Here is a 72,089-nt window from a genome sequence, read left to right on the forward strand (position 1 = left end):
ACACTTACTCCTCAGTTGGTGACTGTTGTTTGAGGAGGTTATAGAAAGTTCAGGGGGTAGCCATGTGTTTACACTTCTGTATGTATGTATGCATATATATATGTACACACGTGTGCGCTTGTGCACACACAGACACACACGTACCTCATTGCACTGCTTCTTGCTGTGATTTACTTCCTGCTCATTCCTCATGAATACCATGTCATTCCTTTCCACCATTAATGGACTCTAACCCTCTGGAGCCATAAGCTGAAATTATGTTTTGTTTTTAAATTGTTTTCAGTTATACATGGTATTTCATCACAACAACAGAAGAGTAACTTTTTAACGCACTCTTAAAACAAAGGCATGGATACTAAGGGTATATCTCAGGGTAGAATTCAAGACCCTGGGTTGGATCCCATCACTTCAAACGAGGCTGAAATGAACAAAAATGCTGTAAGAACTTAATCACTTCAAATTAAAGGCACTTAATGTATTGAAATACTTTGTATAGTTTTTATCTTTCAATTTACAGAAGTCTTACATGGGTTTGCTATCAAGTAATAATGCATGCAAAGCAACCACAATAGAAGAGGGTTTCACATCCTTTCTTGAATTTTCACCACAATGAGTATGTGTTAACTTATACCCATCAAACAAAGCAAAACAAAAGCCAAATATGATAGCTGAAGGATGTGTATGAGGACTTGACATGTTTTTGTGAGTGAACTGACAGCTGGGTCCATCACTCATACAGGATGGCTCAGGGAGGAATCCAGCCACTCAGCCAAGGGGAGAGTCAAGTTTTCAAACAGGAAGCGACATGGAATCTGCTTTGGCTGTCTGAGGTTGCTGGTGTAAAGCTCCAAAGCCTCTAGGGGAAGAGGCTGCCTTCCTTTGTAGTCAGAATGGCACTGGGGGATTAAGTCAGCAGTCAGCTTTGTGTTAGTGTGCTCAGTTCCCCTGAAAGGCAGGCCCAGACCAGACTAGTTGATTTTAGCATGAACTATGACATTTAGTGCCGGATGTGATAAAAAACAGACTATTCAGTGCTGCTGGGCCATAACCCTTTTACGTGCATATCACCCAAGTATCTTGGCTCCACTGGACCATGTCTACAAGGGAAAGCACCGTTTGCATTCATTACAAGTAATGGAGGAGACACTACCAATTTAACTATTAAAGTCTTAGTTCATTACAATATCCCTGGGGTGCCAGACCTGACCTTTAATCCCAACTACTTAGGAGCCTGAGGTCTGATGATCCCAAGCTCAGGGCTTGCCTGGATTACAGAGTGAGTAAATTTAGGGTGACTGTCTCAGAATAGAAAGTAAGAACAGGGTTGGGAATGGCCATAGCCCAGTGTTAGATTGCTTGCCTGGTTCTCCTGAGGCCCTCAGTTCAATTCCTGGGCTATAATAAACAAAGAAATACACATTTTCCAGGGCCATGAGAGGGTTTCTCTGATGGTTTCCTAGGTGTCCTTAGACATAGACTGGGTTGCATAACTTAGCAGCCTGCTGTCTTGTGGCCTCCTTCTCACTCCTTTCCTGTGGGGTTGGGACACTTGGGTTCTTCTTTGCATCAGAACAGGCCCACAGCAGTCCTTAGCATTAGTTGCCCTTAGTCCAGCGCAAGTTTAGATTGTAATTTTTACCCGGTCTTCAATGATGGTTTCTTCTAAGTCAAGAGAAAAAGAACCTAGAAGAGTCTTGGAAGAGAACTCTTTTTTTTCTCCCCACTTCCTCTCTTCCTCCCTATTAGGAGCTGTGTGCCAGTCACTGCTAAGAAATGTAGTTTCTGCTCTGATCTTTTGGTCTAATGGAAGAGACAGGCATTGGTTAAATATAATCACACAAGTGAAAATCGTTATGTGTGACAAATACTTCAGAGAGAAGGCAGAGTCCTCACTAAAGGGGCTGCACTTCACGCAGGGACTTAGGACAGGAGTTCCTGAAAAAATGACACAGCAGAGCTGCAACCCCATGGATTCTGGGCAGTCGTAGATGAGGATGTAAATGGCCTGAGAACAAATATTTCTGTGAATAGACTAAACATGCTCAACAGAGTAGACTAAAAAAAGAAAAGCCATAAGAACAAAGAAAGTGTGCTTGGACTGGAAGTAAGGACTTTGTAAACTAGATAAACTTACATGTTTTATAACCCTAGCAAGATTTACTTGTTACGTAGGTGTCTTCACTGCCTCCATGAAGGTCCACCAGGTGTATGCAGTGCCCACAGAAGTCAGAAGGGGGCACTGGGTCCCGTGGAACTGGAGTCATGGACAGTTGTGTAAGCTGTCATGTGGGTCCTGGGAAACTAATCTAGGTTCTCTGGAAGATCAGTCATTGCTCTAACTGCTTAGCCATCTCTTCAGCCCTGTAATGTGTTACATATTTTTTAATGGGAAGCAACACCCATCACAAAATGTGTGGTTAAATGTTCATGCACACTGTTCTTAATAGCCCAAAGTGAAAGCAACCTACATGTCTATCAACTAATACAATGATCAATAAAATATGCAATAGGCACAGAATAGAATCATCATCTGTTAATAAAAAGAAATGAAAAACTGATACATCACACCATGGATGACCCTTGAAAATAATGTACTAAGTGGATAAATTGAGACATAAAAGGCCATATACCATTTAATTATTATTAAGTGCCCAGGTTAGGCAAGTTTGTAGAAACAAGGACTATTATTGATTGCTTAGGGCTGAGGGTGAAATAGGGAATTACTGGTTGGCAATAGGCAGTTTTTTAAAAATGGGAGAGCAAAGTTATTTTTAAAATTAGGTTATAGTGATAGCTGCACAGTTCTGTGAATAGACAGAGAACATGAGATTGCATGGCATGCAAATTATATTGGAGTAAAACTCAGTGTGTGCATGGGGGGTATTGTAAAAGAATCTAAGAACTAGGAACACTGCAGGAGACCTTAAATTTTACTGTACACCCATAGCACTCCAAACAGCTAGCACAAGGGCCAACAACCACTTCCCTGCTAGAGTAAGTCAGGATGATTTATGATCCTGTTAATATGTTAGGATGGCAGAGTTGAGCCCTCTGCTCATCTAAATTAGCAACACCAAGCATCTGTTTCAATTAATCATTATGAGAGCTGCAAACATTTCAAAAAGCACTTGAAATCAGCCTTTGAAGCGGCCTTATTTGAGGAAGTGGGGGAATTTTTAAGTAGTCTTGTTAAAATAGTATTTCTGACACATTTTCCCATTCTTAAAAAGTAACTTTAAATCTTTTTGTTAGGGGGCTAGAGAGATGGCTCAGTGATTAAGAGCACTGGTTGCTCTTCTGGAGGACCCAAGTTCAATTCCCAGCACCCACATGACAGCTCACAATTGTCTGTAACTCCAGTTCCAGAGGATCCGACACCTTCCTACAGACGCACATGCAAGCAAAACACTAATGCACGTAAGATTGTAAGAAATTGTATTAAAACTAAGGAGCTAGCCTTCAAATAGTTGCCTCAGACCTTTAAAATGCTACTTGCCATTTGTTCCCAGGCACATTTGATGTTTCGGATACTACACAGACTCACAATGGTTCCAGAGAAAGGGGCCATGAGGTTGGACAGGTGGCAGAACTCCCGTTTCACACGCCGAGGCCAGCGTTTCTCAGGCAAGCATCCCCGGTGTCTGCCTCAGTGAGTTAAGCGTTCTCAGCTGGCGTGTGAGCATCCTGTTTCATTTGGCTTGGGCACCTGCTGACTCTTCCATCTTTCATCAAAGTTCACTTCCCTTTCCAGCTTCCTCTGCCAGTGCACATGGCATTCCGTCCTAACCACCTTGTGGGGAGAGCCGATTGCCTTGTTTTACGTACCAGCGAGTTGAGACTTGGAATCATAAAGCCTTGAATTTGGTTATGTCTATAGTTAGTGGGAGGGTTCCACACTGGAAGACTTCCCGATTTCTTTTTATGAAACCGTCTTTAGTTTTCAGCCTCCAACTTCTACCTTTTCACATCTTACTCTAATAAATAGCCGTAAGGAACATGACTTTGTATCCCATGTTTTAGAACTAACTTAAATGTGCAGGTTCCTGTGTAGTGAAAATGGGGGCAGATAACCAAGGACGAGAGCCCTTTCTGGCCACTCATTTTCTCAAGCAGTTAAAACCAAGGCAGAAAACCAAAACCAAAACAGAAAAGCAAAAGCCTCCATTGGTTCCTACTAGGCAGGAGAAATCTACATAGCTTAGCTGAAGGAAGGAGACAGCACTAGAGCTCTGATTTAATAGATTTTGTAGAATGTCAAGGTCACTTTGAGTCTTGCAGTTGTTTCTCACTTGTACAAGACTCCTTGCTTCTGCTTTGACTTCCTTAAAATTCACTAGCTACAGGGAAGCACTTACTGCTTTATTTAGTTAATTGTTGGTGTTTCCTCTTTTTGCAAGTCTTCAACGCTTGTCACTGTAGACTAGATTCCCAATTCCCTAATGCAGCCTCTGTTTTCCTTCCAGTTTTATTTCCTGCCATTCAAATATGCTAGATTCGGTGCCAGTTTCGGGCGGTGAAGTAGCCCTATTTTTGCTAGAGATGCTCTTTCCTCACATTCTTGTAGGGCTGTTTACCCAAAGCACTGTTTGGGTCTTTCCTCCCCCAAGGGCACCCCTGAGTAGAGGCTCAGTTGTAACCATCTTCGGATCAGGATGATTTGCATGTTAACACCTACGGATATGTTCAGTAGACAATCTGGAATAATGCCTAAAACGTGCAGGAAAATAGCCAAAAGTTTTGGGAGAGAAGGACTGTAGGAATGCATCCTTTCTTTCTCATCCCTCTCCTCTGAAGAGGACAAAACAAATCAAAAGAAGGAGGGTACACTTCAAAATGTCCTTGAGGAGGCCACGCAACTTGACGCTCTAGGTTCTTCCCACTTAAACCAGAGTCACATAGCTCATTATCTGAAGCTGGGCTTCTTGGAGATCAGGGCCTCATTTCCCACTTTCGATGGCACACGGGGTGAGCGCTCCCCTTGGACTGACTGGAGGTTCAGGTAGGGCCCGAGGCCTGGTGCATGACGGGTGGTTTTCCCTGGAGATGCTGGGAAGAGCCACTCGGAAGGGCGGATTGGGCGTGGACCTCTGACACAGTGGGGAGCAGCTGCGGGAAACCAGCTCCGGGGAGGCGGGGCGACCCAAGGCTCACGGTCTGAGGCAAGAGAGCTTTGCCGCAGGAAAGGGTTAAGCCGTTTCCAAGGCAACGGACCAGGAAGCGCGCAAGACGTCAGCGGAGAGTTCGTAGGTCAGCTTCGCGTTGGATGCTCCCACGGGCCGAGGGGCGCCTGGCCAATGGAAAGGGCACCTCGGTGTCACGTGATATGCGGCCCGCAGCTTTGCCCTCTAGAGCACGTGGTTTTTTTTTTTTTAACCCCCCCCCCCGTTCCTTTTGCGCGGGCTCGGCCACCGGGTCGTTCTCGCGAGAGGTGCGATTGCTCTCGCGAGAGTGAGTGGGCGGCGTGGGGGGGGCGGCGGCGGCGGCGTCTCGGGCCGGGGCGGGCGAGGGAGGCGCCGCTGCGCTGCGGCTCGCGCCACCGGGCGTTGCGGGCCGTGACGGGCGGGTGTCATGCCCGGGAGCTGAGAGGCTGCGCCTCCGGGTGAGCGAGCGGGGCGAGGAGCGGGGAGCCAGCGGGCCGGGTCCAGACTGCGGCCGGGCGCTGTGGCCTCGCTGCGTGGGTCGCGGGCGGGAGGAGGACGGTGCACTTTGTCCGCTGCAGCATCCTTCCCTGACAGCGCCTGAGCCGGGGTCCCGGCGCTGCCCAAACTTCAGGTGCCCCGGTTTGCATCGCTGTCACGTCGCCCCCAGGCTGACCCAGCAACCGGACTGCGCTATCACATAGAAAATGGTCTGGCTAAACCGCAGTGACAGTACAGTCTAGACCCCTGGTAGGGCTTGGTGACAGTCCGTTCTCTCTGCTTACCTTCTTACTAAACCTATCTATCAGTTGGAGGTGGCTTAGCGTTAGGCATTAAGGCATTTCGTGGTGAGCAATACTGCTGAGACACACCGCTAATGGCCTTGGCGCATACTGGAATTAATATTCGCAGTTCTTTTTAGCTTTGTAATTACTCAGTTTCCTTTGCGTCTTCCCACCTTGTTAGCAGTGTTATTCATGTCGATACTCAAATTTGTTATGTATGAAGATACTGAAAACAGAGTGTTCAGGAAAGATGGGAAGATGGAGTGTTTATGCAAAGATGATTTCGTTTTCATGCCTAAGCTTTTTTTTTTTAATTTTTAATTTTGTAAATGGCAGCCCAGTGCCTGCTACGACTGATGCCATTTCAAATAGTGCCACCTAATCTTTCAAAATACGTGAGCACTTTTCAAGGACTATCCTGCTTATTCATACTGAGTGTGTTCTTCAGGAAGAACTGTGAACCATGGGTTGACAGTGAATTTAACAGTGATTTCTGCTGTCAGTGACTGACTTAGGAGAAGTAAAGGGATGTTAGGAAATTGGGGAAGAAGTGGGTTCTCGCTCGAGCTGTGACTGATGTAGATGGCCACAAAATTGCTTAGCTGATCTGAGAAGGAATTTGCAGTATACACCCTGGCCAGTGGTTTTTCTTGGTTGTTGGATATACTGCAGTCAAAACTCCACAACTATAGTGAGAGATTTTCTAGCCCTTTCTAGCCTCTGCATTCCAGGGCTAAGTCTAGAAGCCGAAGAAATCCTCCCGGAGAAAGGATGGTAGGTTTTATTAGTTTAATTCCAGAGATTGAATATCTGGGAAAGGAACTCTGCAGGTTCAAATCATAGTGTAGCAGGTTGTGTAAAGGGAAGTTTCCAGTTACAAGTGGGGAGTTTTAGCCACGCAGGAAGATAGGAAAAACTTAGGTGAATTGGCCAAGGAGATAACAAAAAGTTCTCTCCCATTCATCTTGGCAAAGAGAAAAACTGTTGCTACTCTTTCTGACCTTGTGGCCAGGGTTTCAAACTTTTAGGGCAGTGGTTGCTTTGTCTTGTGTTTGATGAGAAGCAATTGGACTAACTTTGAATGGAGTAATTACTTATGTGGACTGTTGTTTTCTTTTTGTGAAGTGACCCACCCAAGTAGCAAAGCAAACAAACAAAACAAAAACAAAAAAATTCAACCACTGCCTGAGACAGACCAGGAAACTCTTAAGAGCCTAGCTAGTTAGTTGAGGGTATCCAGACTGGCACTGATGGCACAGAGGAGAGTGCTTTACAGTGGAGCAGATCCATGAATTTCCTTTTTCTGCTCATCCTGACAGAAAGAAATTAATTTAAAAGAACTTCCTGGAGTTAAGCATTTGGAATGTATGGATTGTTGACTGGACATGACATCTTAGCAATTTTGTATTAGCCACTGCTTACTTAGTGTTTTTTCTTTGACTTTCCTTAATGGCTTGAGGATTATTTGGCTGCAAGAATCAGAAAGCCATTTGAATTAGCATGCCTTTAGTCCCAGCACTCGGGAGGCAGAGGCAGGTGGATCTCTGTGAGTTCGAGACCCAGCCTGGTCTACCGAGTGAGTTCCAGGACAGGCTCCAAAACAATACAGAGAAACCCTGTCTCGAAAAACAGAAACAAACAAACAAACAAACAAGCAAGCAAAAGGCATTTGTCATACTGTTGGAGCATTGCCTCTAAGGCCAGTTTGTGATTCCAGGTTAGTGAGTGGCCAGGGGACCAGAAAGTCTTCAGGATGAACCTCAAAAGAATTTTTTCTTAGTTCTTTACTGCTAGCTTTATGCCCTATTGAGTTTGTTAAACACTGTCCTTCTCTTGAAACTTGTTGGGTTTTGTGTCCCTGGTTTGGCAGTGTACCCATGAGACCCACCTTGACTTTGCATCATGGTTTCTAACAGACTTCATGTGTCAGTTCTAAATGTTTCTATATAGAGAGGATGCGTGGTCAGCTTTCCACTTCCAGTCAAGTTGGTTGTGGGGTGGGGTAGTAAGATGAAATGGATAGTGGGGGAGACATGCCTGGTAGTTTTTAGGACTTACTTTTCAGACTGCTACACCAGGATCTTTAAGACAGGGAAGGCCTGTAGACCAGGAGGAAGTGATAGGTACTTTTGGTGTACTGTAGTATCTGCAAGTTTGAGTTCTTCCCTCAAGCACTGCATTGCACTTAGCGAGGTAGGGATGTAGCTGGATTCAGTGGTCCCTTTGCAGGACAGATTCTCCTGTTTGTAAGGTTGGACAGGTGACTTTAAAACACTTTGTATGGTGGGCATAATGATAACTTGAGAAGTGTGGATTCTCATGTGCGAAGCAAATGGCAGGTACTTTGCAGGAGTATGATGGCTAGTGTCTGCTGCTGACTGCACCGGGCTTCTGATGTGTTCACAGGTGAGAGTATCATTTTCCTCCTCAGTCTTAGAACATATTGGGTCTTTAACTATTTCTTAAAAATTTCTTACGTCCGTGTTTTGGATTCCACATAATTTTAGTTCCTCATTTTTTTCCTTTTTTACCTGCCCAGAACCATTAAATGATTCCTTTAGATTCTTGGTTAATCTTACCTCCTACTCGCTTGATCAGGTTTAAACTCTGGATATATAGGTGACTTAGCATAACATTTCCAGGCTTGACATTAACTAGCCCTGTTTTATTAGTTGCTTTTTGGATAGTACCTTAGTTATGTAAAGCATCATCTTCCAGTTTCACACTTTCTTTTTAATTATTCTTTATATATCCTATCAGTGAATAGTCTCTGTGTATCTGTGTAGGCTTTCAGGATTTCTCCTATGAGCCAAGCACCACACCTTTTGCAGAACAGATCCAGTCACATTTTTTTGGGGGGGGGTTTTGAGATAGTGTTCCTCTCATTTACATATTTTTGCTTTGGGCAGCCTGGGGCAGAGTCTTACTATATCGGTGCTTTTCACTAATGTCCTGTTAGAATCCAGGTTAACATTTTAACATGGTTTTGTTTAGAAATAATCTTGTAGAGGGTTATGCATATCTTAAGAACCCGACTTAATGGTCATTATATTATGGTCACACTGACAGTAACTCCGAAGGTTTTAGTTTGTGTATTTTCTTTTTGAAGTTGTATTTCCGGTTGCTGTAGGGCGTGTGACGTCGGTAACAAACGGTTTGTACTTAGTATCTGTCAATGAGGCCCATGCTGATACTTGAAATACCAATGACTGGCTGGGCTCAGACATTCTTTAGAAGAGAGGCCAAACCTGGAATGTGGTTGAAAGATCAATGACATTTTCCTATGACTGTTTAAGAAAACAAATGTGGGTTAACTTCAAACAGTTCTTGCCCAGGTAACCCTGCTCTTCACTGGATGATGTCACTTGTTAGCATGTGTCCCTTGGTTTCATGTGCTTGGTATCTTCCTTATCTTACAGTTTTTTCAGTTCAGTAAATAAAGGTCTTGTTTTTGAAAAGGCCTTTGAGGGATGTAGACAGATAACTAAGGCCTGGCCTTGAAGTGTAAGTGGACTCTTGAGTGCAAGGTTTTCTGCTGTTTTATCTTTAGTCACTGTTACTTAGACACTTAGGGAATGGCAGTTGGATGTTGCTAGTACTTAGCATTAACCCAGGGTGTAGACCTTGTGTGCATTTAATTGCAGTACAAAGCACCATCATCTCAAGTGCTAAGTTAGCTTTGCTCCATCAGGTACCTTTGATGACTTTGGGAGAGCTGGTTTCACAGCTGGGTAGGTGCTGCTAGCTTCCAGTGTACAACAGATCCACCCCCACAACAGACAGCCTAGCCTAGTGCTGGGGATGAGAACCTCACGGAGGCAAGAACACAGTGTATTGTACGTGGAAGGATGGGTTGACTTAGGAGAAACTATCAGAAAGCAAGGTCTTAGTCATTGTTAGGAACACTCACTCTTCTTAATATAACTGGCTATTGTTTTGGAAGGCAGTTAGGATCGCTGTGGTATTTTTAGGGTTAGTAAGTCGAGCAGCAGGTCCGTGCATGAGGGAGGAGCCAGCGTTTGCACCCTGCCCTGCTGTACTGTTGTCACACTTCACTGTGAGAAGATGGTGTCGACCTGTATCCCACTGCTCATTATTAGTGTAATTCTGCTTTGCTTCCTAGTGGTCACTGTAGGGTTCATAGCTTTAGCACAGCACAGGCTTCTCACAGAAGCATTTCATACATAATATAGACGTCTAATGACTGACCTCACTGCTTACCCACCGTATCTTTTCTTCTCTTTGTCATGCATTTCACTTCTATGTCTAATCAAGCGCCGTTTTTAAAGTTATTTTTTAAAAGTGACTGCGAACTGAGGAAATGTTCTTGCATTGGCGTTGTGTTGCTGTTTCAGGCATTCATTGTTACTTTGGTAGGTTCAGGTTCCATCTGTTATTGTATTTGCCTGAAGAATTTTTTTCATAGTTATTCTCGTATGATTAGCTGGTGTGAATCCCCACAGCTCTGATTACTGAGAAGAAATTTGTCTTAATTTTTGAGAGCTATTTTCTATCATTTGTGGCTGTTAACTCTTTTCCCTCTTTGAGTTGTTAGTGTTGATGGTCATTGCTGGCTTCAGGCTGCCTAGGTGTCTGGTCTGCTGTCTTCCTCACTCTGCACTGGGGGCCCGCCCTTTCTTGATTGGCACGGTTTTCTCTTGTTTCTAGCAATTTGGTCGTGCTTCATTTTGGTGGTTTAAAAACATACTTTTCTTAATATTTATTGGATTTTTCTTGGGTCTGCCACTCTTTTCATCAAAATTGGTATATCTTGGACCATTTTGCCTTCCTTTTTTTTGGTTGTGTCCCCCAACTGACTTGGGACTCCATGTACCCATATAATACCCTTGTATACATCAGGCGCATATGTATATATATGTACCCATATATATTATATGGGTGTTAATGTTTAATAAGTCCTGATGCTGTGGGATGGCCTGTTGTTAAATTCATGTTTTGCTTTGATAGTTTGTATTATATTACCTAGACTTTCTCTCCAGGGTTCAATCCGCTGTTACTGCATCTAGCATGTTTTCATTTTAGTACTTCCCTTTTTCTAATGTTTTTATTAACACAGGAATTATACATAGTATCACAACAATTTTGTACATGAATATACTGTATTAATCATATTCACCCCACTACCTTATTATGTCCTCCTCCTATTCCTGACGACACTGCCTTCCACTTTCCAACTAGTCTCTTTCTACTTTGATGATTTTTTTTTTGGATGATCTAGTGAATCTCAGTAGGGTTGCTTAAATAATATAGGTGAGGGGTTAATTACCAGAACATAGCACCTCACTGGTGGCTACACCACCAAAGGGAATCCCTCTCACTCTCTCAGCAACCTTTAACTGTTATGGATCGTTGGGGAGGGATCTTGTGGGGCCCTGCTGTTACTAGTTAGCATTCGGGCATCTGTGCTGGCCTGTCCTTGGGGTTCTGACAGGGTGTGCCCTCAGCTGCAGCCTCTAAGAGCTACCTTTGCACATTCACTGTGTTGCCTTTTAAAAGGGTCCTGCCCACCTCCCATTTTTCTTTCTCCTCTCTCTCTGCTTCTCTACTGTCTCTCTTTTCTCTCCTTCTCCCCTTTCTCCCCCCATTCCCATGCACTTTCTCCTAATTAAAAAAAAAAAAACCTCCACATGACCTCTGTCACATAGTGTCTTTCTCTCTCATGCACCGCTTTTTAAAATTACAACACCTACTCTCATAGCTACTTTTAACTGTCTTAACTCCAGACAGATGTTCAAAGGCCCGGTCTTGCATAGGTGATTACAGCTGCTTTGAATTCAGGAGTGCCATGCCAAGTCATGTAGGGAACACAGCATTCCACACCATCCCCTCTCTGTTGATGTTCCCTGAATTAGAGGGATAATATAGGTCTCCTGAGCCTTCACTAGCCAGTTATTCTCATCACTGGCTGTGTTTTAGTCTGCAAAAAGAACTGGTCTAATCAAAGTTGACAGCAGCCTTGATCCATGGAGCTAGACATAGTAATTTAGAAGATAATTTGGTGGGCACGCCATTCAGTAAAACTACAGCTGTAGTTAGCTCGCTAGGACCTGTGACCTCACAGCCATGGGGACCTTTTGCCAGTTTAAAGTACCAGGTGTGAACTCCTTCTTGTTCTAATTAGAAGGCCATTGGTTGTTCCCATAATTTGCCCCTATTGCATCAGTGGGCACATCTTTCCTGGCAGGTTAGTTAGTAATGTAGTAAGATGAGTAAGCCTGTTGATGACAATCTACCCCAGCAACCTGCATTTTACTTTCCAGCACTATGAGGGCTACCCAGCAGGGAGGAAGCTTCCACATCAGTGCCTGTGATCAGACCATGGGGTGTCTCAGTAATAGGTTCTACTCTCTAGTTCTGGTGGACAGCCATAGCAGTACAATTGCCTGAATTGTTTTGGGGGCCTTAGGGACCTCCCTGAACAACAGCCCCCAAGGAGGTATCCCACCCCTGGCACTGGACTTTTAATAACCTGTGCAGGCTATCTCTTCATACTTAGTTTTTTTGTTGTTGTTGTTTGTTTGTTTGTTAAGTTAGTTCACCAAGTATTAGGCTTGTGTATGGCGTTTCATAAATCCTTGGTTTTGGTTGACCCTTCACGTCTTTCTCGCTCCCATTTCCCTACCCCCTCCTATCTGCTTAACCTACCCACCTGTGGGGTTCCCCTTCTTGCATTCTTTGAAGTTCTGTTTTTGTCTTTGGTGTCGTGTGTTTCTTCCTTTATCATGATCATATTTTCTTCACCCTTGAATGCATGGAACACAGAGCATTGGTCAGGATTCTGTAGAGAAACAGAACTGATTGAATGTATTTATGTATATTAGAAGGGAACTTATTAGAGTGACATGCTGTGGGCTGGCTAGTGGCTAATGAAGAGACTCAAAATCCAGTAGTTACTCAGTCTGTGATGCTTCAGCCTATGCTGGAGTCCCGAAGAATTAGGTTCTTAACACCAGTGAGGAAATGCCTCAGCAGCAGGATAGATGGACTTAGTAGTGAGAGTGAAGGCAAGCAGGCAAAAAGCAAAAACTTTCTTCTTCCATGTCCTTTTATGTAGGCTGCTACCAGATGTGTAGCCCAGACTTAGAGTGGGTCTTCTGTTCTCACATGATCTGGGTTTAAGGTGGGCCTTCTTACCTCAGATGATCCAAACAAGAAAATCCCTCGCAGGTGTGCCTGTCATTGGCTCCAGATGTAGTCAGTTGGTGACCAAGACCAGCCATCACACACTGTTACACTATAATTTTACAGTACCTCTCTGCTCTGATTCTCATCTGTTATTTTCTTCAGTATATCACTTCTAGGTCTGGACTTGTTGCCTCTTTTTCCTCCTTTGCATGGTCATCACCTGTTTTCCCAGGGTTGAGTTTTTCATTATTGTCTGCTTGATGTGTACCTTTCCAGAGAGCTGGCTGTAGTTGGAGTACACAGTTAGATTATTTGAACTCCATGGACTTGTTTCAGGGCTCATATTGAAGTTTTGTCAGTGACTATGCTTGGATTCCCTACGTAGGAACTGTCTGTTCCCTATCTGTTGCCTGATGGGCCACACAAAAGAACTTTTTGCTTTTTCCTACTCTGCTTTGTGAGAATGTGAACTATTCCAAATCCTGTTCAGTCTTAAATACTACTACATTGCTCTCTGGTCAGTTCTCCAACCTTAAGTGCTCAGTTTGTATTTAACTATTTAAGTTAAAGGAAAACCCTCCTTCAGATCTCTGGAGTTCTTGCTGTCATTGCATTCTCCTTTTAACTACTCTGTCCTGTAATATGAATGAGCTTTGTCTCCAAAACTCACGGTGACTGCTAGACTAGACTGGTTTTGCTATGCTGTGTTGTGACCTGGAAGTAGTTGGCAGGCAGTGTTTCCTTTCTGAGGTATCAGTGACACCCTGCATTTCTGTTGTCTGATGTTTGAAAACTAGTGTTTCGTATGGATGTTGTACTGTTTTATTGTAGTTCAATGGAAAGTTAATTTTTAACACTTGGCCATTTGGTTATGTGTTAAAATATATTTGGAGTGTTTATTACATATCTCAAATAAGATTTACTTTATTTGGTTTTATTTGGGAGTCTTGCATAGACCAGCCGTGACCTTAGTTCTGCCTTAGTCCTGAACCTAAGATTATGTGTATGTGTAGTCATTAGACTATTTTTTATTTAACAAGTGTTTGAATCCTGCCATGTTCAAATACAAATCTGAGTTCACAAAAGAAATATATATAAACAATGGCACCTGAAAATGAAAGAACAAACCACTGGGAAACCTAAAGGAGATGTTGAATATTGGGAAAGGAGCAGGGAAAGATGAGAGATGAGTCAAGCTTTCCTAAGAGAGATACTTGTAGATATATGAAGAGTGAGTGCAGGTTAGCTGAGTGAGTAGTTTTAGAGCATGACATTTCAGTAATTGGTAATTTATTAGCTGTGATTATCAGTATGGATTGAGGGAAAGTTGTGGTTGACTATATGGTGTTGGTTTGTTGGCTTTTAATGAAATAGAATGGAGAGACAGGACTTCTCTGCGTTGTCCTGGCTATCCTAGAACTCCCTCTATAGACCAGGATGGCCTCGAATTTAAAGATGTGCCTGCCTCTGAGTTAAGAGTGCTGGGATTAAAGGCATGCGCCGCCACACCCAGCTTAACCATACTTATTTTTACAGTAACTATACTTGGTTTAGTCTGTTTTGTGTTGCTGTAACAAAATACTTGAGGTGAGTTATTTTCTAGAGAGAATAGATTTATTTAGCTCACAGATTTAGAGACTCAGAGTCCCAGATTGAACAGCTCTACCCCTTCAGCCTCCAGTTAGGACTTTATAGATAAATCACAATGTAGTAGATGATACCATGGCCCAAGTTTGTGCTATAGGAAGAAATTACAAGGTGGGACTGGAAAAAGGAGATGCTTTACAACAGCTCATGGGTGCTTAATCTAGTCCCGTGGGAGCCAGGACTGCCATGGAGCAACATTAATTTATTTGTGAAGGCTGTGCCTCCAGGGTCTAGAAATCCCTAGAGCCACAACTTTTTAATGTCCTACTATCTCTGCCATACTGATGACCAGATCTCTAGGACATGAGTCTCTGGTGGGCAGACCATATCCAAACCCTAGCAGAGATGCTTAATTGTAAATGTCTATTAGTGCATTTAGATAAGAGGAATTGAAACCAAAGCATAGGACTGAACTGAAACTCCAAATTAGGAACTTAATTCTGTAGTTCAAGCCACAGGCAAAGTATCCTTGGAAAACTAAAATGGAAGAAAACCGGTGAGGACAAGGATTAAAGAAGAAAAATGGTATTGATGAAACTGGATCTTCTAAGTGTGTGACTTTAGAAATAATCTAAAGCGGTGGTTTGAGAGCTAGTGCAGAGGGTGAGTCATGGGGTACAGTTACTGTTGGGAAGGTGTTTTATTCCTGAGTCCTTTGATTATAGAAAAGGTCAAGTTACAGATGGTGTGGAGTTGAGCAGTTCTTAAGCTAGAGATGAGGTAGGAAGACTTGGTAAGTTGTGTGTGTGTTTTTTTAATGACCAAAGAATTTATGTGCATCTACAAAAACACAATAATTATCCATGATAAAACCACTATCTGTAACCTATGTATTGTGTGTATGTATACTTACATTTATACACACACAGTTAACAGATTTTACACTGAATGGAATAATGCATACCTGCTGGAACTTGCCTTATTTTATTTGATAATTTATTATAAAATCAGGTAGATGGCATTTTGTAACATTAAAAAAAATCCTTGTTATCAGTTTCTGGCACTGTTTTCAAAATGTTTCCTTTCTTAGACTTGTGCGTGCCTATTAATCTCAAGTCATTTGCAACATTCTGAAAATCTGCTTCTTCACTCCTGTGTACTATTCAAACTTAAAATTTCCCACAGCTGGGTAATAAGTGAATTTATTTAAATCAGGAAACTTGTGGATTATTTTTAGTTGTTGTTTTTGGTTTACTGACTAGTCGTGCACTATTTTTGCGAATTTTGTGGAAGCATGCATGTAGCATGAATTCTAGTTGTCTTAATAATAAAAAGTCATAGTCAGGTATCAGGGTTAAAGCTGAAGAGCAGAGAAGCAAAGCAGCCAGTCACTAGAGTTCTCACCTCTACCAATGCTCAGACCAAAAGAGAGGACCTGTCCTCAGACTGCATCTCCAGACTGCGTCTGTCTCCTCTACCTTATATTCCTCTCTAGTGCTGGGATTAAAGGCAGGAGGTACCAAGTGCCGAGATCACCTTTGTGTGAGCTCTGTTTCTCTTAGACTGATTCACTCCTTTGTAGTCCAGGGTGGCCTTGAATTAACAGAGATCTGTCTGCCTCTGTCTTCCGAGTGTTGGGATTAAAGGTATGTGCCACCGCTGCCTGGCCTCTATTGCTAACTAGTATGTCTAGCTTTGCACCCTGATCTTCAGGCAAGCTTTATTGTTAAATCATAAACAAAATCACCACGAATGTATGTAGGGAGGTTTTGAGGTGTGAAGTTGCAGAATCGGAGGTGTGTATATTTGTTCAGCACCCTGGATCTCTGTTCTGTGTTCTTTATAGTTTCTCTCTATGTATTTTGTGATTTTTTTCTTCTAGATATGTATGGACTTTTTTTGTGTGAAATCTGTTTTTCCTGCTGCACATTGCTTTTTTGCTGTTCCTTAAGACATTTACTTTATTATGGATGTTTTTATTTCCTGTTTCTTGTCTGAGCTCTAGTCACTCCACTTCCAACTATTTGCTTTCTGCTTGGCTTGTCTCTCATCACTCTCTATCTTTTCAATTGTTCCCTCTTATTCTTTACTGTGATTCCTTGCTTAGAATTCTTCTTTATTCAACCAGAATAGAGCATACGCAGGTGTTAAGTGTAAGCTTGTTATGACAGTATTTTATGGGAAGATGTTGTATGTTTGCTCTTGTGCAGTTAACTAGAGTAATCCTTGCTGTTTTTCTTTGTCCTCCACCTGTCTTTTCACTTCCAAAGTTTGTTTGTTTGCTGTTTTTCTTCAGGAGAGTTCCATATCATTCCCTACTGATTGTCTTTTACATTGCACAGATATTCTTTTTTTTTACACCTTTTAATTATATATTTAAATTAGAAACAAGCTTGCTTCCCATGTCAGTCCCAGCTCCCTGTCCCTCCCCTCCCCCAGCTCCCCATCCAATCTCCACTCCATTCCACAAGGAGGGTAATGCCCTCCATGGGGGCTCTCTAGAGTCTGTCATTTCGTTCTGGGGAGGGCCCTCCCCAAAGTGTCCAAATTGAGAAAGCATCCCTCATTGTTGGATGGGTCCCCAAAGTCCATTTGTGTGCCAGGGATAAATATTGATCTACCCCAAAACCCCATAGATTGCCTGAGGCTCTTCACTGACATCCACATTCAGAGGGTCTGGATCAGTCCCATGCTGGCCTCTCAGGCATCAGACTGGGGTCCAAGATCTCCACCTTGTTCAGGTCAGCTGTTTCTCTGGGATTCACCAGTCCAGTCTTGACCCCTTTGCTCATCACTCCTCACTCTCTGTCACTGGGTTCCAGGAGTTCAGTTCATGTTTAGCTGTGGGTGTCTGCCTCTGCTTCCATCTGTCACTGGATGGAGGTTCTAGGATGGTATGTAAGATAGTCGTCAAAATCATTATCAGGGAGGGGCATTTAAAGTAGTCTCTCCACTACTGCTTAGTTTGCCAGTTGGTGTCATCCTTGTAGATCTCTGAAGTTCTCATCAGTGCCAGATCTCCCCTCAAACCTAGAATGGCTCCCTCTATTATGGTATCTCTCATCTTGCTCTCCTCTATTCTTCCCCCAACTCAACTTTCCTGCTCCCCCATGTCGTCCTCTCCCTTCCTCTTGTCTCCCTCTCTTTTTCATGGCTCCCTTTCCCCTCCCCCACCCTGTGCTCCCAATCTACTCAGGACATCTAGCCTCATTCCACCTTTTCTGGGGTACTACATGTATCTCTCTTAGGGTCCTACCTGTATCCCTGCCTCTCTGGCAGTGGGATTGTAGACAGGCACTCCCATGATTCATGTCTAAATCCATATATGAGTGAGTACATACCATGTTTCTTTGTTTGTGACTGGGTTACCTCACTCAGGATGGTTTCGTCTAGTGCTGTCCATTTGCCTGCAAATTTCAGGATTCCATTGTTTTTTTTTCTGCTGAATAGTGTTCCATTGTATAAATGTACCACATTTTCTCTATCCACTCTTCAGTTGAGGGGCATCAAGGTTGCTTCCAGATTCTGGCTATTGCAAATAGTGCTGCTATAAACATAGTGGAACAGATGTCCTTGTTGTATGAATTGCACAGGTACTCTTTTGATAGGTGTTTGACTTGAGCTAAATACAAACCGGCATGTCTCCATGCTCCATGAAGATGATGGATTAAGTCTCTGAAACTGTAAGCAAGCACTCAGTTAAATGCTTTCCTTTATAAGTTTGCTGTGGTCATGATGTCTCTTCACACCAGTAAAACAGTGAGTAAGAGAGATGAGGTGTGACATACACTCACACCTCAGTTTTAGCTCTGTAGCAAAAGGATGGAGGATGTGCTTTCCTAAAATAGTCTTTTTAAAATCTGGGGAAGGGACTAGAAAGAAGTTGTGCTGAAGTGAATAACTTAGAAACCTCAAGTAGGCATGCAGCTTGATTAACTGAAGATGCTGAAACTTAAGTAAGCTTTTCTTAAATATTTAGTGCTTTAATTTTTTGTTTTTGTTATTTAGAATTCAGGTCTCAGCTTCTACTGTATTCCAACATTCCCCATGAGACTTTGGATCCAATAAGACCATTGTTTTCTCACTGTCCTTAGTGTGTGGCACAAGTAGACCTCAATGAATCGACAGCATTCTGTACAAATATATCCGTTGGCTGGCTGCTTAATGTTCTTAGTTGGTTGAAGTCCCCAAAAGTTGTTATGAAAACATCATTAAAAAGTTCAGTCTGAGAGCTTTGTATTTGAGGTGTGTAATCCTACTACTCCTTTTCTGAACTCTAGTCATTGGCCCACTCTTAAACTTCCAGATAAGGATTTTGGTTTTGTTCATCTGCAATTTTTATAGTATTATGTAGTTTTAAAACCTTCTATTGAGCCGGGTGGTGGTGGCGCACGCCTTTAATCCCAGCACTCGGGAGGCAGAGGTAGGCGGATCTCTGTGAGTTCGAGGCTGGGCTGGACCGATAGCCTCCAAAACAATACAGAGAAACCCTGTCTCGTAAAAACCAAAAAAAAAAAAAAAAAAAAACCCTTCTATTGAGGGGATAATAATGCCTGCAGTGTTTAGTGTTGCTGCAGGGATAGATGAGTATCTCTGGGCTATGGAAATGGATTCCTTTTGTGACAGTCCAAGTTTATAAATGTTTTCCCAACAATCTTTGTTGAGATACAGTTAAAGGACAGTGCAGTTGAACATGATAGCAAACTATGATTGTGAGTCTAAAAAGACTTTGTAATACTTGTATATCTCACTAAGGTGCTCATATTCACCTCTTTTACCCCTACCCCCATAGCATATATATGGTTGCTAAATGAGCTTTTGTTCGTATTTTTCTTTAGATGGATATATTTGGAGAAATTACTTAGTATAAAATGCTTACCTGAATCACAAAATTGAGTAAATAAGTTGTTTTCTTTTAACATGTCTCCTTTAGGTGTTTTGTGGATTTACTCTTCAGCAATTACATACTGCAGTAATACAGCTATGGCGGCGTTCCAGCCTTTCAGGAACAGTCACATAAAGAATAAGGCATCTGTCCGCAAAGTAAGTTCATAGTATTAGGTTCCTTCAGTGGAAATTCAAAACAATATGCAGTTCTCTTATGGTTTTTAAATGAATCTTAGTGTTTAACTTATAACATTGAAATACTGAAAAGTATATGAAAGTATTTAACTTATAACATTGAAACATTGTAAAGTGTATGAAAGTAGTGATGTGAAGTTGTGATTGTAATGATGTTAGTCTCTAAAATCTCAGTGCACAGGATCTCCTCTTCATCTCTTCACAGACATTTTCCATCAGGTGTTTTTTTTCTTTCTCTTCCTGCTTGCCTGCCTGCCCGCCCCCCCCCCTTCTCTTTCTCTCTTAGTTAACTATCTTACATACCTTTAGTACTAGCTTAAAGGTATATAAGAAATATTAACCACTCATTTATTCAGCATAATGAATTTGAGTGTTTATTGTATGTCAAGACTATGCTAGATGTTGAAAAGTTTGTGAGCAAATGAAAAATTCCTTTTCTTGTATGTATGGGGTTGTAGATTGAACCCAAGGACATATACATGCTAGGTAAGTTGCTCTAACACTGAACAGTACTCTCGCTGCCTCCCTTCACATCCTCTTCCTGCCCTTTAGCCTTTTATATTGATATAAGGTCTAAGTACATTAGCTAGGATGACTTTGAAGTAGCTTTATATGCCAGATAGGCCTTGAACTTGCCACTGCACCTGCCTTATCCTCCCAAGTAGCCAGGATTCCAAGCATGTATTAACAGATGTGGTCATTATTTCTCATCTGAGGGAGACCCTCTTATTCCTAAAACAGTTTGGTTAGTCAGTATCCAGGTTTTGATTTTTGTCTTTGCTGTAACTTTGGGTCATCACTAGAGGAAAAGAGAAGAAAAGGTTCTAGAGGATGTAGCCTGTTACTCAGTTCCTGCCATTCAGCCTCTTCTCATGACACTACTGACCTTGCCCGTGAAGACCATCTTTACGTTCACTATGGTGTTCTCCTTGCTTTTCTATTCTTTTTTGATAACTCTTCTCTTTTGATAATGCTTATAAAGGGAGAAGATAATTCAAGGGTGAATGAGGATGGGCAAAGGCCTTTTCATTATCAGGTGTCAGCTTTCTGATTTGTGTGATAGTCATTTTCTGTGGTGGCAAGCACATTATTTACCTCACTCATTTATTATTTATTTGTATTCCTCTGGACTCACAGATCTTTATAAACTCTGTACTTTACAGAGTATTTTCTTTGTAGTAACTTCTGCCTAGAAATGTCATTTGCTCTTAGAATGTCATGAGTTTATATCGGTAGTTCAAGCTCATTTATATTTTTGCCTTTTTGTGTTCACAAATTAGTGTGAAAATCTTCGTTCATTAATGAAAACAAAACTACAAATGTTGGGTGCTTTGAAGTCTATTAAATAGAAAAAAACCTCAGAACAATAAGCAACTCATATATTTTCTACTTGGATTCACCTTTTGTTAGCATCTTGCTAGATCCTTTCTCTTCTCTATGCACGCCTCACATTTCTCTTAATAATCGTGTGGAAAATGCCCTTTGAACCTTGTTTTATATGTTAGTATGATTAGCACTCACTCCTAAGAAAACCATTTGTCTGTAACTTTATCTGACATCTAGTCTGATGAATTCCCACCAGGTTGTCTCAGACCTTCAGAACTTTTTCTTGGTTCTTACCTAGAGTTTACTCAAGATTTTTCATATACTGCATTTGTATATTTCCAGTGGTCTAGATTCTTTTCTCATGACACCACATCTTTGGAAACATCTGAGCTAGTTGTCCAATAGAACATCCCAAGTTGGTTTTCAGTGTGACTCGGTTTATCAGGAATGTATTGAAGGCTTTGTCTCCTTCATTGCACTCTGTCAGATCAGGAGAAGCGTATCATTGACGTTTTTTGAGGACGTGGCCAGGATTGTAACCATTTATTGTCTCCAGTAAAAATGCAAAGTAACTTTGATTAAATGCTTAGCAAGGAAACTATGTGGTGATAGTTTCAGAAATGTGAGTAGCCTGTTTCCCAGAGCTTTTAACCCAGTAGATTTAATATACATTGATAATTTTTTCCAAATCAGTAATTATGTTGAGAGTTACAAAGAGGAGTTTCTAATGGAATCAGTTTGTCTGTATTTGTCAACCTGTAATCGTAGGAAAAGAAAAAAGCTGTGTAACTGAATACAGGAGTTACGATGCATTACCATTTCTATTCTTTTCAATGCCCTGATATTTTCAGATTTAGCCAGTGGGCATTCCTGGCTAACACACTGACTTCTGTGTTCTTTTGAAATTACCCAATTAGTCTGTGAGCACTTCCCTGTAGTCTGGCACAGTTAGATGGTATAGTCTCTTTTGTATGATCTCTGTCTAGGATCTGGAACAAGACATTTTTTGAGGAGCTCTGGTTATTTTAATTGATTGGTATTTAGAAACCAAAATCTGGGTATAGATTCTGCTCATTGCTTCTTGGAGGGTCAGTATATATATATTTAAGGAAATACATTGATAGATGAGATTGAAATTTAATATAACATACCTTTTTCTCAAATTCTTCAATAGTATTATCTCTTAGATTATAGATTTGTATTTAATGAATTTTATATAGTTAGCAACTGTTTGTTAACTTCATGTAAAATGTGAGGGGATAAAGTGAATGGAATGTAGTTTCCATGATTTGGTACAATGGGTAGAAAAGATAAACATGAATACTATAATCATAATATGACATAGATCTAGTAACCTTAATCTGCAGATACCATAGGAGAAAATTAGACTAAGGGATGAGGGAGATCTTTTTCTGTCTTGGCATGGATAGGGTTTCTGTAGGGCAGGATTGCCGAGTAAGACATTCCCATAGACTTGAAGAGTGGGTTCCATACGAGGCAGAGGGAAGTGAGTGTTGCCTTTCCGTCTGCCTTGGTGTCCTCTTCCTTCCTCAGGTTCTTTGAATTTGTGACAACTTCCTTTCCAAGACATGGAATCTCTTCCTTTAAGACTGCTGGAAAATCTTATTTTTAGCTACTGTCTATTTTCTTTGTCTCTTAAGGAAAGAATCACTGATGCTAGTGTGCCATTTTCTAGCTCCTGTATCATCTCACTCATTAAAAGGATTGTTTATATTCTGTTAGTGACTTGGAAATAAGATATGCAATTTGTTAATTTTAGTGCAAGGTAAGTATAAATAAATCTGGAGCAAAAAACCTGTATGGTCTTCAGGTAGTTTGACTTTTTTTCTTAACTGAACTGAGTCCAGCAAATAATATGAAAAAGTGACAAGTGAATTAATTAGAAAATGAGTAACTATGCAAAACTCAGTATCTGCAAGCTCTCTCCCATGCCTTGGAACTTAAATTGTCGTATTTATTTATTCCTCAGAGCTTCAGTGAAGATGTGTTCCAGTCTGTAAAGTCTTTATTACAGAGTGAGAAGGAGCTATGCAGTGTATCAGGAGGAGAGTGTTTAAACCAGGATGAACACGCCCATTTAACTGAGGTTTGACAAGTGACTTTCTCGGTCAAGTACAGTATGTTTTCATGTACTTTGTAGGACTGCAGGATCTTAAAAAAAAATCTGTACATAATACTAACATGTTTTAGGGAGGGTAGCTATATTGTCTGGAAATGTTATATGAGACAGGCTTCTATAGGTTAAGTTTTCCAGATACCGGAGAGGATACCTAGTAGCCATAATTAATTAGAGTTAAGAGCCAGGGTAATTTTAGATTCTGAGCAGCTTCTGAGTCATCAGAAAGAAATCAGGGTATTGAATGTAGTCTTCTATATTAACCATCCCACTTCTCTCCAGTGTGTTACTTGTTGTTATTTAAATATTTTGTATTTCTAGACACAGCACTTACTTAGTAGATAATTCACTATTTTTTCACCAAAGGTAAAGGTGCTCTAATATGATGACAAAGACATAAATACAAATTTTAAAAATAACTTTTCAGTCTATATTCTTTATGGAGAAATTAGAATGCTGAAATTTTTAAAAAGGAAGTACAGAGGACAGAAGTGAGGACTGCTCACTTTCATAAGGTCATATGAAATTCCCCAGTTAATCACTGCTATAACTAGTTTGGTGCATTGCCTTTTAATATTATTTTTCATGCGTATGTTTTTAAGAATAAGGAAGAAGTTATGTGTGTCTTACTGTTTTTTGTAATTTGTTCTTTTTACTTAACAGTATGTTTTCTCATGTCATTGGAGAGTCTGTAGAAATTTCATTTCTATGAACTTATGTAGGGAGTAGTAGTAGGGGTTGAAAGGAATGTTGGTAGAACAACAATGAGAAAGGAGCCTGAGAGATCTACACAAGGAAGGTTTCTCTGAGAAGGCTACTGGAGTAGGAACTTGCAGAATAAAGAGGAGCCAGACATAGAAGTGTCTGAGAAAAAGTCATATCAAGGGGATACAGCTGCAAGAGCCGTAAGCAGTCATGTACAGGGCATGTGCTAGACCTAGAAAGGGGGCCCATGGGTTGAATGAAAATGAAGGCAGGCTGAAGGCATCCACTAACAACCTGGGAAGTGTGGACAAATGGCATGACAGTGGACAAGTACAGTGACAGTGGAGTAAGAGGGCATGGCAGTGGGGATGGGGTGAGTAGGGACACTGAGCTGTGTTTTGAGAGTGCACTTGGGTGAGTTTGCTAGAGGGAAAGATATGTGAGGGGTAGATGAGGTTCAAGAGCTATAATGTGTTAGAAACTGGCAGGACTTTCTTTGGATTGCCAGCTCCCACATAATGACACAAAAATTTCTTATTAATTATGAAAGCTTGACTTTAGCTTGGGCTTGTTCCCAGCTACTGCTAATAGCTTAATTTAACTAGTTTATATTAATCTATGTTCTACCACATGGCTTGTTACTTCTGCTCAGCACTGTGTGCCCCACTTTCTCCTTTGTGTCTGGCTGGTGAATTCCCTGCCGCTCAGATTCTTCCCCCAAGTTCCCCTCTCCCCAGAAATTCCACCAATCCTCTCCTGTTTAGCTATTGGCTGTTCAGCTTTTTATTAAACCAGTCAGAAGGTGTGTTGGCAGAGACAGACACAGCTTCACAGTATATAAATCACTTTCTATTATAACTTGTATTACCAACATAAAAATACCTTTTGACCTTAAAACATTTTCTTAGATGAACAACTTAAACTCTTATATCTCTCAGCCTTTATAGATTTTACATGTATTATGTAAGTTTCTTTTCTGAATTTGGTAACAAGATGATATAACTATCTAGTCTTCAACCTCCATCAGAGATCCAAGGATAAAATATTACCTGAGTAAATAGGAAGTATAGAACAAACAGCTTCCAAAACTTTCAACATGACAGAAAAGCTGGCTGCCTAAAAAGTCACCCAAGATTCCTCTATAGTGTTGGAGCACCAATCTTCAGCCTACAGGCCTAGATTATCTTACAGACTTTTCTGTGTAGCAAGAATTTTGAAGGACTGGCCTACTTTGTTTGGCAAAGCTTGGCAGTTGGCATCCTTTGATTACTGCTTGTACCATTTGGACAGCATACGTTCAGCAGTCAAGGCAAGAACAGTTTTTTGCCCAGTGGCTAGCTTTTCCACAGAGAAAACAAACTCCATATGGAGGTTCTTCGATGCCCATCATCCTTTTTTGAAGCAGGTCTGCCTTACTGTTATGAAAAGGCTTATGTTATTAAAACATTTAAAATGTCATATTCTGTAGATCTCTGAAGTGTTTGAAGACCACCTATCTATCTAAAAATGTATCTGTTTAACCTTGAAAACATAGCTAACATGACTGTAAGTTTGTTATACATGACTAACTACTAACCTGCATTTCTTAATTATTCTAAACAATTTGTAATGATGGCTTTCAAGGACTAGAACTTTACATTACATTGTTAAATGAGCTGCATAGGTACAACACCTTAAACAAAAGCAGAAACATATATATATGGTATGTTATTAACAAAAATAATCTTGAATTATATCAATATACAAAAATACATTAAACACAGCCGGGCGGTGGTGGCGCAGGTCTTTAATCCCAGCACTCGGGACGCAGAGGCAGGCGGATCTCTGTGAGTTCGAGGCCGGGCTGGACTGATAGCCTCCGAAACAATACAGAGAAATCCTGTCTCGTAAAAACCAAAAAAAAAAAAAAAAAAAAAAAAACCAAACCAAAACAAAACAAAACAAAAAACATTAAACACAACAGTGTAACAAAATGATCTTTAATTTGTATCAGAATACAAAAATACATATCAGTGTAAAATATTTAAGACTAGTAGTTGCTTTTTAGTTTAAAAGTAGATTCAACAATCTCCCATTTTATCCTATCATTCCTATATGTCCCCTTTCACTAGATAAGAGAAAAAAGATAGAGAAGAGAAAGGAATCCCTTAGTCTAACCTCCTTTGTTTAGCTTCCTCTCTGACCATGACAAATAACATCCTGCAGCTAACCCCCTAAACAGTTTCAAAATCCATAGCCCACCGAAGATCAAAAACCATCCATTTCACCTCTGGAGAATTTGGGCATTGTGTTCTTAAAATTACTTCCTGTTGTCTGGGAGAAATGTCATCTTTAAGGGACTCTGAGAAAATTGGGATAATAGTTAAGTCCTGGGAGAGCTAGCTGTATCATTTGTTGTCCAGTCTGTGTAGTGGGAAAGTGCAGAGCTTATTTGAAGTCCTAGTGGGAATAGTCTGTGAGGCTGGACCATCTCAGCTAGCAGCTTTGACATTGTTCTGTATGGAGATTTTTGAGGAAACTGCAACAGAGACATTCTGAGAGACTGGATCACCCAGAATATTTGTCTTTATTGATGTCTGGACCTTTTTTGAAAATACACAAACTTTTTTTTTTTTTTTTTGGTTTTTCGAGACAGGGTTTCTCTGTGGCTTTGGAGGCTGTCCTGGAACTAGCTCTTATAGACCAGGCTGGCCTCGAACTCACAGAGATCCGCCTGCCTCTGCCTCCCAAGTGCTGGGATTAAAGGCGTGCGCCACCAACGCCTGGCGAAAATACACAAACTTTTAATGGTAACATACATATTTGCATTAACATAAGTATGGAATGTGCAGTGTACACAAGTCAGCTAAAGATGATTTTCTATTCTGTTTGAGGCAAAAGGCATCTGTCAACTTTAGAAGTCTGTTTGGACTGCATAACCAAACTAACATAAGTCTCCATCTATGCCATATCAAAGGATGTCATGTAATAATAAGTCATGAGGACTCCAGCCAACCAGATTTATCATGTCACCTGCAGTCTCAGAGTTGTTCCTATATTGAGAGATGAGCTTATGAAAATCAGCTTGCTGTTTTGTAGTTTTTTCTTGGTTTTTTCCTTAATGTCTGCAATCAAGATTTTCAGGTCATCCCTGATCAAATCTGATCTTCATTAATTTTGAAGGAATCCCTAACTTTTTGTTTCCTGTGGAAACAAAATCATAACCTCTCCTCCAACACATTTCCTGACTTCCATTCTGAAGTTAAGACATCCTTAAAATATATAAGCTGATTTAATTCAGTAGTGTCCATTATCCAATGTCTTTTAGCAGCTGTTGCTTTTTGCTCATTAACATTTAAAAAATTTAAATAAAGCACTATATAGAATCCAGATGCCCTGTGTTATAATATTTCTCATCCTTATAAAGCTTATTCTTCTTGTATTACTTTAGTTTCTCTTTATTATTTTAAACTATTTTTTCTATGACTGTATACCCATTTTCTTTTCTTTTTCAGCTTCTAGGCACATTTTCAAGCATACTGTATCTGTTCAGAATTTTTTGTTTGTTTGTTTGTTTATTTGATTTTGGTATGGACCCCACTGGTTCTTGGCTGCAGCTGCTGTTTGCCTTTCCATCAACCTGGAGCTGCATTTACCTGCCCCCATTCTGGGAACTTGCTTAGTTGGTAGTATGGTAGGCATTTCTATCCAGTCTCCCACCAGGTAGCATGCCAGTTGCTATGTGCTTAAATATATGTGCCCCACATTGGGCGCCAAATAATTATTTTTATGTTTCCAATAAAGACTCAGGAGTCAGATATTGTGGTGAAAACCTGATAGATCCAAAAAGTGAAGGAGGAGTGACCAGCTGACCCCCCCATTTTTTTTTCACCAGAGACATAGCAAGGGCCCTTCTCTCTTCTCATGTCCCAGATCAAAGAGATCATGAAATTTATTTAAGTTCCTCCCTACTCCTTCCTGTGCGTTTTCTCCATCTGTGATCCTGGATACTCTATGGCTAGTTCCAGTCAACTAGTTGCTTGCTCTGCCCCCTGATTCAAGATTAACTTTATTAACATAGTCTTGGGGTGTCACAGTGCAATCAAATATCCCACAGGGCATAGCAGTGGGAATGAGGATGAGTAGGGATGATGAGCTATGCTTTGAGGGTGAAGTTGGGTGAATTTGCTAGAGGGAAAGGTGGATGAGAGAGGTGAGGTTCAAGAGCTATAGTATGGTGGAAACCTTGGTCATTGGAAACTCTGCCTGCCCAGGATACTCAGCATGTTTATTGTGCTAGTCAACACTCTGAGACAAGACTTTAAAAAAGTGAATTAATGGAGATCTCTCCCTCTCTCTCTCTCTCGTTCTCTCATTCAGGTTACGTTTCTGGGCTTTAATGAAGATACAGATGCTGCTCATATACAGGTGTGGTCAGTTTATTGAATTTGCAAAGTCTTTGGGAGACTAAAAAAATTGGAGACTGAAAATTTACTTTAATGCTCAAAATTTACAATAATTTTAAAGTATCTTTTAAAGTTAAAACATGAAATTCGAAGCTAGACTTGGTGGCGTGTGCCTTTATTTCCAGAACTCAGAAGGCAAAGGCAAGCTGATTTTTGAGATCAGGACCAACCTAGTGGCAGATCAGTCTATATAGTGTGTTTCAGGCCAGCCAGGACTACATAGTGAGTTCCTCCCCTTCACCCTACACCCTGTTTCCCAAAAACAAAAATGACATTTGAGATCAGTGTTTTGGGTGTGACCTGAACATTTCGCTTTCAACATTTTTACTAAGGATTCTTTTGTTGTTGTTGTTGAGACAAGTCTTGTCATACATCCTTGACCTGTCCTTGAACTTGTAGAAATTCTCCTGCTTCAACCTCCCACATGCTGGGATAAGAAATGTGTGCCACTATGCCTGGTTTTTTGTTGATAATTCTTGCTATGGAAAGGAGCTTTAGGTCTGAATATGAAAATCATTTAAGGCACAGACTATTTTCATGTTTCTGTCCATTATATTGCATGCAATATTTGCTTATTTTGATGGTTTTCATAATTTGACTTTAGCAGTAAGTTCTTGTATTTTTATTGAAGTACAATTAAATATAAAAGATCAAATTTGTAAAGTCTCAGTTTTTACACGTTTATAAATTTGTGCACAAGTTTCTAGCCTGTTTCATCTAGGCATTTATAGAGGGATTGGTATTTGAGGTTAGGATCAAGGAACGAAAACTTGATAATTGTACAAGTCACTGTAAATATAGTTTTTCCCTGTACTGCTGTTAGAAAACTGGTGACATTAGTTATTTCTCGTGATTATGCCTGAAAATTCAGTAGTCTGCCGTGATTTTCTTAGCTGGAAGGAAATAACTTGGGCAAAGGGAACAGAGAGGGCACACTGTCCAGAATGACATACAAATATATAACTGGATATGCAAGTCTGATGCAGGATTGTCACTGTGAGTTAGAATTCAGTTAGGGCTGCATAGTTCCAGACCAGCCTGAGCTACAGAGTGTGACTGTCTCAAAATCAAAACAAAGCCCACACATTTCTAAAGTGTTGTGCTAGTCCTCAGGAACTGCAAAAAGACCACATTTATAAAGCTGTACTTTCTGCAGGGCAAGGACGTGAGTGATTCTTTAACTGGAAGAAAATAGTCATTAAAGAAAAGAGGAAGCAAAGCTGGCTATGAAGCTATCTTTCCTTTAACCTTCATACACTTTGAAGGCTTACTTCAGAACCTTCAGAAAAATGGACTAGTGTTTTACAGAGTTCAAACTCAAGCTCTGAAGAAGTAGGTGCAGCAGCATGAGAAACTCCATAGTCAAACCAGAGATGTTCTGGATGACAGGTGCTAAAAACAATGCTATGTTAATGGTCATAGATGTGTGAGTGCCCTCTTCAAATTATTAGGTAGCTCAGCAGCAATATGCTTGAAAGGCTACAAAGTGATACTAAATAATCTTAGTTTAAGCCGGGCGGTGGTGGCGCACGCCTTTAATCCCAGCACTCGGGAGGCAGAGGCAGGCGGATCTTTGAGTTTGAGGCCAGGCTGGACCTACAGCTTCCAAAACAATACAGAGAAACCCTGTCTCATAAAAACCCAAAAAACAAAAACAAAATAATCTTAGTTTGCTTTATTTTTGAGTTAAAAAATGACTACCTGTGGATAAACAATGTGTGTGAGCTGTTAAGTAGATAGTTTTATGGTTTTTTTAACAACATAGTGGATACCTTAATAGTGTTACTCTGTAGTATTACTCATTGCTATCACTGTTATTATTTAAAATTAGGATCTAGCTGCAGTTTCACTGGAACTTCCAGACCTTCTGAATTCGCTCCATTTCTGCAGTCTAAGTGAAAATGAAATCATTTGTATGAAGGATATGAATAAATCATCAGGTGTAAGCAGTAGTCCTCTAAATCAGGTAACTGATGGATCATTTCTAATCAGGTTTTTCAGGGCAGGTTTTTACTCTATTTGCTCAGTAATAGTACACTTTTAAGTGATTGAAGCTTTCCTTGTTATTTTAATTCAGTCCTAAGAAAATGATATTGACAAAAAGTCTTAACGAAGTATCGCCAGCCTTGGGGCATAGAATAATTTTGATCATGGCTTATAAACTAAATTTCTACCTGGGAAGTTCTGTCAGTGGTATGCAAACACACTCTGATTTTTTTAGTGAAATGTTACTGTTCAGATTTCTTTGGATAGCCGGAGTGACTGTTCCTGCTTCATGGCTACCCCATATTTACATGTTTTTAGCAAAAGGACTTGCAACTAACTTTCTGGTTAAAGATTTTCCATGTAGAATGGACAATGATGTTGTTTTCCTAAAACAGTCTTTAGTTTATTAGTATTTTTGATAATGTATAAAAGAAAAATGCTTTGCATTTTAGAAAATATGATATTTAAAATTGTATGACTAGGTTTACAATTTGGAGACCTTAATCAGCTCTAAAATGGTGTTTTGAGGTTTAGTGATTAGAATTATACCTGTTTCCTAGATCCTGCTGTTCACTCATATACTTGCTTTATTTGTTGGGACATAAAGGGTGATTAGCTGTTATATTTGGTTTCTTCTTTTTAAAAGCAAATCACTTATCAATGTGTGCATAGGAAAAACTAATGGCTTGTGTTCTTATTCAAAGCTATAAACATGATTGTAAGTTTTAGTACCAGAGAAATAAAAGTTAAAAGATAAGAATAGTTCTTTTTTGCTAGGAGGGAAGGTAACATGCTGGGAGCTATAGGAAAATGGAATAACAAGTATTAGATCCTGGATCCTGTTCTCAAGCATTCACAATGTAGTGGGTGAGTTTGGTAAATGACTAAGTAATATACATTACAAACACATACAGTAATATAGAAAAAAATTGTCCAAGAGATAGTAGGGAGAATTTAAATACATGGGAGAAAAAAAGATTGGTAAGGGAAAAGTTAAAATGCAATTTAAATAAGAATAAATATATTTCTTTAGATAATTTCATGAAAATTAAATACTTAAAAATAATTAAACATTACAGAATAAAGGACCCTTCCAGAATGCATGCATTTCTTGCAACAACTCCCTCCATATCCCCACCCTCTCCGGCTTATTTCTAGGCTTCACTTCCAGGTAATGTTTTATATTTAAACTTTAAACTGATTTTTTTTTTTTTCATCTTTCATCTCTCCTAAGAGTCATCATTCTGGAATGCTTTGTGTCATGAGAGTGTCACCTACATTACCAGGACTCAGAATTGATTTTATCTTTAGTCTCCTAAGTAAATATGCTGCTGGTATAAGACATACCTTGGACACACAATTGCATCAGAAGCACCACCTTGAGACCACTGATGAAGATGATGATGATACGAACCAGTCTGTGTCTTCCATAGAGGATGACTTTGTCACTGCTTTTGAGCAGTTAGAGGAGGAGGAGAGTACAAAGCTATATAATGATGGTGTGTGCCTTTTACTAGACTTTTTCTTCAAAATAGATTGAAGTTGAAAGTTCAATTTTTGGAGTTTTAAAGGAGACTTAGCAATTGAAATTTATTTTGAAATTTGATCCAGTTTTGTAATTTTTTTATTACAGAGGAACTAATTTTCCTGTGATATTTAGTTTCATTATTAACTGCTTTGTAATTTGCTTTTTTTTCTTCTTAGATAGTGTTGTTCAAGCCTTGTTTATTTCATAACCTCGTATCTGGAACTTTGCTGTGTTCAAATGTCAAAACAACTGGTATTAAACTACTATTTTTTCAAACATAAATGGCAATGTGCTGAGCATTCCATAGGTCATATATCTGGAGACAGGGTAAAATGGGATTGTTTTATTAAAAGGTACATTTGTTCCTGAGTGTTACTGGGAATGAAGTTTTTGTTAAATAACATAGTATAGGAAACATTTGTGATGTAAGTATTTTGTGCTTAATGTCAATTTTTTAAAACAAGTTTTCTAGACTAATGGAAGATTTTTATTCTTTTTCCTTAGAAATAAATATTTCTACACTAAGGAACCGGTGTGATGCTGCCTCTCAGACTACTTCTGGTCACCATTTAGAAACCCATGATTTTAAAGTACTGGTCAGTTATGGACCACAGAAGTCATTGGCTAAGCCTTCATCTTCAATACATGTTCTGGGACACAAAGAAACATCCTCTGTGAAAACATCGGTTACAACATCAATTTCAGAACCCTGGGCCCAAAGGAGTCTCTACAGGTCATCCAGTGCTTCAGATAAAGGCAGGAATACACAGGAGATACTTGTTCCTTCTTCTCCTGCCCATTCCTCAGAATCTGAGTGCTCAAGCCCAAGTCCTGTAATTTTTTTGGATGAAGAGGGATACCAAAAAAGTTTAAAAGCAAAACTTGAGTTGCCTGAAATCCCTGTGACAAAAGATGATGTAGAGGATTCAGACTCAGAAGTGAGTGAGTTTTTTGATAGCTTTGATCAGTTTGATGAACTAGAGCAAACTTTTGAGACTTGTCCATTTATGAAAGATCCTGGTATAGGGAAGTCATTGCAGAAGATAGGGCACAAACATGAAAAATCTTGTATGAATCCTCAGAAATTCAAGTTTGAGTGTCCAGCTCTTCCGGCTAATGTTAGAAAGCCAACTCCACGAAAACCCGAGTCTCCATATGGTCACCTGTGTGATGCTCCAGATTCCCCTCGTCCAGTGATAACATCAGAAGACAGTGGCTTGTTTAGTCCTATTCGAGCCTCTGCTTTTAGTCCTCCTGGAAGCTGTACTCCTGCTGAATGTTTTTGCCAAACAGATATTGGTAAAGATAAGAATCATGAAAATCAGGATCCTATTTATTGCACTTATGAAGATTATGCAAATAATCTTTCATGTGAAGTACTAGGCTCAGTTCTTCATACTCAGTGTACAAATGCAACGTCAGATATTAATAGTGTTAAAGGGGGAGAAAATTATACTGTAGCTTTTAAGCATGGAAATTCCGATCAAAAAAGTAAGTGTAAAAACAAATCTTCAATGATTACTGACAGCGTTCAGAAGTTTGCAGCAGATCTTGTAGGAAAAAGTTTTGGTAATGCATTTAAAGACTTACAGAAAGGAGTTTCCTCATGTACCAATGCACTGTGCCACTTTGCTGTCAAATTGACATCATCTGTTTTGCAGATGGCATTTAATGAACTTAGAAGGCAGTGTGCATTTTCACTGAAAGAACGAGCCATTGGTAGCCTGGCAAGTCTTTTGGTGAGTGAAGCCTTATCAAATGCCTTGAAAGATTTGCAGTATGTGAAAAAACAGATGTTTACAAACACAGTTGCTAGGTTTGCTGCAGATCTTGCAGAAGAGCTTGTTTTTGAAGGCATCATGGAAGTGTGTCAGTTTTCTTGTCCTCCAACACCTGCGTCTCAACAGTGTCCATCATTTGACTTTGAAGACAAAGTCGTGAAGTCATATGCCAAAGATTTGTCTGAATCTGTAATACAAGAAGCATTCATAGAGCTGTCACAGACGGATGTGACCTTCACAACAAAGGCAGCAGTTAATGTTTCAATGGGTAATGTCAATTATGTGAGTACAGAAAGTGGAGTGCCGCCTACACAGACTTTCAGACAGATGAGATTTTCCTCATCCTTTAGCAGTCAAGCAATTATGACAAAGCCAGTGCAGGAGCATAAGAAGGAGTATACAGTGCAGCAGGCCTTGTTTTGTACTTCGGGACTTGTCACTTCCATACCAGTACCTTTGGCAGGTAGTGCCCTTCTCCCGTATCATATTTCCTCTACTTTGAATCAGTCCAGGTCTCATCTGTCATCTGAGCAGAGTAAAGCAAATGATGGTTCTACCCAAGAGCACATCTCCACAGAAAGCAGTGAAGAGGAAGTGGATCGTCTCAGAGATAGCCTTCTATCTTCAGAACTCGATCCATGTAACCAGAATGACTTCAAACCAACCAACCGTGATACTGACCTACAGAGTCCTTCAAAAATAACTAGTGGCCCTGTAATTATTAGCAACTTTTCTGCAGCAATGGTACATACAATAGTCAATGAAACCTTAGAGTCCATGACAACCTTCAAAGCTACAAAAACTGTTGATGCACATGCAGATTATTTAACTAAAACAAAGGGACAAATCTGTCCTTCCATTTGTGACCAAGCAGTACCACAACAGAGCAAAGCTAGCAGTAAGGACATGTTTGCTGAGCAGTTATCAAAGTCAATTATTAAACATTCCTTGGATAAAAGCAAATCAATGCTTCCAAATATAGATAACAAAACAGTTAATAAGGAACACGTGCCTGTTCTTGGGGAAGAATCACAGTTGATCTTAGAGGAAGCTCCCAAATTTCTTGGCTTTCCAGATCACTTACCTCACTCTTCACTCTTGGCTGGAAAGCATTGTGTTCCAGAATGTAAAGATTCTGTGGGGTTTGGATTTTCTTTAGAGACACTGCCACCTTGTTCAACAATGTCAAGTCAGAAATCTGACTTGAAGGAACTTGTGAAGGATAAACCAGTGAAAAGGCATCATTTGAATACTACTGCACTTGAGCCCTTGTCTTATGGGCTGGAAAGCTCTTTCCGTCACTCACATGCTTTGTCGTCTGCAGTGCTCACCAGTGTAGATGGTTTGCATGGGGAAGATAAACAGAAAATCAGAGACAGAAATGTAATACCTGATACTCCTCCATCAACTCCTTTAGTACCATCCCAGACTAGTTCTGAATGGGACATAAAAAAACTAACCAAAAAACTCAAGGGGGAGTTAGCCAAAGAATTTGCACCTGCCACACCACCCTCTACACCTCACAACTCCTCTGTTGGTAGTTTGTCTGAGAATGAACAGAATACTATAGAGAAGGAAGAGTTCATGTTGAAGCTCATGCGGTCTCTTTCAGAAGAAGTTGACAGCAGTGAGGGTGAAGAGCACCTGGAAGCGGATGTGAAGTCAGAGTGCTCGGGAAAGAAAGTGCACTTTGCAGAAGCATTAGCTACACACATCATTTCTCTTGCAACTGAAATGGCAGCCTCTCATTTAGATCATGAAGTCACTCAAGAATCCAAGGCTCAAAACCCTCACTTAAATGTGCAGAGTCAAAGAAGTGGGCTGTCTGCTTCTTTAAATCATTCTCACACAAACATGCAGACGTGCAGTTTTGCAAGTGATCTGGCAGCTGATGTGATTGCAGAAGCCGAGAAAATTGCAAAAGCTAGAAGTTGTATGCTTTTCAGGCAGGAGAGGAACAGTTGTCATGTCGATGTTGACCAAGACAGAGCAGAAGAGAAGCTGAGTGTGGAGGATGTTGCATATCCAAGAGAAGTAGATCCGTTTGTTCTTTCATTACCACACTGTACACCAGGTCTGACGTACAGGTATCCCAGTTGTGAAAGTGTGACTGACGAATATGCAGGTCATGTCATCCAAGTGCTGAGACAGGAAGGTGGCAATGGTGAACTAATCATGGATCAGTATGCCAGCAGACTGGCCTATCGATCTGTCAAGTCAGGAGTGCAAGAAGCAGCTAAGACACTAAAAATGAAGTACAGTTCAAAAACGTTCCCTTTGCACAACTCTCATGTGAAAATAAGCAAGGAACTGTTGCTCTCAAATACAGAGCATCTCCAGGTAGATAAAAGACAAAGCAGAAGAAATGGTGAACATCTTTGTAAATACCAACCGTGTGAAAGGACACAGGCTCCGTGTGGAAATGAACTCTCTGAACTGTACAGTTTTTCAGCCTCTCTTGCTAGCATCATAACAAGAGATGTTAAGAAACAGCTGACAGCACCTATAGTTGACTTGACACAATACTCAACAGATTCATGTCGTTTTGAAAAATCTGGAAGTGTTGACAAGGGCGAGAGTATTATTGAACCAGAATTTTCAAAGTCTCATCAACCTTTGCAAAACCATGGATTCTGCCAGAATACAGGCAACTTAAGTGGACATAGTCATGGAGAGAATGCTCAAGCTTTAGAACAGTATGCTAGAAAAGTAGTGGATGACACTTTAGAGCTAAGTTTAGGATCTACAGTTTTCCACATTCCAGAGACCACAGCATCAGCAGATAGAATCACTTACGCAGAAAAATTGTCACCACTCATGAATGGTGCTTGTAGATACTGTGACCTTAAGGAACGCCATAGTTGTGCCAGAAGTCCTTCCCAGCCCCCTTTAAAACAGAGTGTGTGTTCTAGTGCTAAGCCAGGTTCACATTTAAAACGTAGTAGCATCCACCAGAAATCGAGAATTTTTCATCTTGATGTGCCTCAGATTCATGTTAATCTTGATAAAAGGGCAGTGCTTGCAGAGAAAATAGTTGCTGAAGCTATTGAAAAAGCAGAGAGAGAGCTGAGCAATACCAGTCTGGCAGCTGATAGTGGAATTGGACAAGATGGCATCAGCTTTGCTGAGAGCCTTACCACAGAAATCATGACATCAGCTGTGACAAATGCTGAGCACGCTGTTAACAGGTATGTTTCAAATTTTCTTTGGGGTCTTGTGAAATGAAAATGAAAAGTTAACTTTTTTTTCTCTGTTCATTTGTTTATGGCTTCTTATCCTGTGCATGGTTTTCACATGAAATATTTGTTTCCCAATCCCTTTTGAGGAACGTTATCATCCATTTACAGGGCTGGAAGATGAGAGTTAGAGAACACAATGACCTCAAATTGACAGAACTAAGAAACAGGTAAAATTAAAGAAACTGGTGAACTTTATTCACAGATTTAAACTAGTAATATTGACTACTCTGAGATTAAAGTCTGTTCTGGGGTTGAAGCAGCTTTCTACATGTGACCTTGGACCATTTTTATTCTTTCTCCCCTATCATAATTTCTTCATAAGAGGAGCCTAGGTGGAAGTTCCTAAGCCCTCAGTCTAGGACCTAGCACATAACTTTGCTATTCATTCTTCGGAATATTCATTTTCTTCTTTAGACCCGGCCAATAATATACCTTGAGTTCTTCCTGTAAGCTTTTTTAATGCAGGCTGGTTTTGTTCCTGTGTCTTTTCTAGCATTTGTGCTAGGCTTCCCTAAGTACTGTTCAAAGTCCATGCAGTTATATAGAGTTCTGCTTCACATTTTGTAAAGTTAACATGATTTAAGGTTGAGGAATGATGGATTCAAATAGATTATTTGCTAAGATATTAACTGAATGGTCTCACTAATGTCCCTTTTCTCATAAATGTTTGATTAATGGAGGTAATCATAATAGTAGAATATATAGTAGAATGTCACAAACCCATAATGCTCATCAGGGTGCCGTATGAATATAAAATAGGAAAGCATACTATAGAGGAGTTTTAGAACATAATATATCTAGATTTTATTTTCAATTGCTGTGAGCCCAGTTACCTAACAATCATTACAAACTCTCCTTTTAACTTCCTCCTGTGGGTCATTTTCTTAAAAAAAAAAGTGGTAGGTAAGAGGAAAAGATGTTAAATAAAATAAAATTGTGGTGTAGGATGACTGTTTGGAATACTGAACTGAGTTGTTATGTCTTAAATAAAAAGTGAGAATTGCCTAAAAAGTGGGGAGGGCAGGGGCAGCTCAGGGCTTATTTTAGGTTTTAGGGATATAAAAGAAATGGAAACAGGCAAAAAAAATCTCTGTTCTCCAAGAGCTTATATTATAGTAGAATAAGACAAACAGCAGATAAATGAGCTGAACAAGGACAACAGTGGACATGCTAATGTGGACAGGCAAAGCCTACGAGGCCTCAGCCCTACACAAAGAACTGCGGGAATGCTGAGAGTGGGAGATGTAGTCTTCCCCAGGTAAGAGCACACCAATACCAAATGGTTAGCCCTGAAATATACAAGGAATATTATGTAGAGTAAGCAGGTTGAACTTCTGTATTTAGGAATATATATGTCTTTCCATATACATATGTATGTAACAACAATTAATGAAAAAAAAGATCATGAATTTGAAAGAACAGGAGGGACATATGGGAGGGGTTGGAGGGAGAAAAGGGGAAGGGGAGGGTGATGTAATTATAATTTAAAAGAAATCATTAAAAAAATACATGTTGTGAGTTCCTTACTCAAGAAAGGGAGTATCGTTAGCAGAGGTGAGCAAGGACTGTTGGGGCCGGCTTGCATTTTTGAATTGGGAGCAGAGAAACAAAACTAATGGAGTAATGCTTAAGCCAAGAGCCAAAAGTGAAGGTAAAGATTGGGAATCTGGGGGTGCAGGGATCCAGGCAGAGGGATGGGAGTGCATGTGTGTGACACAGAGAGCTTGTGTTGCTGCTGAGTGACTTGGGGATTGTAGGTGACAAAGTGAGAAATATGAGGGGACTATACATCACGATTGCTTTGAAGCCAAAGGAAGGCTTTGATCCGAAAACTGATAGTTTTTCTCTTCATGCTTAAAGCATCACTCTTTAGAAATATGTTGAGTAAGTGTACATACATACATACATACATACATACATACATACATACATACGGCACAATTAGTATAGTTGCTTTAAATGAGCTTTGTTTTTTTTTTTTTACCATGTCATAAAGATGCAAATGTCCCTTCATTTAAATAAATAAAAGAATTGGGCTGGAGGAATGGCTCAGCTGTTAGAGGCTAGACTCTCAACCAAAAAAATACAAGATTTTTTTTTTAAAGATAAACCTTGGTTGTCTTAGAACTATGTAGACCAGGCTGGCCTTGAACTCACAAAAATCCATTGCCTCTACTTTCCAAGTGCTGGGATTAAAGGCCTGTGTCATCATTCCCTGCTAAGAAAGATGTTTCTGATTCATGTTCTGAAGAGATTTGTCTAGTTTGAATATAGATGTGGTTGATACCACTGGAATTTCAAACCTCCAGAAGGAGGCTCCTTCAGATGCAAATAAAGGTACTGTATCTTTACAAGGCTAATGACATGTAGACCTTGTAGGAAGGCATGCTTCCTTTAGATAGAGTGTAGATAAACAGTACACAGGGACATCTCCACGTAGCAAATTGGTTCTTGCTGTGCTGTTCTTCAGTCTCATTATTTGCAGATACAGTGAAGTCTTCAGAAATCATTTTATTTCCTCATCTGTGATGCTTTCATTATTTTTAAAATTATTACCATGTGCTCTTTTGTTAGTTCAAAGGAAATAGAAGATTTTCAGTCAACTGAGTCACTTGGCAGCCAGCAGCTGAATCTGAGTGTTGGTGAGGACAGTACTGGTAGCTGGTCCAACTTAAGTTTTGAGGATGACCACCAAGATGAAAGCAGCAGTTTTCATCATCTCAGTGAAAGGTAACTCTGATTTTATAGTTATGTGATAAAGGAATTCAGACTTCAGCAAAGTGAGCAGTGGATTTACATTATTATTTGAAATGTTCAACCTGGCAATCTGTTCTTACTTCTAACATTATTATTCCCAGTGTGCCTTTTTGTTTGGTTTTATTTTAATTCTTTTTGAGGGGATGGTTCTTCTGGTATATAGCTCAGGCTGGTCTTGAAGTTAAGTTTCTCCCTCAACCCCTCAGGCTGGATTATAGGCTTGAGGCTTATATTGCTGTGCCTGGCTTCTAGATGGTGTTGTCATGCGTTAAGTACATTTGGAGCAGACCTAGTGCTCTTTGGGTGTGCTGAAAGCTGACTTGAAAAAATATTGTAGATACTATTTATTTACATTTTAAGCTTTCATGGTGCTTTAGGAGTATAATTTATCACTTTAAAGAGCATTCTTTCATTAGTGAGTGAGAAAAAGGACAGGTAAGCAGCCATAAAAGACATCAAGATAGCCCTATAGTTTTCTTGATGTAAGCTAAAATAAATAGTATCTTTAGGCAGGAAGAAAGGGTCCTTAGATTTGTTCTGCTAGGAACAAAATGGTGAGCCTTTATGTAGCTTCTTAGATTAAAAATATGAAAATTGAATCGGTGATAAATAAGAGTTTTATACCTAAAGACATTTACTTCATATGTAAGTTTTCTAAGCTAACTTTGTTTATAAGAGTCATCTTTGAAATATTTTGTTCTGATGTAATTGTTTCTTACAGTCTCACCTCCGCCTAAAGGCTTTATTAGATCATAAACAATATATCACCACACCTGAGCAAAATTTAGCAAGACCCTGTCTCAACAAACCAGTTTAGAGTTGTGAAGTTATAGCTCAGTGCTAGAACACTCGCCTACATATGTAAGGGTTAGGTTCAGTTCCCAACACATCACACATACAAAATTTATGTTTAGATGAGAAGAGGTCCGAATTGGACAGCTCTTGAGGTAATTTTTGTATCAGAATATGTAGTAGTCACGAATGGAGTCAGAGCCACAATAAAGAATTTCAGTATTTTAACAACCACTGCCTTGAGAGTACACCTGCTCTATGAAAAGACAAAAGAAAAAAAAGTGTCAGTAGCACAGTGGTTCAGGAATAGCATAGGAAGTCTACTAAGTAAAGAAAAGAGGCTTTGCTTTATACTTCTATGTTGGCTCAAGGTAAGGTGAGCCCATGCTTGCTGGTTTGCTTGTGTGGCTCTGGTATAATCAATTGTTCAACAGTAACTCCTTCTGATGGAAGTGTTCTGCTTAGATGAAATATCTGTTAGCTAGCGGGAAGTAGTATTCTGTAGATTACTGACTTCACATCTGAACCACTTTGAAAAGTAGGAGCAAGATGAGGCTAGAGAGATTTTGCATTTATTCTTTCTGTTACTTACCTGTTACTTCTCATATTTATCTAATACTTACATGATGGATTTTTATTACTAACTAGATTGAAAAGTGGTTGTTAATAGAATATGGGTAAGAATTTTAATTTTGTGTTTTTCTTTGTTTAGAAAATAATTTTCTTAAAGCAGATAGGGTTTGAAATCATTAATCTCTCCCTTTTTTGTTTATAGTTGTCTGTTCTGGGCTGCTGTGTTTTCTGTGTTTTAGTTTGGCTAATGGCAGACTGGTGGTAAAACTTTGGTTGTCTTTATGGTTTTATAAATGGAATTTTATTTGTTTGAATATATGTTGAAAAGATGGCTTAGCTTTACTTTTATTCCTTAATGCATTGTAATTTGTAAAAGTTTGATACTGTTAAAGTGAAAAATGGGTGAGTAATTACGTGAGAATGCTTAGAAACTTATTAGAATTTTAGGTAATCATGACTTTGGTTACCTTGACAACACTTAACTGATGCACATGTTAAAGAACCAAAATTTAGGTTTGTATAGATGATAACTTATGGTTGACTAGCTGAGAATGGGAAGTAAAGCTGCTTATCACTGCTAACTAATGTGCTTACTAATTACCTTAATAATTAGAAATGATTAGAATTTTTAAGCTGCATCTTGAAAATTTTAATCAGAAAAAGACTATAATTTTGTTTTTGAAAAATGGTTATTTTTCTACCCCCTCCAAACACTGCTTTGCTGCAGTTGTAGATTGTTGCTTCTTTCTTTTGTCTAAGGAATAGAAGAATTTAGAGCTGTGTGTGGCCCTGCTTATTCTAGCTTTCTTCTCAAGAAAGTATGCTGTTTGCCATCTGCTTATTGTGTGTAATGTAAGAAATAGATAATTGGCATATTGATGTAATCAGATCTTTAAAATCAGAAGGCAAGGAATGTTTGAGACAGTCTCCCTCACACCTTATCATTGTTTTGTACTATTTGGAAATCCCAGAAGACCTCGGTTTAGGTCCCCCTTTCCTTTTTAAATTTTATTCAAACTGAGGATTAGGAAAGTGTATTGCCTCTTTTTGTTCTTGTTTCTTATAAATTATCTGCAAAGATTTGCCATGAGATACTACTTTTATCATGCAGTCATTTGTCATTCTAAAAATTCTGTTGTCTTAATCTGCAAAACAAATGTAAATTTAGAATAATTCTGTGATGTTTTGAGGCAATGAAAAGAATCACTAAACCAGTGATGATGGCACAGGTGTTTAATCCCAACACTCTGGAAGCAGAGGCAGGTGGATCTCTGAGTTCAAGGCCATCCTGGTCTACAGAGCAAATTCCAGGACAGCCTACACAGAAAAGGCTACACAAAGAAACACTGTTTCTGGGGGAAAAAAATCTCTGGTCTGCAACCCTGCCAGTTATCCTTTATGGAATAGCAGCGACAGTCTCTTATCTTAACCCTTTGTGGATGCTCTACTCCACTGTGGCAGCTTTAGGACAGAAGCTGTTCCAAGGAAACACAGGTAGTCTTCACTATTCATTTTCTAGTTCAGCTCTGTTCTTTTTTCCCTCCAGCAGTAATGGTAACAGCAGTAGCTGGAGCAGTCTTGGTTTAGAAGGAGATTTGTGTGAGGACAATTTATCCTTTCCAACATCAGACAGGTTGGTCCAGTTTAGACACTTAAAAACTGATGAGTCTTTCTTTCACCACTAATGCATGATGTCATGTTCTTAAGAGAGCCAATATGTATCAACCTGCTTTTCTCCTGAATTTTGACATGATTCTGCTCGATACATTTACATCTAATGAAAATTTGTACTGGCTAAAATATGACTGACATCTAATTGTAAAATGTATGACTGTTTGCATGAGTTGCTCTGCTTGCTATTTTTCATTCTACCAATGATTTCATTAAAAAGAGCTTGCTTCCTACAGGATTTCTGTTGTTTTCTTTTTTGTTTTGTTTTCCTGTGTAGTTTAATTTCATATATAGTAAGAGTAGAAAATTGTTTAAAAACATATGAAATGGCATTAGTAGAAGCAGTAGTACTTCATTATTCATGACAGTCTATGATATTCAAATAGCATATTACTTAAAACCAAATTAGAATATTTCACCTTCGTTTGAAGTAGCTTGGCTTTAAATGTCACGATAAGTAAGGGCTTCTGTAGGCACTATGTGCAGTCCCAATTTTAACATGAAATAATGTGAGAAGCAAAGCTTCCTTTTGATTGTCATTTCCTTCTTTCTAAATGTCACATGTCATGTAACATTTCATTCCTTACTACTCTTCTGAGAAGTGGTTTTAATCCATTACTAATTAAGATTTTTTTTAACTCCTTGTGTTACTTTCTTTGAAAAGTGATGGACCAGACGATAGAGATGACGATCAGGAGGATGGTGTGGAAGGTTAGTGACAGTTCGTTTCTCTGAGCCTTTGTTTGTGTAAGTCTTTATGGTTTGTATTTATGCCACGTACAGATAGGTTTTTCCATTGTTGGTATCAAACACCACAAATCACCCTGTCTCAGAAACACAAAGTTTGAGGACGAAGTCTAGATATGTTTTCTCTTCAAAATTAAGTCTAAAATCCTTATTCACCTTACAAAATTAATTTATCATAATTAGAGCATATTATTTATTACCCTGTTCTTTAGTTACTTTTCTTGTGGGTTCGACAAAGTGCTTGCGAAAAGGGAAGGAGTTTCATGCAGGGAGCATGGCAGTGGGAACTGGTGGCTGGAGGAGGGGCAGACAGAAACCAGCTGGAGCAAAAGGTTATTCTTCTCCAGCGGAGCCATCCCACTAACTCAGATTATTCTGTAGAGATACTTTTAAAGGTCTGACTTTATTTTATGCAGATGGATGTTTTGCCGACATCTGTCTGTGTAGTACGCCAGAAAGGAGCATTAGATTCCCCTGGAACTGGAGTTACAGCTATCACGTGGGTGCTGGATGTCAAACTTGACTTTTCTACAAGAGCAGCCAGTGCTCTTTAACTACTAAGTCATCTCCCCAGCCCTTATTATCATTTTTAGAGTTAATGATGCCCCAGGCAAAAGTGGCACATGCCTTGAATCCCTGCACTCAGGAGGCAAGGCAAGCAGATCTCAGTGAGTTCGAGGCCAGCCTGGGTTCCAAAGCTACAGAGAAAACACTGTCTCAAAAAACAACAACAACAAAAATAGTAATAATAAATAAATACAAGAATTAGTGCTTGTCTAGGTAATGTTTCGTTTACTTTTGCTCATTAATGTGTTGGTCTTTAAAAGTCATATACTTTTCCCTAATAACTCTCTTGAATACCATTGTTTCAGAGGCTATCTATGTATATATGCATGCTGTATTATTACTTAGTTATTATTATTAATTATTACCTAGTTATTACTTAACTACCTTTGCCGAGGAATGATTAAGAGAAGAGGTATAACTTAATATAAATAAAATAATTAATTAAAAGAAGTTATCAGTAGGCATGAGAATTTTTTCTGTCAATATGTAGAAACAAGGAAGTTAATTATATATAGTTGTGCCATTCCTGAGCTCTTGACATGATAGGCATCTCTCATATATGAAGTTACAGTGAACTTTCAAATTTGTTCCATAATTTAGAAGATAGATTGATTTAGATTTACAGAAAGCCTCAAAATTAGGGAATTTTCACAATAACAGATATCTGCTTTTTTTTTTTAGTAGACTTTCTTTTTTTTATCATTTTTTATTTTAATTTTAAATAACTTGTTTTACATGTCAATCCCAGTTCCCTCTCCCTCCCCTCCTCCCGCACTCCCCTTCCCCCCCCCACCCTCCCACCCTATTGCCAAATCCTTCCACATAGGGGATATCTAGAGTCTGTCACTTCACTCTGGGTAGTGTCCCGGCACTCCCCTAAGAGTCCAGGCTGAGAGAGCATCCCTCTATAGGCACATGATAACTGTTTGTATTCCAGGGATAGACACTGATCCACAACTCAGGGCCCCATAGGTTGCCCAGGCCTTCTCACTGACACTCACATTTGGGGGGTCCAGATCAGTCCCATGCTGGCCTCCCCACTGTCAGTCTGGGGTCCAAGAGCTCTCCCCTGTTCAGATCAGCTGTCTCTGCCGGTTTTGCCAGCCCAATCTTTGCCAATTTGCTCATCACTCCTCTCTCTCTGTCACTGGGTTCCTTGGGTTCAGTTCAGTGATTAATTGTGTGTTTGCCTCTGCTTCCATCAGTCACAGGATGAAGGCTCCCGGATGGTTATAGACATCAAGTTCGTTATCAGGAATGGGCATTCGAGGTGGTCTCTCCACTGTTGCTTAGCTTGCCAATTGGTGTTATCCCTTTAGATCACTCGAGGTTGCTCTGGTGCCTGATCTGTATTCGATTATGATTCCCTCTTCCCCCTATTCTACCCCTACCCACTCAACTTCCTGATCCCCCATGACCAACTCTCTTCCTCTTCACCCCCTCTCTTCTTCCCAGCTCCCAACCCCCCACCCCTCGCCGTGTTCCCCATCCATTCAGAGGATCTTGTCTCAATCCTCTTCTCTTGGGTACTATGCATATATGCATATTTTTAGGTTCTTTCCTGTTTCCCAGACTCTCTATCAGTGGAAGTGCAGACTGGCACTATCCTGATCCATGTTTAAAATCCATATATTAGTGAGTACATACCATGTTTGTCTTTTTGCGACTGGGTTACCTCACTCAGGATGGTTTCTTCCAGTGCTATCCATTTACCTGCGAATTTCAAGATTCCATTGTTTTTTTCTGCTGAGTAATACTCCATTGTGTAAATGTACCACATTTTCTCTATCCACTCTTCAGTTGAGGGGCATCTAGGTTGCTTCCAGGTTCTGGCTATTACAAATAATGCCACTTCTGGCTATTACAAATAATGCCGCTATGAACATAATGGAGCAGATGCCCTTGTTGTATGAATTTGCTTCATTTGGATATATGCCTAAGAGTGGAATTGCTGGGTCTAGTGGTAGATTAATTCCCATTTTCCTGAGGAATCTCCATACTGATTTCCAAAGAGGCTGTATGAGTCGGCACTCCCACCAGCAGTGGAGGAGTGTTCCCCTTTCTCCACATCCTTTCCAGCGTAAATTGTCTTCGGTGTTTTTGATTTTAGCCATTCTGACAGGAGTAAGATGGTATCTCAGAGTTGTTTTGATTTGCATTTCCCTGATGGCTAAGGATGTTGAGCACTTTCTTAAGTGTCTCTTGGCCATTTTAGCCTCCTCTATTGAGAATTCTCTATTTAGTTCTGTACCCCACCTTTTAATTGGATCCTTTCGTGTTTTGGAGACTTGTTTCTTGAGTTCTTTGTAAATTTTGGAGATTAGCCCTCTGTCAGATGTAGGGTTAGTGAATATCTTTTCCCATTCTGTGGCCTGCCTTTTTGTCTTTTTGACTGTGTCCTTTGCCTTACAGAAGCTTTTTAGTTTCAGAAGGTCCCATTTGTTAATTGTCGATCTTAGTGCCTGTGCCACTGGTGTTATGTTTAGGAAGTGGTCTCCTGTACCAACTCGTTGAAGAGTATCTCCCACTTTCTCTCCTAAAAGTTTCAGTGTGGCTGGATTTATGTTGAGATCTTTGATCCATTTGGACTTAAGTTTTGTACAAGGCGATAAACATGGATCTATCTGCAGTCTTCTGCATACCAGTACCCATTTATGCCAGCACCATTTGTTGAAGATGCTTTCTCTTTTCCATTGTACAGTTTTAGCTTCTTTGTCAAAAATCAAGTGTTCATAGGTGTGTGGGTTAAAATTAGGGCTTTCGATTCGGTTCCATTGGTCTACCTGCCTATTTTTGTGCCAATACCAAGCTGTTTTCAGGACTATAGCTCTATAATAGAGCTTGAACAGATATCTGCTTTTTAAACCTCCCTTTCTTCCTTTTTATTTGTTTTGGTTAGGAGCTATTAGCCCCAATCTCTGTTAAGTTTCCCACCAGGCCAGGCCAGGCAACCAGCAGATCCAAAGTGAGGAAACCCTAGCAATGTAGAGAAACATTAAATAACCTAGCTTTAAACTCCAGAAACACTGCAGGGTTTTCTAAGGGCCATAGACACTATGTCTTGTTCCACAGTATATCAGATCTATTTTGAAATGAGTAGATATACAAACCATTTCCTAAATTAATTTTTGATGTTGAGCATACAAAGTGATGGATGGGTTTCATGTTTTCTGGATGTGTATCATCTTCTTACTCATCCCTGTCTCTCATTGTCCCTCATTCTCCTGTGCTTCTCTCTGGCTGGTCCTTCCCCCACCACATAATCTTCCCTTCTGCTCATGTCAGTTGACTCCTATTACCCTTGCTTCCCTCACCCTTAAGATGGTTTTCCTTTTCTCTCAGGTGTCTTCCATCTACTTTCATGATCCACGCAAACATGCATTTGTGCCTGTGTATATATATAATTTTAAATGTTGATTCTGCATATGAAAGAAAACATACACTAGACCTACTTTTGATTGAGACTAACTGGCCCAAAGGGAGAGAAAAGATAAATTCCTGAGAATACCATGGATTCAAGTTTTTACATTAAAAATAGAGAGCCAACACAAATCCTAAAAATAATTAGTAGTGTCTAGAGTTCTTTATATACTATAACAGAAAAATGCCCATCAACGAGAAAGAAATCCATCAACATTTCCATTATTAGTACATACTGGCTTGCGGACTGTTAACACGCCCTAGATACTCTTGTACTCAGTCATCCTTAAGCAGGAATATTGAACATGATGTTGGTTCACAGGCCATTCCTCTATCAGCTAGCTAGGATATCTCCTTTGTGTTGAAAGCATCATTCTCGTTAACAAGGAAATAAACTTGAGAGCACTGCCATTTTGTATTACATTTAAATTCACTTCAGACAGTATTTTACATTTGTTTCATCAGTAAAAAAAATTAACATTATTCCTTTGCTTTAGCATTTTTTTGTCCTTAAGAAATGCTTTATTTGGTTTTATTATCTAGTTAAGGAAAGCACTGGGATCTTTAAATTAAAACCAGAGTTTAGAAACTTGAGTTGATGAAATTCACTTCATATTGTTTAAATTTATTGTTAGATTTGCAACAAGATGGAAAGACTCTGCTAATTATGAACATTGACCTGGAGCCAGGAGCAGTAGATCCTCAACTAAGGATTATTCTTCAGTGGCTCGTTGCCTCTGAGGCTGAAGTTGCAGAACTTTATTTTCATGACTCTTGGAAGAAGGAGTTTATATTAGTAAGTATCTCTTTTCTAGTGCAGTTGTGAGGAAATACTAACACTATGCTATAATCTTAACACATTGTTGGTTTAGCAAAATGCTTGCTGGTTGCACAAATTAATACATAGGCTATGGAGTTTCACAGATGTTCAGATGTCCAGAAGGTGTAGCCTTGGGCAGATGAGTCAGTGAATGCCTCAGTTTTCTAGTTGCATTGTGGGATTAGGGGATATAGGATTTACCATGCAGGTTTGTGAGGATTAATTATAATACTGTAAAAAGAAAGTGCTTGATCTAATGCCTTAATCCTAAATTTAGGTGTCAGTAATAAACAGCTAATGTATTCTTAAGAAAAGAACCAGCTATTCTATTTTACTGATTCACAATTATACCCAATTAATTGTGAATGAGGTCTTTCTCATCCTCATGCAAATGGAGGCTGGTATAATGAAAAACTAACAAAAGATTAGATAAGGTACTTTTCTTGAGTGTTTTTTTAGCATCTATCAATAATGGTGTTAGTAGGGATTTTCTGCTTATAGATTTAAGAGTGTTTCTCCCCTGGTTTTCCTTATGAAAATTTATATTAATCTTACCATAGGATGTAAAACAGTCCAGTAAATAACCAATATAGATCTAGCAATAAAGACAGAAAATGAAAACTCACATTGCTCTTTGTTTCTGGTTCAGAATTTAGGACTATATTGTTGAAGGATGTGAACACTCTGAAATTGACTTTTACCTAGACTGGGGTTTATTAGCTCAAGACTTCTGTTTGTAGGAGGAGAAAATCATCTGGGAAGAGATGCTCAGGAAATGAATCATCAAATGGAAATGTGGGTCAGGGAATTGTTAGAACTGAGGCCTAAGGGCCTTGCCTACATGGGGTTGACAGATGGTTGCCAGAGGAGAAGACCTTACCATCATGTAGCGTAACCCGAGGATCTTTGCCTGACTGAGTCAAGTGCAATGTTCACTTGTGGATGGCAAGGTTTTATTAAACTGTAGCTTATTTTAACTGTATGGCTGATTTTAAATAATGACTCTCAGAGACCAAGTCTAACTAGGACAGGGCCACTATTTTATTTATAAATACATAGATTATATTTATATATATTATATAACAGGGCTTCTGGGGATATATGGAACAGTTAAGAGGCAAGTTCAGATTATGTTTGGTGGTAATGAGAATAATAGAAATACTGTATGTCTTTGGTTCATGTATTTAATTTTGATATTTTCACTATTAAGTAGAACAAACAGTATTACCTTAAGGATAAATGGAAGATGACATATGATTGTATGGAAAATATAAACATAGTTATATAAGTGGCAAAAGAGAAGCTAGATAAAAGACTTGCACTGAAAGACACTGTCAACAAACTGAGAAGACAATGCATATAAGAAGGAAGTACTTGTAGTTGTGTACTGGTAAAGTTCTTAGGCCTAGCACATAGTCTAACTTAAAAAATGGACCAAGAGTTATGACTTAATGTCTTAGGTATGATTTCTATTGCTGTAACGAAGCATCATTACCAAAAGTAAGTTGGGGAGGAAAGGATTTATTTGGCTTACACTTCCATATTGCTGTTCACTGTTAAAGAAAGTCAGGGCAGGAACTCAAGCAGGGTAGGAACCGGGAGGCAGGAGCTGATGCAGAGGCCATGGAGGGTGCTGCTTACTGGCCTGCTTCCCATGACTTGCTCAGCCTGCTTTCTTATAGAACCCAGGACCACCATAGGCTGTGCTCTTCCCCATTGATGACTTATTGAAAACAATGCCTTATAACTGGATCTCATGGAGGCATTCCTCAACTGAGTCTCCTTCTCTGATGGCTCTAGTTTCTGTCAAGTTGACATAAACCCAGCCAGTAAACTGTATTTCTTGGGAAATAAAAACATGAAAGGGTGTTCAACCTTACTAGCCATTAGGAAAATGCAAATCAAAAACTACTATACTCTTTACACCTAGCAGGGTAACTATCAGTTATGGGTGATACTAATTGTGGGAGGATGTGGAGACACTGCATCCTTCATACAGTTCTTAGTGAGAATCTCAAATGGTGGAGCTGTTGTGGAAAACATCTGACAGATCCCCCAAATGCCAAGTACAATATTACCATCTTACCCAGCATGCCAGTGATCAGTGGCATGCACTTGGGAGACATAAAACATATGTCTACACAAAAACCCGTGTAGAAATGTCCATGACAAAATTATTTATGGTAGGTACAAAGTAAGAATGTGTTACAGGCCTATAATCCCAGCACTCTGGAGGCAGAGGCAGGAGTGTTACTGTATGTTTGAGGCTACCCTGGGCTAAATAGGGAGTTCTGGAAAAGTAAGGGGTATATAGTAAAACCCTGTCTCAGACAGATAAACCAGAACAGAACAAAAAGAGTTATCCATCTGTCCATCAGCTAATAAATGGAAGAGGAGCTTTGTTGGTTAGTAAAAGTAGTAAGGCAGCGATACCACTATACTAAGCAGAAGATCATGCACAGAATTCACAGTTCCACTTCTATGAACTAGGCAAATCTGTAAGGCACAAAGTACATGAGTGCTTTATCTGAAGGAGTTAGGGAAGATGAAGAGGAGCTTCTGATGTAGAGGGCTTCCTTCTGGTGTGAGGAGAGAGCTTTCCCGTATTGATTGTGTGGTGTTTGTCTTCAGTTCATACCAGAGAAACCCATTGCGTATGAATTCTATATCTCAAAGCGGTTTAGAGAAAAGAAGATTTGCAGTAAAATAGTTTTTCAGAATTTATTTTACAAATCTTTTCTAACTTAAGAATTCTCACAGAATTAAATGAGTAGACAGAAAAGGCAAGTAAGACCATGTTCTTTTTGCTGTGGTAGAGTTTGTTTAAACCCCTATTTACTCTTTTGCTTGCTTTTTTGTTGAAGCATTACATTTCTTAACTTAGAAAGCCATGTTTCCGTTGAGGCTAGAATGTTTTTCAGAACACAAACCACACTATATGTTGTGGAAAGAAAATCCACATCCTTTTATTAAGCTTGACAATGTCGTTATTATTCTATGTTCCTAATTGAGGGTGTGGCAGATGTATTTAGTTAGGTGAAGAATTTCCTGTAGATGGTTTGGCTCTGCACTCCCACACAGACTGTCCACCGCCAGGGTTTGTGTTCTGTTCCTAACAATCCTGAAGTGTCATTCTGTGGAGATGTGTTTATAAAGGGCAAGAAAGGAAAATGTTTAATTTGGGTAAAGGGGTGGTGATTGAGGGCAGATCTTATAATTGGGGACGAGTATCTCATTGTCAACAGCAAGGTTCTGTTTTGTCTGAAGATAAATATGAAAACTTGTTGCTACAACATTTTTTTCTCTTGCTGCATGCTAATGTGTGTTAATCTTTCTTTCTTAGCTTTCAAAACAGTTAAAAGAGAAAGGATGGAGAGTGGGAGATGTCCTTCAGGCTGTCTTTAAATACTACCAAGTGCTGGAAAAAGCTTCAAGTGAGGAAAGATGCAAGTCGCTGTTCAGTTGGCTTTTGGAAAATGCCTAGAACAAAATATGCTCCATACCAGTATATTTTATTGTTTTAGGAAGAAACCGATGATGTATGTTTAGGATAAAACTCATACAGAATATTAACATTTTAATTGCATTGAGAGGAAAGTAAGAAACCTTTTAAATGCTTTCTGCCCTCAAACTGTATATAGTTCATACTTTTGTAATCTTTGTCAAAATACTTACATGTGTTTGTGTTACGGCTCTGAGAAATGTCTGTGAAGGAGGATCTAACCCTGACGCTGGGGGCACTGTCTGACAGCATTTGTTTGGATCCACACAGTGCTGCTACAAACAGGGCTGAGGCGGCTGGCCTGGCCCCAGTAATGATTTTGTTCCTTTGAAAACAAGTGGCATCTGATGGTAAATCACCTGACATCAAGAAAGAAAGCGGAGGATGGTTTTTTTTTGTTTGTTTATTTCTGGATAAGTTTGTAATCTTTACTGTTTTTTCAAATCAGTCTAATTTCCATAGTTCAGCTGTAGGTACTTGTAGATTTCCTCAGACATTTAATTTGTTAGCACACTCATTAGTGATTTAGGATTCTGTGAACACCGTGAGTTTTTCCTAGCCTTCCATCAAGTGATGTTACTTGCTAATGCTGCCGATCATTCTGGAATGAGAAAGAAAATGGGGTGGGGGAGAGGTGTTGTGAGAGAGCGTGTGTGCAAGAATGAACTTTAACCTTCCCACTAGTTTATTATCTTTTACTTTAGTGTTTTCTTAGGTAGAAACCCACCATTAACATTAAATAAAATGTCTAAATGTTGTGCAGTAAGAATTTTGTCTTTATGATTTATTCCACAAATGAAAATTCAGGTTGTAAAACACATTGAAAATTTAAAAATTAATGTGGAAATACACTCAAAGGTGCCTAGTAATGATTTTCAGTGTTTGATTTTTGAAGAATAAATAAAAAACTTCCCACTTCCCCAAGAATAATTTTCTTTTAGCACAAAGGACCCTCCCCCCAGTAAAATGGAACTGTTTTATAATGTCCCCTCCCGTTGTCTTTGGCCTCCACATCCTTGCTGTGGTTTTAGAAACTGCAAGTTGACGTGAGATGAACCAGGAGGCTCTGTCTCAGTTGTGTCCATGATGTGTGTGCAAATGTTGCACACATTTCTTCCACTAATGGATTCTGGAATCAAGGGCAAATCATTTTTTTGTGTGTGTGTGGGGTCATTGATTTTGCTCTGTTATTTCCCCACTACAGCTCCAAAGCTCTGACTTTTCTAGCAATGAGTAGAAGACATGGCACCTACCAGGGCACTTACATTAATTTGAATTGGTAATTATGGTGAAGAAATGTATTTTATAGAGAAAGCCTTGCCTTTACTTTAAGTCCAGAAACAATTTAAATATTTTGAAACTACATTATAAGTTCTACTTTTTCTCAATTTAACACAGAGACACAGGGCCAGCCATAAAAATACATTTTTCTAAAATTTTCTGAAGTATTTTTTCAGAGTCGGGAAATGCAGGGAATTAAACCCAGGTGTGATTTCGTGCAGTTGTGAGCTTATGACTAAACTTGTACAAGGAACTTTCACACTGCACTTATGTAATTTGGGTATATATATTGGTCAGAGTACAGCAAAACTGAGCTTCAATTACTTTGAAGTAGAAATGGCTGTATGTTGATTTTATAAAACGGAAACTGCTTAGGCTCATTTATATTAGTGGTATACCCATTTGAGGCAAGCTTCCCCATGTGTTCCTGTTTGGCATTTGGTGAAGCTTCACTATGCCCAGTGTTAAGTGCTACCTAGTGACAACAGTCAGAGGTGTTGGCCTGAGTTGTAACAGTAATAGTAGGGACTCAACACTTGTGTCAGTTCTGTGTAGGAACACAGGAACGTTAGAAGTAGTGGGTGGGTGAGCAGAAGCGTGGGTGGTTTCCCTGTAGAAGGTGCTTGCATGTAGAGCGCCGTGCCATGGACCATGTGCAGTGTAAAGCAAACTGGTTTTGAAGCATTCTGTGGTTTTCCCGGACTCCTCCATCTGTTTGTGTGTTCAGTTTTCGGAGTGCCTCTGTTGAGGTAGCTTCGTCGTACAGATCTCGACATATTTGTATCGGAACATTGTATACTGCCATTATGTACATGTTGCTCCTAATATATTTTATTGGAAACTGTTAGAACTGTGATGTGCAGTGAGCTGGTTCTTGGTTTGCCAACTTTAGAGGCGTATTGTGATGGTCAGAAAGCAGGCGAGAGACCTCTATCGAGGAGCTTCTGGACTGATCTCACACTGAAATAGCGCATTTGTTTTGTGTCCGTCTTTTCCTAAGTTAAATGACATTTGTATTTTATGTGTTATTAATGTTGGTTTTGGAAATCATTTCCTGATTCACTCAAGAGGAATGCCATCACAAAACCACAGAAGAAATGGCAATAGAAATGGGCTGGCCTCCTTGTGTTGTAAAGCTAAGGTTACAGTAGCCTTCAGTGAATATATTTAGTGTCTTTGTACTTTGAGAAATGCTTTGTTTATCCCTGAAGATACTTAATGTGAATTAGTTCAATTCATACTACTATACTTCTGCTTAGCAAAGGGCTTCTATTGCTGGTAGGAAGCTCTATGTATCAAATGCACTGTGTAGAGTAAAGATAATTGACAGCTGGCAGCTTTGACAGTGGCAGTGCGTGTTCTCCAGTGTCGATTCCAGAGCCGTGTGGCTGCCTGCTATTTCTCCACAACTACTGTCACCAGTTCCTAGTCAGTGTATTGTTTTGTAGTTTTTCAGAGAAATCTTTACACAGAGTTTAAATATGCTAAGTCCACACATGGGTAGGGAAAATGCTTTCCATTTAAAGTCCTGTCTGCCTGTCACCAGCACACAAGAAGTAGAGAGTGTCTGTGGGAATTGGAAGTACTCCAGTGAAGTGCGCTTTCCTCATTTTAAGCACAAGGTATCCCTGGTTTACTGTGCGCCTGCTCTGCACCAGCAGGCGCGGTGCTGGTCACTCTTGCCACTTTATTTATTTATTTTGACCATCTGTACATTCCTTTCATGTAGTTAGAACTGAGTTCTTATTTCAATTTGTTGTACCATTTGAATACTATTTAATGCCAGGCGTATATGTTGCTGGATTCTTGCTGCCTTTGGTTACTTGTGCTGTGCTCAAAGTAATCTGCATTCTTGTTCAGTTACTGAATATATAGTAGAAGCAACTTTGAATAATTGTGGCCATTTATTTGGGTTTGCTCAATTAGTGCATCATGGACTTACAATGTGTAATAGTAACTTTTTTTTTTGGTCTTGAGTAATGTTCATTTATCAAAATAGGAACTTCAAGATGCACTTAAGTTTTGTTTTAGCAGTGACTCAAAAATGTTTCAGAAATTACTTTGTAATAATTTGCAATTAAGTGTTCTTTTCTCTTTACTCTTGTTCAAGCCTGTGATCTTTCCTCTCCCAGCTAAGAATTATTCAATAAATTTAAGAGATGTCAAGTCGTGGTTTTCATTCTGTAGCATCCTGTTCATTCTGTGTTAAACTAAAACAAAGGCATTCAAGACTGCTATGTTAGAAAATGTAAAAGGAGCTAGATGCTTGTGTTAATGGTTTTGTTTTGTTTTGTGTTTTGAGGCAGGGTTTCTCTATGTAGTCTTGGCTGCCTTGGAGCTCCCTCTGTAGACCAGGCTGGCCTCCAACTCAGAGAACCACCTGCCTCTGCCTCCTAAGGGCTGGGATTGAAGGCGTGCGCCACCATAGCTGGCTTAAGTCATGGTTTTTGAGGACAAGTGAAGTTAAAAATATTTTAGTTGAACACTGAATTCTGTCCATTTCAGAGATGCCCTTAAGGGTACTCTAAGGACTAAGAAGCCTTGCTGCTGGTTTTGAATTTAATGTAAAGTTGAAGGATGTTGCCTTAAACATGATCATGATTCTAAAATGCTTTTAATCTGGTTTGAGCATTCTTTGGTAGTATACAGAGACATTACATATCAGGTGTGTGAGAATATACGTGTGAAAGTTTACTCCTGGTTTTAGGTATTAGCATACATTGTTAACAGTAATAGTGGAACTCCACACTTAACATCAATTTGCAACAGGAAAATGGAGAAAAGTAGCACTGGCAGATGTTAAGGTATGAGTTAAATTTATAGTGGGATTTTACTAGTAGAATTTAAATATTTTTATTTTTAGAAATGTTGGGTATAGGGGAAACATGAACTAAAAGTAGAGATGTTAATTCACTGACACCCACTTCACACTTTAACCTTTCTTCGTTGTCAATATCATACATACCTCAGAGTGAGAGTACCATCTATGAACCAATACACTGTTACCATCCAAAGCCCATGATTTGTTAAAGTTTGCCTTTAGTAGTACACATCCTGTCAGTTTCCATATGCACATGATACGTCACTGTAGAATCATTCAAGTACATTCATAGTCTGGTAAGCATTTGATACCCAGAAATGAGAGAAGAGCTCATTATGGTCATAAAGAAGACAAGTACTGACACAAACTGAGGAAGATTCCATAAAGAATGGTCCCAAAGAAATAGACATGTACAAGAATTTTTTTTGAGTGAGTTAAGTTAGGAAGTCATTTGTTATTTGTTCTTCGTGAGTACAGAATTGAGAATGAGGCACAGGGCTTGAAGCATCCACACAGTTTTCTGAGTGTGAAAGATGGAGAGCTTATGTATGCAGGGATGAGTTCTTCAGGATGTCCTGTGCTATGAAAAGGATGAGAGGGACAAGCAGTCTTAAAAAGGTACTCACAACATTGTGCAAAGCAGTGAAGAGATGCCACATCAGTTTTCTCTGATTTTTGTAGTTTTGCCATTGTATTACTCTTGTTTTATAGGCCAAGAATGAAAATGCACAGGTTGAAATGAGTGACAAACATTTGAGAGGGAATTCAAGACCCAGTGAGATAACTGCATGATAAAATGGTTTTGGAACAAAGCCTAAAGACTTGAGTTCAATCCCTAGGACCCAATGGAAAGCTGCAGAAGAGAACTGATTCATATAATTATTCAAATACACAAGTGTGTGCATACACACACATTTTTTAACTAACACTAATAAAAATATTCATTAAAAATAAAACTGAAAATGGACTTAAGTCCCAAGTTTGGCTTTAGCCCATCCCTATGTATCACACCACCCCCTTTAAATACCATAATGGATTTCTTCTTTTACAGTAAGTGATTGAGATTGGACTGAAAAAAGATTTTTTTTTCGGTAGAGTCACACATGCCACAGCATTCATGTTGAAATCAAAGGGCAATTTGTGGGGGTTGGTTCTGTTCTACCTTGTAGGTTCTAGGAATCAAGCTCAGGTCATCAGGCTTGGCTGCAAGTACCTGTGCCCGCTGAGCCAGCTTGCTCGACCAAAGTTGGACTTTTTACAGAGTTCTACTGATATGTTTAGCTTGATAGAAGGTCTTTTAAAAGTAAGTACTTACTTTAAAAAGCCCAGCCTGGTCCACAAGAGCTAGTTCCAGGATGAGAAACTCTGTCTCAAAAACCTAAAAAAAAAAAAGTAAATGTTATATTTATATTTAAATATGCTATGGATTATTATCAGCTTCTTAATCTGAATTCTCAGGAGCAACAATATAATAATCTGTAGGAGATGAATGCCCCCAGAGCAAGTTCTCATTGCTTCTGGAATGTCATGCTCTTCTCTCTCTGTCTTGCTCCTGTTTCTTAGGACCTGTGCAAACAGGAGTTTTGTTCTTAGACATGAAGTCCCTTGGGTAGTCCAGGCTGATCTCTTAACTAGACATTTTCTTGCCATAGCCCTGAGTCTGAGAGAAGGGAGGGTCATTTGTGAGTTCCAGGCCAGCCAGCCTAGGCTACATAGCAAGATCTTACCTTAAGAAGCTCAAACAAGCCAGGCTTTGGTGGTGCACTCCTTTAATCCCAGCACTTGGGAGGCAGAGGCAGGTGGATCTCTGTGAGTTCAAGGTCAGCCTGGTCTACAGAGTGAGTTCCAGGACAGCCTCCAAGGCTACAGAGAAACCCTGTGTCGAAAAACCAAAAAACAAAAAAATTCAAACAATGTAAGTTTAGAAGACTGTGTGTATTTGGGGTAGGCAGGAAAAAAAAATCTACAAGTTTCTGTTCAATCTTCAGTAGTGAATAAAGTTAGGGAAAAGCTACCCTAGAGTTCATGTGAGCTCTCATGTGAACCTGTCCCTCGGCTGACCCAAAGTGGGTGTTTCAGTTCAAGGAGTTGCTTTAACATTTTCTGTTAAGTCTCCATGCCTGTGAAAGGGAAAAAAAATATCTTGAGGATCCCATCTTCACCCCAGACTTGTTATTTCTAAAGGCTCTAAAGTTCAAACCATAAGAAGACAGGAAAACAAGAAATAAAGTTTAGTTTTGAGGAAAAAACCAATTGTAAAACCATGGGTAAAAGTGATGAAATTAGAACCAGCTCACAGACTGGTGTTAGAATATAAAGTAGCTGTCATTTTTAAGACAGGATTCAGGTGGTGGTGGCACACGCCTTTAATCCCAGCATTGAGGCAGGGACAGGCAGATGTCTGAGTTTGAGGCCAGCCTGGTCTATAGAGCAAGTTCCAGGGCAGCTAGGGCTACACAGAAACCCTGTCTCGAAAGCAACAAGAAAGACAGAGGAAAAGTTAAATATGAGTAGAAAGCTGCTTCATATCTACTAAGATGGCTAAGATAACAGATAATACAAAGTGTTGCCGAGGATATAAAGAAACTGCTGCTGTTGATAGGAATTACCGCCATGTACCCTAGCAACCTCTTTCCTGTGGATATGCCCATGAGAAGTGAAGATGTCTCCACGAAAACTTGTAAATAAGTATAGCATTATTCTTAGTAGCTGCAGAGTACAAGAAACCCTAATGACAACCAGTTGGTGAATGCATAAAGAGATTGTGGTTTACTTGTACAATGTTATTTAACCTTTAAAAAGTGAAGTAGAGGTATGTGCAACAGTATGATTAAGGCTTGAAAACAGTATGTTAATTATAAGAGGTCAGACAGAGGAAATCAATTATTGTATGATTCCATATACATATTTATCATATACACACATGTATATATCATATATACAATAAACAAATTACAGGTTAGGGTTTGCTAGATGCTGGGGGAAGAAGGCAGTGAGGAATGACTATCATTACAAGGTTTCATTGAGAATGATTAAACAGTTCTAGAATTAGATTTGATGACGTTAGCCTAATTCTCAGAATATACCAAAACCCAGTTGTGTATTTTAAAACAGTGAATTTTATGTCATAGGCTATGCCCAATTATGTCATAGGCTATGCCCAACAAACCTTACATGGAACAAGAAAAATAGTTTTTAAAAGCAAAGTGTATTTTAAATAAGCTAAAATAATTGAGACTCAGCATTTGGGGTTGACAGCAGATTAGATACAGATGAGAGAATTAGTGAACTGGAAAAATTACACAGAATATTTTTTGGAAACTCAGTGATGGTGTGGATATACAAAAGGCAGTGATTTAAAAGTGTTAAGGGAGAAGGATCTAATTTGTCTAGTAAGTTTAGAAAAAGAGGGAAAAAATCCCAAATAGTGGGAAAGATTGCTGGAAAAATCCCAGAAACAACCATTCATAGACTTAATCTAAATATCTTAAAACCTGTAGTTTTCAAGAGATATATTGCAGGCAGGCATACACTTTTACTTTTCTGGGCTGTTCAGTAAGCAAGCTACAATTTCTAGGATGACTCATTAAAGAGTAGAAGTTGTTAAAAATTGGTAGAGGAAAATATAAATGAAGTAAAAAAAGAGAAAAAGAATCCAGATGTGCCAGTGTAAACCCTCAAAGCCGGACAAAATCCTGAGAATGAGAGGCTGTTGGGTGCTCGGTCTTAAGTGAGTCATCTGTGTCAACCCCCTCTCCCTGCCAAGGCTCAGGGAACTGAGTTAGAGGGAGCAGAAAGAATATGCCAGAGGATGAGGAGGCAATCCCCGGAAATGAGATCTTCTCGACGTGGTCCAGCAGCTGTGGCTGCCTTCACAAGATCAAGTGAGTCAATTCCAGCAAGGATGTGGGAAGGGCTCTTGAGGTCCCACCCCAAACTGATGAGCTATTAGCAGTTTGTGGCTGATGGGGTGGGTGAATCAATTTTCTCTGGGACTGTTTTGTTTGCCCACGTTCATGTTGCTAGCACTGATTGGACTCAGAAGATTATAAAAAAAATAATCAAGAAGACATGAAGGTGGGAGGGGCAGTGTTGGAGAACTGGGGCAATGGCTGGTGTGTTGGGGTGAATGTGATCAAGATACATTTTGTATTATGAATGAAATTGTCAAAGAATAAATTTTAAGGATAAAAAGAAATAATCTACCTACCCCTCAAATGTAATCAAAGACGGTAAGTATGTAGCCAGCAGCTCACGAAAAATGACAGAGACTTCTTATTATGAAAGCTCAGCATATAACTTAGGTTTGTTTCAAACTAGCTCTTATAACTTAAATTCACTAATTTCTGTTAATCTACATTCCATCACATGAAGTATCTCTCTTTCATCTTGCACCTCCTGTTTCTATTCCATGTCTCCTGGTTTCTCCTGCCACTTGATTCCAATTCCTCCTCCTCTTTCTTTTACCAGAAATTCTTCCTCTATCTTCTGCCTAGCTATTGGCCATTGAGATCTTTATCAAACCAATCACATTAATGTATCGTTACATAGTGTACCAATACTCCACAACATCGTTCTAAATCTCAAATTCCTTGTTCCGCTTAGTTGTTCCTGGGAATCTTCCTCAGTAAGCTTCCTGCACAACATCTGGGTCTTTTCAGGGCAATCCAGCTTCTGAAAGAGTATAAATTAGGCAGACCACTTTGCAAGATAATGGGGCATGACCTAGTGAAGTTGGACTGTGGCACACAATACTGTTACATGTAATATCCAGAGAAAACTGACTGTGCATATATGTCAGTGGGCATAAAAATTTGTAGCAGAGCTGTTATCAACAGGAAAACAAACTATCAACAAAGACAAATTGTGATATACAGTTGTCTTCCCCTTGCAGGTGTAGAAAGGTCTGCATTGGAGGGATCCAAGACACTTGTAGAAAAGTGGCATCTGCATGTTTTCTACATGTACATACTTCTGTTTTCCTAAACAATGCAGTTGAATAATTATTTAAAGTAATCTAGAAGAGATTTAAAGCATATAGAAGGAAGTGCATAGGTTATATGCAAATTTGACACTTATAAAAAGGATTTATGCATCCTGTGATGGTGGTGTCCACATGACAACTAGAACCAGTCATAGATGCAAAGGGATGACTGTATTCATCAAATGGAATTTAAAATAGCAGAAAAAGTTATGCAGCCATATGTATCAATCTGGAAGCACCATTAAAAACATAGTAGCAAAGAAAATCACAGAAAGCTATACAAAGTATTTAGATAAGGTTCAAACCAGATAAAACCAAACATTATGGTAAATAGAGAAACAAATAACTTGATAGTCATATGTGTACATATACATACACATTGATATATTACTGTACAAATGTTGGGGAAGATTAATTTAGAATTCAGGGCAGCTTCCTGCAAAGGGAAGGGAAGGGAGGGATATACAAATTGTGTCTCTGAATACTTATTTTTCTTCAAATTATATGAAATCTTTATATAATATTTTGAATGGGTTTTATTACTTTTGGAGAACTTCATACATACACTGTATTGTGATCATACCCAAAGCACAGTCCTCTCCTTAGCTTCTCCTGAATCCACATGCCACCTCTCCAAACTTAAAAAAATCACCAAGTCCAATTGGTGCTGTCCATAAATGCATGGTTCAAGAAATTGTACTTTTTCTTAGTAGCCATCATCTGTCAGTAGCTCCTCAGCAAGGGGTAGGAGCCCCTGAGCCCCTCCTCCATCTGTGCTGGGATGGTGACTGGCTTGATCTTACAAAGCCAACTGCAGATTATGTGAGTTGGTGAATGCAGTAGTCCTGTCATAGCCAGAAGATATGAGCCCTGACATGTGGCTCTTAGACTTTGTTCATCCCCTCTTCATTATGTATCCTGAGTTTGGGGAGTAGAGAATGTTATAATAGATGATACCCATTTATGACTGAATGTTCTGCAGGCATTCTTTATAGCTTGACTGCTTTTGAGTTTCTGTAGTAACTGTTGTTCACTACATAGAGAAGCTTCCCTGATGAGGACTGCACTAATCTATGGGCACAGAGGTATGTATTTAGAGGGAGTCTTAGCTAGGGTTTCAGCTGCTGTGATGAAACACCAGGGAGGAAAGGATTTATTTTGCTTACAGTTCCATAAACACTTCATCATCAAAAGCACTGAGGGCAGGAACTCAAGTAGGACAGGAAGTTGGAGGCAGGAGCTGATGCAGAGGCCATGAAGGGGTGCTGCTTACTGGCTTGCTCCCCATGATTTGCTCAGTCTGCTTTTTTGTAGAACTCCGGGACCTCTAGCCCAAGGATGACACAACCCACAATGGGCCCTCCTCCATTGGTCATTATTTAAGAAAATGCCTTACATCTGGACAGGCTTTTTTTCTTTTCAATTGAGGCTCCATCCTCTCTGAAAACTCTAACTTGTGCCAGTTATCATAAAACGATCCAGTACAGAGGACAATTTGATATTATGTCCATTTAGGAAAATAACAGTATTAGGTTTGTCTCTGGGGGCTGTGAGCTCCCCAGCCACGGATTCTTGGTTAGATTTACAGTAGCAAGCATACATTTCCTCCTGTGGGAGCTGGCTGTAAGTCCACTCAGAAAGTGATTGGCTATGTCTATAACATTCGTACCACTATTGCGCCTGTGGGAATGTCTTGTCAGGCTGGTTGTTATTGTAGCTCATAGGGTTCACAGGTACTACTGTTAGTGACTTTTCTCCCTCAGTAGGCTGCACAGCACCTCCTATTAAACCCAGAAGGCAGGGAGAAGCCTCTGGGTCAGCATCAGCTTGATCTCTCTGTTCTGTGACCAGAGTGTGTGGTGGTGGTTTCAGCAAAAGTGTCTTACATCAAGTTCTGGTGGGCAACCAAAAACAATGACAGCTGCTTGTATTGTTTTAGGAGTCTCCAGGTCACCTGACTTGAGATGAAGTATCTCACACATGGCACTGTTGGGCCCCAACCCCCACAGGGCCCCTGTAAGTTGCTTGTCAGCCAATAATCACAGGTGCATCCTGTTTTCTAGTCTGGACTTACAGCCCCGGCCTTGCCCCACTGGCATCAACCTCTAATTATGAGAACACGAACTCTTATACCTGGGGTTTCTCCACTGTGCTGTAAGTCTGTATATAAGGTTGCTCCCTCTGTGCAGTAAAGATACACACACACACACACACACACACACACACACACACACACACACACACGTACGCACGCACGCTCGCGCACACACAAACACCCTCCCTCCCTCCCTCCCTCCCTTGCTCTCTCTCTCTCTCTTAACACAAATGGCTGGGCGTCTTAACTTTCATTTAAATCTCCAGGCTTTTGCCTGATACATTAGACTTGCTTGTGGCACAGGCGCCACATGGCACACACCTGAAAATTAATTTAAAATATGTTACTTAATAAGATTTGTATAAAGAAGTAATGGGCATGTTAGATGGCTTCTGAAATTTCTGTAGAAAGGAAAGCTGAAGAAGGTTTAACCACAACTGAAAGTTATTAAAATTAAAACACTAAAATTGCTATCTCTGTACTTTCAGAATTGCTTCCTTGTTGAAAGTACACATTTCAGTCTTTTCTCAGCAGCAACTTAAAATTGGGTGGGTTAGGGGAGAGGCTGCTCCCCCCCTGCTGCAGGCAGAGAAGAGGTTTTCTCTTAAATGCCTAGGTCCTATTCTTATTTTGGATTCCCACATTGACCTGATTTAGAGATTAGAACTCCAAACCTGGGCCACCTCTGTGATCTGAAGGAACAAAGGTTGGACTCCTGTAAAGAGGCTGGGTTGGAGGAAGAGATGGTGGGGCGTGGGGCATGTCTGAGTCATGGTTATCGTTGCTGGGATGAAATACCATGCCCAAAAGCAATGTGGGGAGGGAAGGGTTTATTTGACTTACAATCCCGCATCACTGTTCATCATCAAAGGAAGTCAGACCAATAACTCACACAGGGCAGGACCCTGGACTCAGTAGCTGATGAAGAAGCCATGGACAAGTGCTGCTTACCAGCTTGTTCCCCGTGGCTTCTCAACCTGTTTCTTATTCAACCCAGGACCACCAGCACAGGGATGGTGCCACCCACAACGGGCTGAGCCCTTCCCCATCAATCCCTAATTAAGAAAATGCCCTCGAGGCTTTTTTTTTAATTGAGTTTCCCTTCTCTCAGATGACTTTAGCTTGTGTCAAGATGACACAGCATAGGTAGGATCAGAGGTTTTCAGCTAGAGCAGGAGTAATGCCAGGGAGGAACGCTGTTCCTGCCAGGGAATGTAGAGGGCGAAGCCGCACCCTGGCCACGGTGATCTTGTGGCATGGCCAGAAATGCTGATAGCCCAGGAGTTAACTTGTCAGACTCGGGAACGAGCACGGTGCTCTGGATAGCCCGCCACAGTGGTGTTTTGACAGTCTGCTCTCAACAGTGGTCCCCATTGGTCTCCAGCCAGGGTGAACTGTTCACAGAGCTACAGGTCTGGATGGCTGCTGTGGGGGACACACTGCCTTCCCACAAATGCCCTGCAGCTTGTCCTTCATGGTTCACTCAAGGCAGTACTTGTGACTTGCTTAGGAGCACATGCTGTTTCAGGGCAGTAAGAGAGGGTCCCTTGGGAGTAGGACAAACTGTGCCCAAGCCTGGATGTTAGCTGTGCTCCCGAAGCTGCAGTGTCACTGTGAGCCTCAGGGTGGTACAGCAGCACAGCCCATGACTTACAGCACACCAGACCTTCCTCACTGCATCCAGTGAGCCCGACCCAAGCCTTTCTTGTCTCCTACATTTCTTCTTTCAGACAGGCTGTTTCCTGATTTAGCCTGTGTTTTCAGGTCTTTTCTCGCTGGTCTATTTCCATTCCCCGTCAGAACTGGGGCGTTTTCTCCTTAAGTTACTAAAAAGGAAACCCCTTTCTGTTCAAGCTCAACTTCAATTTCAGGGTGGAGCTGCTCCCTGTGGTCATAGAGGCTGACCTGAGCCCCACCACCTGTGTGGGCCAGGCGAACCCCAGAGGGGATGTCAGAGCTGCTGGGTGAGGTGAGCTCAGACACAGGGCACCCTGCATGCTGCAAGCTGCACCCCCAAACCCCTCCTCTCTGAAGGAGCATGTTCCTTTTCTAATAGGTTTTGGTTTTATAGCTTCACTTTTGAAAGGAGTCAAAGCAATCTTCATTCTTGACAGGAAACTGCAAGAATGCATCTGTGTGTGCACAACGACAAACCTATAATTGCTTCATAATTTTGAGATCATCATATGAGTTATCCTCTGACCCATAAAATACTGATCTTACTTTTTTCTGACAAAGGTTTTATTTAAAAAACAACTTATTTTGGCTCTTGCTGGATTATTTCTTTGAATTAGTGGCATTCTTTTGTGAAATATGATACATACACTCTTAATGTGCTTCTAATGTAACAAAGAATCCAAAGTAAATTCGTAGCAGAAGGACCCCGTTACTGTTGTCTTCTGTCCTAATTTACCTTGCTATGTGCGTATAAGTGTGATACAGGATTGATGCATTGGGATCTAGAACATTCTAAAATACTGTTTGGCTGATCAGTAGCATGCAGGAGGGAAACAATGTATACTGGGATGTAGTTAAAACTTCCTGAAAGTGGCTGTTAAAGGAGGGAGCCTTGCTCTTCCTAGCCAAACTGAGGAGAATGGGGTAGTAGTACCTATCATGCAGCCCCAGGGGTTCCCCAACCTCCAATTCTTCATTTTATTTCTTATTTCTGTTTTATCATGTTTTTATTATTTGTGTGCTCATGTGTGTGTATGCATTCCACGACATGCCGGTGGAGATTGGAGGACAACTTCCAGTGACCCTCTCTCCCTTCCCATGTGGGAACTAGGGATCAAACTCAGGTAGTCCGGCTTGGTGACCATCTTCACCCACACCGAGCCCCTCACCAGCTCTCTCTCCTCACTCTGCTAACACAGCAAGGCAGACCATTACTTTTGGTTGGCAAAACAATCCCTGCCCCTAATATGTACAGATATAGAACCCTAGAATATTTGAATCTGTTACCTTACATAGTAAAGAGATATCTATTTCTTTACTTATTGCTTAATTATTGTTTTTTTTCCAAGACAGGATTTCTCTGTGTAGCCCTAGCTGACCTAGAACTGGCGTTATAGACCAGTCTGGCCTCAGGCTCACAGCCTCTGCCTCCTGAGTGCTGGGATTAGAGGTATGCACCACCACACCTTGCTTTCATGTATTTATTTTTCTTGAAACAATTCTGTATAGCCCAGGTTGGTCTCCAGTTGACTCTATAGGTGAAAATGGTCTTGAATTCCTGCTTGCTCTGCCTCCAGATGTTAAGGACCCTGAGATGGGGAGATTAACCTTAACTATCTAGGAGAGTTCAATGAATCTCCTTAAATTGGGGGATCGGGTCTGGCTCTTGGATAGTGTGAGCAAGGTTCTGAGAGAGATGTGATATGCTTGCTGTGACGGCTGAGGAAGGCCCCGAGTCAACAAGTGCAGGCTGCTTTTGGTAACCCGAGCAAGGGTGCAAATGGATTCTGGCAGCATCTGGAAACGGAGGGCATTCTGAGAACAGAGCAAGACCTGTGTTAGATGTCTGACCTCCAACACTTCAAAGCAACAGGAGCTGCATATCTATGAGCGTGTTAGAATAGCTGATTCAATGTGGCAGACACTAGCCATGTGTGGTTGGTGACTGCCTGAAATGGGACTAATGCAGACTGAGAAGTGCTGTACATACCAAATGCAGACAAGATTCAAAGGTTAGTGTGATAAAATTAAAAAGAAAAACTCTAATAGTTTATTCCTATTAATTACACACTGAAATTGCACTACTTTGAATTTTTCTTTCTTTGTCTTCCTTTTTTTAAATTTAAGTTAGAAGCAAGCTTGCTTCACATGTCAATCCCAGTTCCCTCTCCCTTCCCTCCGCTCCCCCAACCACCCCCCCCAGCTCCCTATAGAATCTCCAAGCCAATCCCTAGGGAGGCTGAGGCCCTCCATGGAGGATCTCCAAAGTCTGTCATTTCATCCAGGGCATTGCCTAGGCCCTCCCCCAAGAGTACAGAAGCTTCTCAGTTTCAGGAGGTTCCATTTATTAATTGTCAATCTTAGTGTCTGTGCTACTGGAGTTATGTTCAGGAAGCAGTTTCCTGTACCAATTCGTTCAAGGGTATCTCCCACTTTCTCTTCTAAGAGGTTCAGGGTGGCTAGATTTATGCTGAGGTCTTTGATCCGTTTGGACTTAAGTTTTGTGCATGGCGATAGACATGGATCTATATGCAGTCTTCTACATGTTAGTCTCCAGTTATGCCAGCACCATTTGTTGAAGATGCTTTCTTTTTCCCATTGTACAATTTTAGCTTCTTTGTCAAAGATCAGGTGTTCATACCTGTATGGGTTAATGTCAGGGTGTTCAATTTGATCCCATTGGTCTATCTGTCTATTTTTGTACCAATACCAAGCTGTTTTCAGGACTATAGCTCTGTAATACAGCTTGAAATCAGGAATGGAGATGCCTCTAGATGTTGCATTTTTGAACAGGGTTGTTTTGGCTATCCTGCATCTTTTGTTTTTCCACATAAAGTTGAGAATTGTTCTTTCAATGTCTGTGAAGAATTGTGCTGGGATTTTAATGGGGATTGTGTTAAATCTGTATATTCCTTTTGGTAAGATTGCCAATTTTACTATGTTGATCCTACCTATCCAAGACCATGGGAGATCTTTCCGTTTTGTGGTGTCTTCTTTAATTTCTTTATTTAAAGACTCAAAGTTCTTGTGATACAGATCTTTCACTTGTTTGGTTAGCATTACCCCCAAGGTATTTTATGTTGTTTTTTGGCTATTGTAAAGGGCGATGTATTTCTGATTTCTTTCTCAGCCCTTTTATCATCTGTATATAGTAGGGCTACTGATTTTCTTGAGTTGATCTTGTATCTTGCCACTTTGCTGAAGGAGTTCCCTGGTAGAGTGTTTTGGGTCACTTATGTAAACTATCATGTCATCTGAAAATAGTGAAAGTTTGACCTCTTCCTTTCCAATTTGTCTCCCCTTGATCTCCTTTTGTTGTCATATTGCTCTAGCTAGAACTTCAAGGACAATATTCAAAAGGTATGGAACGAGTAGACAGACTTGTCTTGTTCCTGATTTTAGAGGAATCATGTTGAGTTTCTGTTCATTTAGTTTGATGTTGGCTATTGGTTTGTTGTATGTAGCTTTATGTTAAGGTAAGTTCCTGTTATCCCGGATCTCTCCAACACCTTTATCCTGAAGGGGTGTTGGATTTTGTCAAAGTCTTTTTCAGCATCTAGTGAGATGATCATGTGGTTTTTCTTTTGCAGTTTGTTTATATGGTAGATTACATTGATGGATTTTCATATGTTGAACTATCCCCACGTCCCTGGAATGAAGCCTCCTTGATCGTGGTGGATGTGTTTACTGTTATATTCTTGGATCTGATTTGCCAATATTTTATTGAATATTTTTGAATCGATGTTCATGAGGGATATTGGTCTGAAGTTCTCTTTCTTAGTTGTGTCTTTGTGTGGCTTGAGTATCAAGGCTATTGAAGCCTAATGGAAAGAGTTTGGCAAATACCCTTCTGCTTCTGTTATGTGGAATACTTTGAGAAGAATTGGTATAGGCCATCCTTTGAATTTCTGGTAGAATTCTTCACTGAGGCCATCTGGCTCTGGGATCTTTTTGGTTGGGGGATTTTTGATGACTGCTTCTATTTCCTTATGTGTTAGGACTATTTAAATTGCTTATCTGTTCTTGTTTTAATTTTGGTGATATCTATCCAAAAATTTGTCTATTTCCTTTAAATTTTCAAATTTTGTGGAGTACAGGTTTTCAAAGTATGACCTGATGATTCTCTGAATTTCCTCAGTGTCCTTTGTTATGACCCTCTTCTCATTTCTGATTTTGTTAGTTTGAATGTTCACATTCTGCTGTTTGGTAATTTTGGACAGTTGTTTGTCTATCTTGTTGATTTTCTCAAAGAACAAACTCTTCATTACATTGATTCTTTGTATTGTTTTCCTAGTTTCTAATTTATTGATTTCGGTCCTCAATTTGATAATTTTCTGACATCTACTCCTCTGGGGTGAGTAATTCTCTAGTGTGACTATTCTCTAATTTCTTCATGTAGGCACTTAGTGCTATGAACTTTCCTCTTAGCACTGCTTTCAAAGTGTCCCATAAGTGTGGGTATGTTGTGTCTTCAATTTCATCGAATTCTAGAAAGTCTTTAATTTCTTTTTTTATTTCTTCTTTGACCCAGGAATGGTGCAATTGTGCATTTTCAATTTCCATGAGTTTGTAGGGTTTTTGCAATTTGTGTTGTTGTTGAATTCCACCTTTAACACATAGTTGTCTGATAAGGTACATGGAGCTATTCCAATTTTTTTGTACCTGTTGAGGTTTGATATGTTCTGGAGTATATGATCAATTTTTGAGAAGGTTCCATGTGGTGCTGAGAAGAAGGTATATTTCTTTGTGGATGGAATGTTCTATAGATGTTATAACTTCTATTAGTTCTTTTGCTTCTTTGTTAAGTTTCTGCCTGGTGGTCCTGACTAGTGGTGAGGGTGGAGTGTTGAAGTCTCCCACTGTAAGTGTGTGAGGTTTTATGTATAATTTGAGTTTTATTAGTGTTTCTTTTACAAACATGGATGTCTTTGTATTTGGGGCATAGATGTTCAGAATTGATACTGCATCTTGGTGGATTTCTCCTGTGATGAGTATGAAATGACCTCCTTCATCTCTTTTGATTGATTTTAGTTTGAAGTCTAATTTGTTAGATATTAGGATTGCTACCTCCACTTGTTTTTTGGGGTCTATTTGATTAGAAAATCTTTTCCCAATCCTTAACTCTGAGGTAATGTCTGTCATTGAAGTTGAGGTGTGTTTCTTGTATGCAGCAGAAGGATGGATTCTGTCTTTGAATCCATTCTATCAGCCTGTGTCTTTTTATGGGCAAATTAAGACTATTAATATTGAGGGATATTAATGACGATTGATTGCTCATTTTTGTTTGTTTTGGGGTTGTTGTTGCTGGTAAAATTGTGTGTGGATTTTCACCCCTTTTTTCTTTTGGCTGTTGATAAAAGTGGGATTATCGATTGCCTATGTTTTTCTGGTTGTAGTTAACTCCTTTGGGTTGGAGTTTTCCTTCCAGAATTTTCTGTAGGGCTGAGTTAGTGGACACATATTGTTTAAATCTTGTTTTGTCATGGAATATCTTGTTTCCTCCATCTATAGTGATTGAAAGCTTTGCTGGGTATAACAGTCTGTGTTGGCATCCATGGTCTCTTAGTGTTGGTAGACTATCTATCCAGGATCTTCTGGTTTTCAGAGTTTCCATGGAGAAGTCTGATAGGATTGCCTTTGTAAGTTATTTGACCTTTTTCCTTAACTGCTCTTAATATTCCTTCTTTATTTTGTATGTTTGGACTCTTAATTATTATGTGGTGAGAGGATTTTTTTTTGTGGCCCACTCTATTTGGTGTTCTGTAAGCTTCTTGTACTTTCATTGGCATGTCTTCCTTTAGGTTGGGAAAGTTTTCTTCTATGATTTCATTGAATATGTTTTCTGCCCATTTGAAGTGGTTTTCTTCACCTTCTTCTATACCTATTATTCTTAGGTTTGGTTTTTTCATGGTGTCCCATATTTCCTGGATATTTTGTGTTAGGGATTTGTAGGATTTAGGATTTTCTTTGCTTGATGAATCTATTTCCCCTAGTGCATCTTCAACACCTGAGATTCTTCCATCTGTTGTATTTTGTTGGTTATGCTTGTATCTGTAGCATCTGACCGTTTGCCTCACTTTTCCATTTCCAGCATTTCTTCAGACTGTGTTTTTATTTCAGCTTTCAACCCTGGCACTGTTAGAATTGTTTCTTGCAATTTTTGCTTTGTCTTTTCCTCTCTTTCTTGTATTTTGTAGATTTTTGGTTCATTTTTCTTCCATTTCTTGGATTTTTTGGTTCGTTTTTTCTTCTATTTCTTTAAGGGTTCTTCTCATATCCTCTTTGAGGGCCTCTATCATTTTCATGAAGTTGTTTTTAAGGTCTTTCTCATCTACTTCATCTGCATTGGGCTGTTCAGGTCTTGCAGGTGTAGAGTCTCTAGACTCTGGTGGTGTCATATTGGTTTTTCTGTTGCTGGGTGTGTTTTTATATTGTTTCCTTCCCATCATTTCTTCCAGTGGGTGCAGAAGGAGTATCTTCCTCTCCTGGTGGGTATGTGACCACGGTTCTTTCTTGGTGGGTGGGAGCAGGTCCCATACTCTGGTGGCTCTCCTCTTGCATGGATAGAGGCAGTCCTAGTACCAGGGCCTTGGTAATCTTTGGGTAGGCTGGACCCTGTCAGAATGGGATCCTCAGTGTGCAGTCCCCAGGTCTCTGGTGGTTCTACTCAGGGCACTGGAAGTTTGGCTTGCCTGTCCTGTGGGTGGAGAAAGAGACTATGGTGCTAGAAGTCTCTGGGTGGGCTGAATCCCATCGGGATAGGATCCTCAGTGCGCAGTCCCCAGGTCTCCTGTGGTTTGAATTTTTTAAAAAGAAATAAAACACATCAATTTTGTCTTATTAAAGAAAGCATTTAAAGATACAACTGATAAAATGGAAAGTGCAGCCATCGCTTGCATCCCTAGTCCACATGATACTTCTGCTGGGCAGAGCAGCAATGCTGGTTCCCTGATGGATGAGAGGCATTCATCCTAATGACTGGCCGTTCTCTTACCAAGTGCTGAGAAGTGACAGTGTTTGGATCCAGGCTGGGTTCTTAGAGGAAATCCAGGTTTCCTGTGTCCTCTTGGACTGGAGTATAGGCGAAATGCTGTATCGGTCTTTATATCCCTTAGCACCCAACAGAACCTCCAGCACATGTGCAGAAATGAACACAGCATGCACTATTAGTGTTGCTGAACCTACAAAGTCCTTTGACAAGACAAAACCTGGCAAATTAATCTGGACACAGTTCCCAAGAAGGATCTAGAAACTGTGATCTAAGGGCAAATGGGATGCAACAAACTGGGTTTTTGTCTTTTTGGCCAATATTTGTTGTTCTATCTTTTCCTTCCAAGATGGGGTCATTTACCATTTCCAGCAAAGAAAAATGTCAACAAGAGAAACCAAAAGACCACCTAGTAGTCATAGCCAGATACCCAGCTGCATCCACACATAGCCTCTGGCTTATGTCTGTGACAGTTTTCTAGCAGGTACAAACAAAATGCCTCAAGCTCA

The 72,089-nt window shown here is 39.9% G+C and overlaps 1 protein-coding gene across 6 annotated transcripts; it reads left to right on the forward strand.

Moving 5' to 3' along the window:
- The first annotated feature begins 5,485 nt into the window (after nt 1–5,485).
- Nucleotides 5,486–55,181, forward strand: Akap11 (A-kinase anchoring protein 11). 6 transcript variants are annotated; one of them, XM_021227671.2, is made up of 13 exons: nt 5,486–5,599; nt 19,590–19,699; nt 23,055–23,171; nt 28,266–28,313; nt 30,183–30,317; nt 31,572–31,836; nt 32,370–36,834; nt 36,972–37,052; nt 39,460–39,615; nt 42,554–42,640; nt 43,343–43,389; nt 48,048–48,208; nt 51,576–55,181. In XM_021227671.2, the coding sequence occupies exons 2-13, from the start codon at nt 19,640–19,642 to the stop codon at nt 51,714–51,716; spliced, it is 5,763 nt and encodes a 1,920-aa protein (XP_021083330.1). In that variant the 5' UTR covers nt 5,486–5,599; nt 19,590–19,639; the 3' UTR covers nt 51,717–55,181. The 6 variants fall into 6 exon arrangements, with proteins under 6 accessions (XP_021083330.1, XP_021083331.1, XP_021083332.1 ...); XM_021227672.2 differs by having other exon boundaries at nt 42,557–42,640; XM_021227673.2 differs by lacking the exon at nt 42,554–42,640.
- The last annotated feature ends 16,908 nt before the right edge of the window (nt 55,182–72,089 follow it).

Source organism: Mesocricetus auratus, unplaced genomic scaffold (assembly GCF_017639785.1).
Source record: "Mesocricetus auratus isolate SY011 unplaced genomic scaffold, BCM_Maur_2.0 Super-Scaffold_2245, whole genome shotgun sequence".
Classification (NCBI taxonomy): Eukaryota; Metazoa; Chordata; class Mammalia; order Rodentia; family Cricetidae; genus Mesocricetus; species Mesocricetus auratus.

What these genes read in the sequence shown, in the direction of transcription:
- Akap11 (XM_021227671.2), top strand. Translation starts at nt 19,640, where the DNA reads ATGGCGGCGTTCCAGCCTTTCAGGAACAGTCACATAAAGAATAAGGCA. An exon ending in TTGACAGAACTAAGAAACAG is followed by an intron (nt 37,053 to 39,459) that starts GTAAAATTAAAG and finishes CTCTTTTGTTAG; the next exon opens with TTCAAAGGAAATAGAAGATT. An exon ending in TCCTTTCCAACATCAGACAG is followed by an intron (nt 42,641 to 43,342) that starts GTTGGTCCAGTT and finishes TTCTTTGAAAAG; the next exon opens with TGATGGACCAGACGATAGAG.